Source organism: Salmo trutta, chromosome 23 (genome assembly GCF_901001165.1).
Source record: "Salmo trutta chromosome 23, fSalTru1.1, whole genome shotgun sequence".
NCBI lineage: Eukaryota > Metazoa > Chordata > Actinopteri > Salmoniformes > Salmonidae > Salmo > Salmo trutta.
Genome location: NC_042979.1, coordinates 10677360 through 10749448, shown reverse-complemented (window position 1 = coordinate 10749448; position 72089 = coordinate 10677360). Strand labels below are relative to the sequence as shown.

General features: G+C 42.7%; 1 protein-coding gene across 1 annotated transcript; it reads right to left on the bottom strand.

The window, feature by feature from the left end:
• Nucleotides 1-21035: 21035 nt before the first annotated feature.
• LOC115159316 (5-hydroxytryptamine receptor 4-like) lies at nt 21036-34735 on the bottom strand. Its single transcript, XM_029708894.1, has 6 exons — nt 34637-34735; nt 34229-34375; nt 33221-33421; nt 24723-24876; nt 22708-23291; nt 21036-21402 (listed from the first exon to the last, which is right to left on the bottom strand). Exons 1-6 carry the CDS (start codon nt 34687-34689, stop codon nt 21327-21329), a joined length of 1215 nt encoding a protein of 404 aa, XP_029564754.1. The 5' UTR covers nt 34690-34735; the 3' UTR covers nt 21036-21326.
• Between the last annotated feature and the right edge of the window lie 37354 nt (nt 34736-72089).

Genomic DNA, 72089 nt, shown 5'->3' with positions numbered 1-72089 from the left:
GAGTTGATACATGTTAGAATCACCTGTGGCAGTGATTACAGCTGTGGGTCTTTCAGGGTAAGTCTCTAAGAGCTTTGCACATCTGGATTGTACAATATTTGCTTCAAGCTCTGTCAAATTGGTTGGTGATCCTTGCGAGACAACCATTTTGATGTATTGACATAGATTTTAAAGCAGATTTAAGTTAAAACTGTAACTCGGAACATTCACTGTCTTCTTGGTAAGCAACTCCAGTGTAGATTTGGCCTTGTGTTTTACGTTATTGTCCTGCGGAAAGGTACATTCATCACCCAGTGTCTGGTGGAAAGCAGACTGAACCTGGTTTTCCTCTATGATTTTGCCTGTGCTTACAGTAGCTCCATTCTATTTATTTTTTACCCAGCCACCACTATGCTGGAAAATATGGAGAGTGGTACTAAGTAATGTGTTGTATTGGATTTGCCCCAAACATAACACTTTGAATTCAGGATCTTCACTCTGTCAATTAACTTAGTATTGTGGAGTAACTACAATGTTCTTGATCCATCCTCAGTGTTCTCCTATCACAGCCATTACACTCTGTAAATGTTTTCAAGTCACCGTTGGCCTCATGGTGAAATTCCTGAGTGGTTTACTTCCCCTCTGGCAACTGAGTTAGGAAGGATGTCTGTATCTTTGTAGTGACTGGGAGTATTGATACACCATCCAAAGCCTAATTAATAACTTCATCATGCTCAAAGGGATATTCAGCATCTACAAATAGGTGCTCTTCTTTGTGAGGCATTGAACAGACGCAGACACAGGAGGCAGATGGTTGAACTCCGATATTTATTATGACAAAAGGGGTAGGCAAAAGGCAGGTCGGTGTACAGGCGAGAGTTCATAAACCAGGTCAGAGTCCAAACAGTACCAGATGATAGGCAGGCTCGAGGTCAGGGGCAGGCAGAGTGGTCAGGCAGGCGGGCTCAGAGTCAGGACAGGCAAGGGTCAAAACCAGAAGGCCAAGAAAAGAGACTGGGAAAGCAAGAGCTGAGAAACAAAAATGCTGGTTGACTTGACAAACAAGACGAACTGGCACAGAGAGACAGGAAACACAGGGATAAATACATTGGGGAAAATAAGCGACACCTGGAGGGGGTGGAGACAAGCACAAGGACAGGTGAAACAGATCAGGGTGTGACAGCAGCAGTCTCCTCTGAACAGTTGATGTTGAGATGTGTCTGTTACTTGAACTCAGTGAAGCATTTATTTGGTCTGCAATTTCTGAGGCTGGAAAGTCTAATGAACTTATCCTCTGCAGCAGAGGTAACTCTGGGTCTTCCTTTCCTGTGGCGGTCCTCATGAGAGCCAGTTTCACTATAGAGCTTGATGTTTTTTGAAATGTTCTGTATTGACTGACCTTCATGTCTTAAAGTAATGATGGAATGTCATTTATTTTTGTTATTTGAGCTGTTCTTGCCATAATATGGACTTGGTCTTTTACCAAATAGGGCTATCTTCCACAAATTAACTTTCAACATGGCACACCTGTTAATTGAAATGCATTCCAGGTGACTACCTCATGAAGCTGGTTGAGAGAATGCCAAGAGTGTGCAAAGCTGTCATCAAGGCAAAGGGTGGCTACTTTGAAGAATCTCAAATATAAATTATATTTTGATTTGTTTAACACTTTTTTGGTTACTACATGGTTCCATATGTGCTATTTCATCGTTTTGATCTCTTCACTATTATTCTACAATGTAGAAAATAGTAAAAATCTAGAAAAACCCTTTAATGAGTAGGTGTATCCAAACTTTTGACTGGTACTGTAGCTCATTCTACTATTTCTACTACTGTACAATGCACTTTGGTTACATTGTTTATACACAATGCATATTTATTTATATACTGGATTCTTGACATAGCTTACACTAATATATCTACTGCTGTACATATCATTCTTAGTATAACTGGTGTAAATTCATCCGTTGTATATACATATAGATCGCATTTGGATTACTGTTACACTGCTGTATGGATTGTTAATTGGATTCGTTCTGACATTTAACTGAATTGTTAGGAGCGAGTAACATAAGCATTTAGCTGCACTGGCTATAACATCTGCTAAAAGTTGTACACAACCAATACATTTTGATTTGATTTGTCAAATGGTACAGGGGCCAACTCAGGCCATGAAAAGAAAACCGGTCATGTTACATCATGAATAAATGTTGCTTGTAAAACAAGTTCCTAGTCACAGCTATTATTATCTGAGTACACAGTATGACACTTTGCAAACTTTAGTGTTTACAATTTCATTAAGAATGAATTATGAGTGTTGATGTGAAGGTGTATCATTTATAGAATGCATTTGATCTTTGTTATATGGAATGTTTGTCCAGAGTTAATTGTGTTGCTGCACAATGCGGAGGAGAGCTTGACTTAAATCAATTATCAACGCTCTATCAACAACTGTCAAAGCAAACACGTTGATATGGAAAGCTCATATCGAGGCTAATTAAACGTAAATAAACCTTCAATAAACTGAATTTCAACTTAATCAAAACCAAGAGGTGATACAGTATCTGAACAATCAAAAGGTCTGTACTGAAGATCACTGACTCTCCAGACGTTAGCGCGGACTGACCAAATCCAGTCTTCACATACTTCAATAATCCACTCGCATTGCTGCTCTGTACTGTTCGTCACTATTACTCAGTGTTAATGGAACAGTGCATATTTATACTGGCAATTTGCTTGAAAGCAAAATCCTCCAAACGCAGATCCTGCCAAACGCCTGTCTTGAACTGGGACGGGAAAGACTAATCAAAATGATAATTTTGGACAGATCTGGCAGTATCACCACCTTGGTTTGATTTGAACACTGACATCAGACGACAACACATGAGATGACGTACCAGTTGTTTTGCTGTTACTATACAAACAAACATAATGGAAAACAACTTCTTTGGTTGCGAGTATCATTCTGAAAATACATGGGACCATGTCACTGAGCAGACATTTATTGTAATCAAATTAGTCCTGCAAGCTGGAGAAGATACTGGAACCTTTTCCAGGTTACACGTGTTACAATGACGATTACTGAGATTGTCAAAATACAAGTCGACCACAAAGCTGCTCTTCTGGAGATGAAACCAGCTACATTTCCAGAATTAGCTAGATATTGCAGTATGCTGTATTGGACAGACACGAGAGGCAAACCTGAAAAACAATGGATGTTTTCTAGGACTAATCAATGTGACTGCCAGACAGCCGTAGCCAACAGACTGACAGGGCTGGCCATCAAGCGAGATGAGTTGATTTGGTGCTTCATAGACAAAACTTTACCCAAGTTTGACCAAATATGGAGATATCCTTCTAGGAAATGGGTCTTTTCTTGGTAAGTCACCATGGTGATATACACTGATAGAAAGGCTGATAATTGGGAGACAAATTGTACTGGACAGCCTCACTCAATCCACTATTGTAATCAGCATAAGAAAATGCTCTGTGATTTCAGTGAAAATAGGATTTGATTAATTCTAGTGGTATATCAAAAATATTGATCTCACTACCAACAGTGCAGTTGACTGCAAGGGCCGTAATGCTATGGGGGGGGATTGTATATTTACTTTTGATTTTCCACTCACAGGTTCTAACACCCAATATCCCTGATCAAGCCAGAACATAAATAATACCTTTCATCTCCTGATTCTCCTCATGCATAGAAACAAGTGGAGACAGAGTTTCCCATGTACAGTAATGTAGTCAAGTCAGAGTAGGAATAATAGAACTGGGCAATGAGATTCCAGAAGGTAACTTACCCTCTTCATGCAACCTAATTTCACTTCCATACAAAGAAAATGTATTTAGGCATTCAGGTCAGCAAAGTACAGCTGTTGGTGATTAACATTGGCAGCATGAGGGTACAATATACAATAGACTGCAACACACCAGTCTCTACAGAACACCTTCTACACTAGACAACAGAAGCCCAAAGGGTGACCACCGAACCAGACCTTCACACCGCTACCAAAATGTACATTTCGTTAAACATTGTAGACATTTGCAGGCGTTCCCCACGCATATAAATTGCAACGTATAGACTTGTTGAATTCTTTGTCACACACAACATAGTATAGGCACGTGTCTCTTTAAAATATCAGTCTCTCTAAACCACAGAGGATGTTAGTTGACATTTTAGGACGCTACAATGACTGGTTTCCAGATCCATACGGTTAACATCTGCAGAATATACATACACACATGCACAAACACACACAGTGCACACAGCTAAACACCTGTAATGTACCAAAGGTAAAATCTATATAGCACTTAGCCTGCTTCTCTAGTGAGCTTCTTGAAATGCCTCAACCCTTCTGTCTGTCTACCTGGAAGGAAGGTTAATAGTAGTGTGCCAAATGATGTAGTTATTACATTGAACATATCTTCTATTCGGTTAGGCCTATCCTTTACCACAACGAAGACACACAACACAAAGGACGCTGATCATCATTTTTGTATCAGTTCATGACTGCAATGTTCATGGGCAAAGCTAATTGTGACAAAAGAAGCATCATTACCCGATGTAGGCTACAGTACGGCTGTGTCAGTGAGAGAATCACAAAGAGTCCAGGTCTGTTTGAGCTGAAGAACATTAAACCCAGTGTTTCCCCAAGGACTGGTAGTGGTACTGTAGTGATAGTGGGTGTGGCCAATTGCACAGTCTCCCACCAAAGATTTTAAAGTCCCTACTATTGGCTGCAGAGACAAAATGTTGCTTGTTTGAAAGCTAATTTCCTTCAATTTTTCCATGGGCCGGAGAGAAAAATGTACAGTTTTAAAGTTGTTTTTCTGCAATACTACACATTTTATCATGGGCTGAGAGAAAAGAAAAAGGTTTTAGAGCTAATGTCCTGCAATTCTACACATTTTAAAGCTAATTTCCCATGGCTTATGCCATTCTTGTGCTATCAGAGTGACTCAAACCTTACAACAAAATCAATGAAAAAAGTTCTTAGTAGCTAGCTAACTTTTCAATTTGGATCTCGCAACGCAGTTGGCATCAGTTGCTGGGACTGCTAGCTTCTGTCCAGTGATCCTGCCGACCAAGGACGGGTCTGAGGAGCTATTTGGGCTTGCAGCTAACCTAGCTGCATATCAAGCTAGCGGGGTTTTCTTGAGGGCTTGAACACTGCCAGCGACGCGGTTAGCCATTGTGTCTGGGACTGCAGATTGTCCCGGGTTTGTGGCTGCCTAGATCCCTGATGTTTGTTGTTTTCAATCTTCCCTGTGACTCGCCCTGTCTCAAACTGCGAGGAGTAACAGCGTAACCTACGTTGCTAGCTACCATGACAAAGACCAAAGCCGGTGGGAGTACCGTTGAGGAAAGTGGTGTCTCTATCACACGTGAAGGATCTTTTAACAAACAAAAATAGTTCTACAAGCAGTTGTTACAACAACAAGGAAATAGCTTAAAGTGTTTTGTCCAAATACTGGTAGATTTAACTAAGAAAAGAATGGACAACCTGACCAGAGAGATCCAGGACCTGAAGAACAGTTTGTAGTTCTCCCAGGGTCAGCTCGATGAGTTGAAACAGGAGAACGGCAAAATGACAGCAATCTGTAAGTCATTGAGAGAGGACATCAGTTCTGTATGTGAATCCATGATAACAATGATGGATAAATCAGACTATCTTGATGGACAATCAAGGTGGAACAACATGGTTGTGGACGGAATTGCAGAATCTCCACATGAGACCTGGACGGAGTCTGAGGACAAAGTGAGGGAAATGATCTCTGAGAAACTGAAGATGGACCACAGGAAGATTGGAGTGCACCCACAGAACTGGAAAACCCACCACCAGCCCAGGTGACAGGCCCAGGCCAATAGTGGTAAAAGTTCCTGAGGTTCAAGGACAAGGTAGCTGTTCTGGAAAGAGCCAAGAACTTGAGAGGAACGTATATCTTCCTCAACTATCCTGAAGCTGTGCATCAGAAGAGGAAAGAACTGATCCCAGCCATGGAAGCTGCCAGAGTGTGTGGGGACATTGCTTACATCCGCTATGACAGGCTCATTGTCCCCCCTCCCTCCTAGAAGCCTGGAGGGGATGAGAGAGCCAAGCCTATGGGTTCGTAGTTTCAACCCCGCAGCACGCACGCACGCACGCACACACACACACACACACACACACACACACACACACACACACACACACACACACACACACACCAATTGATTAATGGACAGCTGAATGTATACTGCTCAAAAAAATAAAGGGAACACTAAAATAACACATCCTAGATCTGAATGAAAGAAATCATGTTATTAAATACTTTTTTCTTTACATAGTTGAATGTGCTGACAACAAAATCACACAAAAATAATCAATGGATATCCAATTTATCAACCCATGGAGGTCTGGATTTGGAGTCACACTCAAAATGAAAGTGGAAAACCACTCCACAGGCTGATTCAACTTTGATGTAATGTCCTTAAAACAAGTGAAAATGAGGCTCAGTAGTGTGTGTGGCCTCCACGTGCCTGTATGACCTCCCTACAACGCCTGGACATGCTCCTGATGAGGTGGCGGATGGTCTCCTGAGGGATCTCCTCCCAGACCTGGACTAAAGCATCCGCCAACTCCTGCCTGGACAGTCTGTGGTGCAACGTGGCGTTGGTGGATGGAGCGGGACATGATGTCCCAGATGTGCTCAATTGGATTCAGGTCTGGGGAACGGGCGGGCCAGTCCATAGCATCAATGCCTTCCTCTTGCAGGAACTGCTGACACACTCCAGCCACATGAGGTCTAGCATTGTCTTGCATTAGGAGGAACCCAGGGCCATCCGCACCAGCATATGGTCTCACAAGGGGTCTGAGGATCTCATCTCGGTACCTAATGGCAGTCAGGCTACCTCTGGCGAGCACATGGAGGACTGTGCGGCCCCCCAAAGAAATGCCACCCCACACCATGACTGACCCACCGCCAAACCGGTCATGCTGGAGGATGTTGCAGGCAGCAGAACGTTCTCCACGGCGTCTCCAGACTCTGTCACGTCTGTCACATGTGCTCAGTGTGAACCTGCTTTCATCTGTGAAGAGCACAGGGCGCCAGTGGCGAATTTGCCAATCTTGGTGTTCTCTGGCAAATGCCAAACGTCCTGCACGGTGTTGGGCTGTAAGCACAACCCCCACCTATGGACGTCGGGCCCTCATACCACCCTCATGAAGTCTGTTTCTGACTGTTTGAGCAGACACATGCACATTTGTGGCCTGCTGGAGGTAATTTTGCAGGGCTCTGGCAGTGCTTCTCCTGCTCCTCCTTGCACAAAGGCGGAGGTAGCGGTCCTGCTGCTGGGTTGTTGCCCTTCTACGGCCTCCTCCACGTCTCCTGATGTACTGGCCTGTCTCTTGGTAGCGCCTCCATGCTCTGGACACTACGCTGACAGACACAGCAAACCTTCTTGCCACAGCTCGCATTGATGTGCCATCCTGGATGAGCTGCACTACCTGAGCCACTTGTGTGGGATGTAGACTCCGTCTCATGCTACCACTAGAGTGAAAGCACCGCCAGCATTCAAAAGTGACCAAAACATCAGCCAGGAAGCATAGGAACTGAGAAGTGGTCTGTGGTCCCCACCTGCAGAACCACTCCTTTATTGGGGGTGTCTTGCTAATTGCCTATAATTTCCACCTGTTGTCTATTCCATTTGCACAACAGCATGTGAAATTTATTGTCAATCAGTGTTGCTTCCTAAGTGGACAGTTTGATTTCACAGAAGTGTGATTGACTTGGAGTTACATTGTGTTATTTAAGTGTTCCCTTTATTTTTTTGAGCAGTGTATATATTTTTTATCTTGCTTTGTATGCTCTTTTCATTATTATGTCTATCTCTGATAAGCTACCAGGAAAGGGCTGAACATATCCCATATTAGTATATGTAGCCTTAGAAATAAGGTTAATGAAATCAACAACTTGCTAACATCAGATAACATTCATATTTCAACCATTTCTGAGACTAATTTTGATGATACAGCAGTAGCAATACAAGGATATAACATCTATAAAAGAGACAGAAATACTTATGGGGGAGGTGTTACTGTCTATATTCAGAGCCATATCCCTGTAATGCTTAGAGAAGATCTTATGTCAAGTGTTATTGAAGTGTTGTGGTTGCAGGTTCACTTGGCACATCTAAAGCCTTTTCTTTTGGGGTGTTGCTATAGGCCACCAAGTGCTAACAGTCAGTATCTAAATAATATGTGTGAAATGCTTGATAGCATATGTGATGTAAACAGAGAGGTCTACTTTCTTGGGGACCTGAATATTGACTGGTTTTCATCAAGCTGTCCGCTCAAGAGAAGGCTTCTTACTGTAACCAGTGCCTGTAATCTGGTTCAGGTTATTAATCAACCTACCAGGGTGTTTACAAACACTACCGTAACAAGATCTTCCACATGTATTGATCACATTTTTACTAATGCTGTAGAACTTTGTTCTAAAGCTGTATCCGTACCCATTGGATGCAGTAATCACAATATAGTGGCTATATCCAGGAAAGCCAAAGTTCCAACAGCTGGGCCTATAATAGTATATAAGTGATCATACAAAAGATTTTGCTGTGACTCTTATGTGGATGATGTTTAAAATATTTGTTGGTCTGATGTGATAAATGAGGAGCATCAAGATGCTGCACTTGATGAATTTATGAAATTGCTTCTTATTGATAAACATGCACCTATTAAGAACCTGGCTGTTAGAACTGTTAAGGCGCCATGGATTGATGAGGAATTGAAAAACTGTATGTTTGAAAGAGATGGGGCAAAAGGAGTGGCTAATAAGTCTGGCTACACATCTGAATGGCTGAATTACTGCAAATTGAGAAATTATGTGACTAATCTCAACAACAAGAAACTTTATTATGAAGCCAAAATCAATGATATAAAGAATGATGGAAAAAACTTGAGTACTTTACATTAATTTATGGGCAGAAAGACAAATTCAGATGGCTTATTCATCACAAAACCATTTGATGTTGCAATTATTTTAATGATTACTTAATTGGCAAAGTGGGCAAACTTAGGCAGGAAATGCCAACAACGAACAGTGAGCCATCATATTCATGCATAAAAAAACAAATAATGAAAGAAAAGCATTGCAGGTTTGAATTCTGTAAAGTTAGTGTGGGAGAGGTGGATAAATAATTGTTATCGATCAATAATGACAAACCTCATGGCATTGACAACTTAGATGGAAAGCTACTGAGGATGGTAGCTGACTCTATAGCCACTCCTATCTGTCATATCTTTAATCTGAGCCTACAGGAAAGTCTTTGTCCTCGGGCCTGGAGGGAAGCCAAAGTAATTCCGCTACCCAAGAGTGGTAAAGTGGCCTTTGATACTATTGATCATGACCTGTTGTTGACCATAACCTGTTGTTGAAAAAACATACATTATGTGTTATGGCTTTTTTAGTGTGGATTCAGAGCTATCTATCTAATAGAACTCAAAGGGTTTTCTTTAATGGAAGCTTCTTTAATGTCAAACATGTCAAGTGTGATGTACCGCAGGGCAGCTCTCTATGCCCTCTACTCTTTTCTATTTTTACCAATGACCTGCCACTGGCGTTAAACAAAGCATGTGTGTCCATGTATGCTGATGATTCAAACATTTACTCATCAGCAACACAGCTAATGAAGTCACTGAAACCCTTAACAAAGAGTTGCAGTTTGTTTTGTAATGGGTGGCCATTGTATTTGGTACAAATCATTCCCTAAATTCTAGACCTCAGCTGAATCAGGTAATGAATGGTGTGGCTGTTGAACAAGTTGAGGAGTCTACATTACTTGGCGTTACCTTAGATTGTAAACTGTCATGGTCAAAACATACAGATTCAATGGTTGTAAAGATGGGGAAAGGTCTGTCCGTAATAAAGAGATGGTCTGCTTTTTTGACACCACACTCCAAAAAGCAAGTTCTGCAGGCTCTAGTTGTATCTAATCTTGATTATTGTCCAGTCGTGTGGTCCAGTGCTGCAAGGAAAGATGTAGTTAAGCTGCAGCTGGCCCAGAACAGAGTGGCACGTTTTGCTCTGAGTTGTAATCAGAGGGCTGATATAAATACTATGAATGCCAGTCTCTCCTGGCTAACAGTTGAGGAGAGACTGACTGGATCCTTCTTATTTTTATAAGAAACATTAATGTGTTGAAAATCTCATTGTTTGCATATTCAACTTACACACAGCTCTGACGCATTCAAACACTTACCCCACAAGACATGCCACCAGGGGTCTTTTCACAGTCCCCAAATCCAGAATAAATTCAAGAAAGCGTACAATATTATATAGAGCCATTATTGCATGGAACTCCATTCCATCTCATATTGCTCAAATAACCAGCAAACCTGGTTTCAAAAAACAGATAAAGCAACACCATGCGGCACAACGCCTCTCCCCTATTTGACCTAGATAGTTTGTGTGTATGCATTGATATGTAGGCTACCTGTGCCTTTTTTTAAATGTATGGAGTTCTGTCCTTGAGCTGTTCTTGTCTATTGATGTTCTGTATTATGTTTCATGTTTTGTGTGGACCCCAGGAAGAGTAGCTGCTGCTATCGTAACAGCTAATGGGGATCCTAATAAAATACCAAAAATACCAAATTTACACATGGTTGGGGAGTAACGGATACAAAACAACGGTATCTGTAAACCGTTACGTTACCAGCAAAAATATTGTAATTTCAAAAAACTAGATGATTACTTCGAGGATTAAATTTAAATTCAGATAGGATGTGCGGGAAAAAAAATCATTGACAATTCTCTGTTTTCTCAGTGACATTCAAATCAGCATTGAAAAAAAGGCTCAAGTTTAAGTTTATTTCACCTGAGCGAATTTCACCACAAGTCAGAGACCACTATGATGACACACCAAATGTATTTGGTGGATTGCTGGAAAAGAGCAGGAATGGGCTTTTTGTAGGCTACAGTCCAAGCTATGTCTTCCAATGGTACGACTGCTGTCGGCATCCAAAGATTATCCAACATGAATAAACACTTGGAGGTAAGGATGACAGCAGTGGTGTGGTCTACGGCGATACAGATATAACTTATTATTGATATCTACATAGCGCATTGATGTGAATCACACTGCTGCTCTCTCATTTAGCTATATGCTCCTTACGGATTGTGGTTGTTGTGGATGGCTGTTCACAAATCTAAATGTGTATTTGAACCCAATAATGGTTGAATTCAAGAAGTTTAAGCTGCCCATCAATCATTGTTTTTGACACCAGTGGACAGCAAGTGAAAAATGTGCTCTTGTAACAGCTGCATAGTGCAGATCCCAGCCTATGGAATAAAAGTGGGGATTTTATTGCTCAATCTAATTCATTTATTTATTTTAAAAAATGTAACCTTTATTTAACTAGGCAAGTCATTTAAGAACAAATTCTTATTTACAATGACGGCCTACACCAGCCAAACCCAATTGTGCGCAGCCTTATGGGACTCTCAATCACGGCTGGTTGTGATACAGCCTGGAATCGAACCAGGGTGTCTGTAGTGACGGCTCTAACATTGAGATGCGGTGCTGATAATGCAGTGCAGTGCTGATAAAAAAATTGACACATGCTCAAACTCGCACATTTTTGATAGACTTAAAGGGGCAATCTGTCGCTATATTCATTTTTGGACTTATAAATGATATATACATATATATACATATATATATATCCATTGTTTCTTGAAGAATATAACTTATAAATGCCTCATGAGCTCAGTTCAACTGTCACACTCCATGAGAACCCACAATATAAACTTGTTTTTCTCCAATGTTTGTAAACATTGTAAATGTAAACAAATACTGTATAGCCAAACAAACACTGCCTCATAACATGGTTAAAAAAATACTTTTGATATCATGGATGATCAGTCCTTGTATCTATAGCTCTGTCTATTAATCTGAGAGTGGTTACATTTCTCCAGGCCCATCCCTCAGCTTTTTACCAAAACAGAGGCGGGACAGCCGTTTTGTTATTGTTTCATCTGAGGATTTGTCCTTTAAACAGCTGCATATTATCAAGATATCAAAGTGTCACCAACAAAAAGGTCAACAATAGGCCTATAGCAAATGCAGGATATGGCATTTATTTATCACATGTAAATAGCACTTTCCGTAGCGCTCAAAGCATGCCATTCCATGACCGCAGCATTTATTTTCAACTCGAATCAATGAGCCCAATCAGTCCTCCATGACAACAAAATCATAAACAATAGAGTAGGCTAATAAGTCCTTCGTTTTGGTGTTATGCTCAGGTAAAACAATATGGATAATCTATACTTCCATATTTCCAAGTCTTATTCTTGAAGATCAAGAGGGGTATAACATTTATTTAAATGACTGGAATTCTAATAGACTTTGGTTTTTAATGTAAATATATAATTTAATGCTATTATTATATGTAGTAGAAAGCGATGGGTTAGAAGAAACCTACGTAACCAACCCATAAAGTAAAATGTAAAATCCATATATGGCCAGCAACTGTATGTACATTTTAACATAGTTCAATTGGTAACATACATTTTTGTCTTCTTCTATTGCCTATTAAGGGGAACGAAATCTAAAAGTAACTGAATGTAATCAGATTACGTTACTGAGTTTGGGCAATCCAAAAGTTATCTTACTGATTACAATTTTGAACAGGTAACTAGTAACTGTAATGGATTACATTTAGAAAGTAACTTACCCAACCCTGCATTTACAGTGACTTCAAATAGTATTCACACCACAACTTTTTCCACATTTTGTTGTTGTTACAGCCTGATTTTAAAATGGATTACATTTAGATTTTGGTCACTGGCCTACACACAATGCCCCTTAATTTCAACGTGGAATGATGCATTTCTAAATGTTTACAAATGAATTAAAAACAAAAAGCTGAAATGTCCTGAGTCAATGAGTATTTAACCCTTTGTTTATGGCAAGTCTAAATAAGTTCAGGAGTAAAAATGTGCTAAACAAATCACATAATAAGTTGCATGGAATCTGTGTGAAATTATAGTGTTTAACATGATTTTTGAATGACTTCCTCATCTCTGCACCCCACACATACATTTATCTGTAAGGTCCCTCAGTCGAGCAGTGAATTTCAAACACAGATTCAACCACAAAGACCAAGGTGGTTTTCCAATGCCTCGCAAATAAGGGCACCTATTTGTACATCGTTAAAAAAAAAGCAAAGCAGACATTGAATATACTTTTGAGCATGGTGAAGTTATTAATTACACTTTGGATGGTCACTACAAAGATACAGGCATCCTTCCTAAATTGCCGGAGAGGAAGGAAACCCCTCAGGGATTTCACCATGAAGCCAATGGTGAGTATAAAACAGTTACAGTTTGGCTGTGATAGGAGAAAACTGAGGATGGATCAACAACATTGTAGTTACTCGACAATACTAACCTAAATTACAGAGTTAAAAGAAGGAAGCCTGTGCAGAATACAAATATTCCAAAACATGCCTCCTGTTTGCAATAAGGCACTAAAGTAAAACTGCAAAAAAAATGTGGCAAAGAAATTAAACTTTGTGTCCTGAATACAAAGTGTTATGTTTAGGGCAAATCCAACACAACACATCACTGAGTACCACTCTTCATATTTTCAAGCATGGTGGGGGCTGCATCATGTTATGGTTATACTTGTCATTGGCAAGGACTAGGGAATTGTTTTGGATAAAAATAAATGGAATAGAGCTAAGCACAGGCAAAATCCTAGAAGAAAACCCGGTTCAGTCTGCTTTCCAGCAGATGCTGGGAGACAAATGAACCTTTCAGCAGGACAATAACCTAAAACACAAGGCCAAATCTACACTGGAGTTGTTTACCAAGACGACGTTGAATGTTGCTGAGTGGCCGAGTTACCGTTTTGATTTAAATCGGCTTGAAAATCTTTGGCAAGACTTGAAAATGGCTGTCTAGCAATGATCAATAACCAACTTGACAGATTTTGAATAATTTTTAAAATAAAAATATAGCAAATATTGTACAATCCAGGTGTGACAAGCACTTAGAGACTCACAGCTGAAAAACATACAGCTGTTATCGCTGTCAAAGGTGATTCTAACATGTATTGACTCAGGGGTGTGAATACGTATGTAATTTTAATATTTCTGTATTTCATTTTCAATACATTTGTAAAACCACATTTTCACTTTGTCATTAGGGGTTATTGTGTGTAGATGGGTGAGAATATATATATATATATTTATATATATATATATTTAACAATTTTGAATTTAGGCTGTGGAATAAGTCAAGGGGTATGAATACTTTCTGAAGGCACTGTATATTTATTGGCGTGGCGGCAACAATTTAGAAGCGGCGGCTCACCACTGCTAAAATAAATATAGGGGAAACAGTGTTAAACTCTCACTATGTTGTTCAACAATTTACAAGCCCTATACTGTAGCTACCTGGGCCTTTACAACCTGAAATAACTACACTTCACATAATCGCATACAGACCAATAAAGCAGTATCACCATCTTCAAGTCTGCCTCAGGTTTACCACCAACACAATGTTCTAGTATCTTGAAAGCATTCCACCATCTTGCCAGAAGTAGCCTACTCTTGTCATCACTGTTGCATCCAAGATAAAAGCATGGATGGATTATGTTCTTTCTAAAATGTCTATATCTAAGTGATGTAACTACAGCACCAATTTTGCACCAGGACATCCGATTTCCTGTGTATAAGCTCTTTTGGTGGCAAGGTGACAAGTCAATACAACCAAATGTACTCTATAAGTGCCATTGAATCTTTATTGCCCACAAGGGTTGAGGCAGTGGAGGCTGCTGAGGGGAGGATGGCTCATAATAATGGCTAGAACAAAGCGAATGGAATGGCACCAAACCATGTGTTTGATGTATTTGATACCGTTCCACCGATTCCACTCCAGCCATTACCACGAGCCCGTCCTCCCCAATTAAGATGTAACCAACCTCCTGTGGTATGAGAGAAATACATTTGTAAAGTAATCAAAGGGGCTTACAAGAAAATGACTAATACGAGGCAGAAAGGAGTTTGAGCACTTTAATCCATTGTTCAGGATGAGTAAATCACCTGTACTTACCCTGAACAATGGATTAAAGTGAGCAAATAAGAAATTGATCTCTGCCTTTTTTGTTGAGTGCTCCTTTCTGCCTGCAATTTAGTCCTTTTGGAAATGTTTCTTGGTAAGCCTCTTTGATGGATTTTTTTTCATTGTTGTCAAGCACCCCTACTTTTCTTTGTTTGCTGTTGCTCATTTGTAAAGTAAATACATTCACTCTCAGTGTGTTGGCTCACCACAGAGACATTAGTGCCTCCTACCCCAGCTAGCATATAACGTTCTGAGAACCATATGTTTCTTAGAGCTTCGTGAGAGTATGGTTGTCCTATGGTTATGTTACCTGCAACCTTCACAAAATGTTATTGGAATGGTGTAGGATAGTTGCTTGGCTTTGGAACATTCTCAATACATTTAAGGAACATGACAAAACAACGTTATTACTTCAACAGAATGTTTCCTAAAAGTTCAAACATGGTTACATTTAATTAAATGTTTTGTTATTGTTCTAGGAATGTTCTCCAACTGGTTTGGCATTGGGAATGTTCTCAAAGTTCAAAGAACGTTAAGAAACAACGTTCTTCTGTGGGAATATTAGTACTTCAGCATAATGTTTCCTACAGGTTTCCTCTGGGTTCTATTTAAAGTAATGTTCGCAAATTGTTCAGAGAATGTTAAGAAGCAATGTTCGTCTGTTGGAATTTTGGTACTTTAGAGTAACATTTCCTACAGGTTTCCTTATGGTTCTGTTTTAAATGATGTTCTCAGAACGTTCAGAGAATGTTAAAAAGTGGAACTGACAGCATTAATTACTTTGCAGATATGAAACAAACAGACAATCATAATATCAGTGAAGAATATCAAATTCCTACTTTATGCTACAAAACCAATTTTATAAGAGGTTTTAAATAGGTTCTACTTTACTCAAAATTCCATGATGTACAGTAAGGCATTGTTGGCAAAATAGATGGTTGAATACATGATTAATATAATTCACCAATACATTTCTTCGCTTTTTCCCCAAAAAATGTATAGCTGTAAATCACAGCTGGCCCCGTACATTGTTTACTGCCTCCACCCATTCGGGGGGGATGCACTGTTTCAGGGCAATGATCACAAGTCAGTCATAACGTAGTCATAGCGTGGCTAATAGGCTAGCATACATGTCAAACATAAGGCCCGTGGGCCGAACAGGACACATAAGCGAGTCAACAATTGAGTCATCTATATTATCAAATTATAGCCTGATGTCCTGGCATCGGTGAAATCAACTTCAATTGCACTGCTTTGTTTGTCCCATTTACAGTGCACAGCGGAGGGAAAGTGTCCTAGCTAGGCTACTAAAAACTAAGCCTGCAGCAAAACAACATGCAGAGGAGCACTACGTAGGCCTATTACAGGGTGAGGAGTGAGTTTCACACATCCCCATGTGCTACATTCACCCCTCAAACTTACTTAACGGTGACCCCAGCACTGAACTGAGCGCAACTGTAGATCCGAGTCACTAGGAACCACTGTAAAGGACGTCACGCTGTTTGCTTAGGGAGTACTACCTCCTCCCGATTTGGCCAATACCTGGCGCGAACTCGGGACCTCTGCCTTAAAAACACACGTGACCGCCCTCCTCAAGCGTTGCCGATCGCACCACCTCAAAAGCTAGCTAATGAGGCAAAGCAAAAGGGATACTTAAGGCTGCGGAGTAAGTTTCACACATCCCTATGTGCTACACTAGATTCTCAGAAACATATATCTTCGTTCCCAGAACCAATGGGAAACCAAAAATGTACGCTACCACTACTTCCAAGAAACCAAATGTGCTAGCTGGGACTGCTCTCAATATGGCCACCAACACTACTTCCTGTAGCAACTCCACTTTCAAATGCAGATTTGTGATCTAAACCCTAACCAACCCTAGCACTGCTCAGCTTCAGCCATTTGCAAACAGAGAGGCTGAGGGTGTGTGTGGCTGCTGGAGCCTGACACAATCCATAAAAATATCCCTGAAAAAAGCACACTACATCCCTGTCAGCAGCTCAGCACCATTGGGACACATTTCCGCATTTGACATTCCTAGATTACAATTTTTGGGTGTAGGTGAAAGTTACTGCAGATGCAGAATCTGTTCATCTAATGAACACTCTAAGTTATTTTACCTCAGAGCTTGAGCAAAAACTGTGGACAGTCTTCAATTGAGTAGAGACATGGTAAGAGGAAGTGATGGAGAAGAGGGCCGCAGGTTATTTTAATCATACTATGACAAAAATAATCAATCTCTAGCATTCTGTGCATTTCATTGTGCTATTGATGCATCTTAAAATGTAAATACAAAAAGTGTGTGAATATATATATATAATATATATAAATTCATTTTCAATCCTTCCCTATTTGCTATGTGAATAAAACCAGAGTGCTCAGCGAAGTGCATCAATGAACCAAGCCTTATTAATGTGTGAACCAAGGTGAGATCCGAGCGCAGCAGAGTGGATGGTAATCTGTGTGTGAACCAAGGCTAAACCAGCTTTTCAGCCACAAGAACTTTATTCTCTGTGTATATTATGACCTTGTTACACAAGGCTTGGTTTTTTGACGTGTAATGTCCTTATGTCTTTTTCCTGCAGATTACTAAACACACACTCTCTATCGACACTTTGTTCTGCTGCAGCAGCTTCAGAATAAACAAATACAGACTAGAGCAGCTAAAGCTACTAAGCAAAGGGAAATCCATAACAAATACTGAAAACAATGGATGCACAATTCAACACAGAATGGATTTTGACCATCCTATGTAGGCATTATAACATAACTAATAAAGTGTTATTCAACATCCTGAAACCTCATGGAAAGACGACCAGTGCTCTCTACTATGAATCAGGTTTGAGGAGTTAGCGAGGTCTACGGAATACAAATGAGGAACTTCTTAATTTCTCCTCCCCAGGCCTCCCCCTCCCCTACCTCAATCAAATCAAATTGTATTGGTCACATGCGCCGAATACAACAGGTGTAAACTTTACAGTGAAATGCTTACCTACGAGCCCATTCCCAACAATGCAGAGTTAAAAAGTAAGACAAACATTTGCTAAATAAAAAAGAAAATAGGAACACAATAAAAACAATAACGAGGCTATATACAAGGAGTACCAGTACTGAGTCAATGTGCAGGGGTATGAGGTAGTTGAGATAATTATGGTAATACAGTATGTACATGTGATTATAGGGGTAAAAGTAACTAGGCAATCACTGAACAAAATATAAACACAACATGTAAAGACCCCCGAAAAATTCCATACATTTTTTGTAAATTTGTTAACATCCCTGTTAGTTAGAATTTCTCCTTTGCCAAGATAATCCATCCACCTGACAGGTGTGGAAATTCAAGAAGCTGATTAAACAGCCTTATCATTGCACAGGTGCACCTTGTGCTAGGGACAATAAAAGGTCACTGTTTTTGTCACACAGAACAATGCCATAGGTGTCTCTAGTTTTGAGGTCATGTGATATTGGCATGCTGACTACGGAGTGTCCACCAGAGCTGTTGCCAGAGAATTTAATGTTAATTTCTCTAGCATAAGCTGCCTCCAGCGTCGTTTTAAAGAATTTGGCAGTACGTCCAACCGGCCTCACGTGCATGACACCGTGCGGGTGAGCAGTTTGCTAATGTCAACATTGTGAACAGAGTGCCACATGGTGGCGGTGGGATAATGGTATGGGCAGGCATAAGCTACGGACAATGGAAGAAAATGCATTTTATCGATATCAGTAATCAAGGTAAGACCCAAGTGCAGATTGTGTGAAGTAACAATATTTATTGTAACCATATGGGCATGCAAACGAGGCCAAGGTACAGGACGTCAGGCAGGCTCAGGGTCAGGTCAGGCAGAGGTCGGTAATCCAGAGGTGGAGCAAAGGTACAGGACGTCAGGCAGGCTCAGGGTCAGGTCAGGCAGAGGCCGGTAATCCAGAGGTGGAGCAAAGGTACAGGACGGCAGGCAGGCTCAGAGAAAGGCAGAGGTCAGGCAGGTGGGTACAGGGTCAGGACAGGCAAAGGTCAAAAACCAGGAGGACGAGAAATAGAGACTAGGGAAAAACAGGAGCTGAAACAAAACGCCGGTAGGCTTGAACAAACAAGACGAACTGGCAACAGACAGAAAACACAGGTATAAATACACAGGTATAAATACACAGGGGATAATGGGGAAGATGGGCGACACCTGGAGGGGGGTGGAGACAAGCACAAGGACAGGTGAAACAGATCAGGGCGTGACAATCGATCGCAATTTAAATGCACAGAGATACCGTGGCAAGATCCATTTATCCACCTCATGTTTTAACACGTTGCTAATATCTCTCTGTCCTAACATTTTTCCTTACTAGGAACTAGAACTAGAGAATCTTTCCATAATGTCCTCCCCAAAAATGACCTGCCCTATCCAGTCTACTTCCTCCTTTTTCTGACAGCTGGAGCAAAAGTCCTTTCACCCTCTTACATGACTGTTATCTACAAATGCATTTGGAGCTTGTGTTTAAATTTACAATGATAAACATCAAGATAGATAGCTAATAAGAAGTTAGCTAGCTGATGATATTGGATTTACTTAGCTATACAGTAGGGTTAGCTAGCTAGCATCTCATCATACACCTGTATGCAAGCTAATAATAATATATACATGTATATTATATATATACATTTGTATTTTTTCAAAATGTATTTACTTCAATGAATAAGTTATCCAACTGCCTCTGTTTTTTGGAATCCTTATAAAAACGACAATCTGCAATCTTCCCGATTCTTTTGGTCTCCGAAAAACCCTACCTCTCGCAAATATTCTGTCATCATCCCCTTCATTTGAGGAAGATGACTGATTAAATATTTTATGAATCAAATATTTTTTGTTTGTAAAAAATAGTTACGTTAAAATAACTACCATATTATACATGTAATAATGACAGCATTTGCTTCCCAAACTATACATTTTTTCACAAGACTGTTTTGGAGATTTGCAAAAGGCAAACTGACAGCCACAACCAACCATAGACATATTTATCCATAGATGTAAGTTTCCATTTAAGACAAAACTGTCAGCTATTCATAGTATACCCAGGAGTTTAACAGTCAAATTGCCAGGGTTAGAGGTTCCAAAACCTATGGATTATTTCTATGGCCACAACACAACAAGCTGTTCCATCAACATGTTCTCAGAGCATTTCGTATTATTCTGTACGTAAATCTGAGACACTCCGTTTAGTATGATATGTTATGTTTTGTATGGTATGTATTCATTTGTGGATGTTCATCGCCCATTTCGTATGATATGTTATGAATTACAATTCATATTATATGTTACAAATTTGCTAAACATACAATATGTTACGAATTTGCAAAACATACAATATGTTACAAATTTGTAAAACATATGATATGTTATGAATTCTAGCTAGGTAGCTAGGTGGCTAACGTTGCCTATGCTAGGGGTTAGGGTTAGGTTAAAGGGTTAGGGGAAGTAGGGTTGTCCCCAACTAAATCAAATCTTGGTAGACTGAAAGTAGACTGTTTTTTCAACCAATCGATTGGTTGACATTTTCACTATGTGACTGACTGCTGACCACTTTAAAGCTAGAAGAAAAAGTATCTTACGCAAAATCCGTAATGACTTTCCAACAGCTTCTATTCCAGTTGCAGTAATTTGATTCTGAGTGGAAAAAATAGACATCTGCGTTGTGTCTCAGACATTTTTTAATAGAGAGACATTAGGGTGTCTATAATACCATTTATTTTTCTGCCTACTACATTACACAAAAATGTATCCAAGGAGTAACCACTACAACTGTGAATACGGCCGCAGAGTTACCAGTTAAGAATGAAATGTTATTTTCCAAAATGTAATAAAATAGAAACACATGGATGGTAGACTTGTAACATTTTGTATGGAAACAAAGTCATAATCATTATGTGAAAAACTCACAAACAAAACATTGAACAATAACAAAAGGCTAAGTCACCCTGGAGAGAAGTATGTAAAACCAGCTACCTCTCTCTCTCTCTCTCTCTCTCTCCTTTGAGAAAGATAAATGATGACACAAAAAGATCACAACATCCGGCACCTCATCCGATTTCAAATGGAAAACATAATCATAAAAACATGAATAAACAAACACTATCCCATTTCCAAATGCCACATACATACTACTTCTGGGCCAATTGACAATCCAGGATATAGTCACATCCATTTTGTTTTTCCCCCTCTGTGTATCCAGTAGTGTTGATGAGGTCATATAGGCGTGGGCTGAGTGGCATAAGTGCCTTCCTCACACATGGGCCTCTGAGTCTGGCAGAAGAGTACAGCACTGCTCAACGAGCCCAACCAAATTGGGTATGGAAAAAAACAGGGTATAAGAGCAAATCTAAATCTCCCTAATGATGCCCCATCCTTTACTTGTCTTCAATTGACGATAACCTATTCTGGCTTCCTGGTTGTCTACTTAAACATGAGACATTTTTAAATAACACACAGACGTTCAACAGTTAAACAAACTCAAGCTTCTGATTCAACATGTTGAAATCTGATGTAAATATTCATTCTTTGATGACCCCGATTGGAGAATAACCAGGTTTTCTCTTCAGATCTCAAACTGTCACACCCTGATCTGTTTCACCTGTCTTTGTGTTTGTCCCATAAATTTTTTAATGTTTTTATTTAACCTTTATTTAACTAGGGAAGTCAGTTAAGAACAAATCCTTATGTACGGCCTACCCCGGCCAAACTCTAACCCGGAAGACGCTGGGCCAATTGTGCGCCGCCTTACGGGAATCCCAATCACTGCCGATTGTGATACAGCCTGGAATTGAACCAGGGTCTGTAGTGACGCCTCTAGCACTAAGATGCAGTGCCTTAGATGTCAAATCCTACCGGTGTGTTTTCCGCGTTTCCTGTGCTCTAGTTTTTGTTTTTCTTAGTCTTCCCAGTTCTGACCTCTGCCTGTCCTGACTGATCCTGCCCGTCGTGCTGTGCCTGCATGACTCTGATTTGGATTACGACCCTTTGCCTGCCTTGACTTACCTTTTGCCTGAGACTCGTACCATACACTATCCACCTCCTGTGTCTGCATCTGGGTCTTAGCCTGAGCCTTGATAGTACGAACTGGCTATGACTGACCCAGCAGACTCAGACCAGCTCCACAACGCTGTCTCCCAGCAAGGAGCCACCATGGAAGACACGAGGAATTACTGCAATGCCTTATGAAGGCAGGCAAAAGGTAAGTCAAGGCAGGCAAAGGGTCGTAATCCAAATCAGAGTCAGGCAGGTACAGGACGGCGTGCGGAATCAGGGTCAGGACAGGCAGAAAGGTCAGAACTGGGAAGACTAAGAAAAACAAAAATGAGAGCACAGGAAACACAGGAACACGCTGGTAGGACTCGACGGGACAAGCACAAAGACAGGTGAAACAGATCAGGATGTGACACAAACATCTTGGGCAATATCTCATCTCAGATGATTCTAAATGTATTTGAAGTAAGATAGGGCACCAGAGACTCAGCTTAACCCACCTGAGAGAACATTTTGTATCTGCACCTGTAAGAGAATGATCTTAATTCAAGGCTAAATGATAAAAGGTAGGACACGTGTGGGTGGTCCAGTATCAGTTCCTTACCTGAGTGCGATGGAGGTCCTGTTGACAGATCCAGAGTAGCGTCTGGTGGGGCCGTAGCTCCCCTGGTGTACGTATCTCTCACCACCACAACACAGTACCATGAGGAAGGCCCGTCTGAAGGCCCTGTTCAGGAAGGCGTAGAGAAAGGGGTTAAGGCCAGAGTTAATATAGCCAAGCCACAGCCAGGCGGTCCACATCTGCCAGGGCACACTGTAGTGGATGAAGGGGTCCACCACGTTGGTGATGAAGAACGGGGCCCAGCAGAGACAGAAGCAGCCCATGATGACAGCCAGGGTCTTGGCAGCTTTGGTCTCTATGCGCATGCGACTGGAGCCCTGCTGCTCGGAGCTGAGGTAGTGATGGGGGGGCGCCGAGTAGTGGGCGGAGCCTGCCCGCTGCAGCGTGCCGATCTGCCGCGCGTGGCCCATGGCGGTGATGTAGATGCGCTGGTAGGCCAGCACCATGAGGCCCAGGGGAACGTAGAAGGCCACGGCGGAGCAGATGAGAGCATGTGGACGGTTCACCACGAATACACAGCTGGTCTTGTTGCTGCTGCTGCTGCTGCTGAACTTCCTCTCCTCAATCTGGAGACAGACAGCATGCAGAGAGAGAGAGAGCGCAATCAATGAACAAGCAGATCCACGTACAGGAAGAGGCGTGTGCGTACTGTTGTATCCACATCCACTTATGGAATAGTGACACGCTCTTATCCCCTTCAACCGAGAGTGTAACGATTGCCTAATGTCCATTTAGTGACTCTCTTAAAACAAACTATGAACAGGTAGACGTTGACATATAGTATTATTTGTGTTCATAAACCGGTAGCTGTGAATTGTACTCAGCACTGACTCCAGTGTTTAGATCTCAGTGCGCTTGGAATTTTCTTGGGTGTTTATGTCTATGTAAAGGGTAGTGGTAGCGTTAGCCTAGGATGGTTGAGTGCACTTGGACGGCACTTACACTGAGAGAACAAAACATTAGGAACACCTTTCCATGACCTAGACTGACCAGGTGAATCCAGGTGAAAGCTATGATCCCTTATTGATGTCACCTGTTAAATCCACTTCAAATCAGTGTAGATGACGGGGAGGAGACAGGTTAAGAAGGATGTTTAAACCTTGTTTATGCGTGCCATTCAGAGGGTGAATGGGCAAGACAAAATATTTAAGTGCCTTTGAGCAGGGTATGGTAGTAGGTGCCAGACACACCGGTTTGAGTTTGACAAGAACTGCAACAATTTTGGGTATTTTCACGCTCAACAGTTTCCGTGTGTATCAAGAATGGTCCACAACCCAAAGGACATCCAGACAACTTGACATAACTGTGTGAAGCATTGGAGTCAACATGGGCCAGCTTCACTGTGGGACGCATTTGACATATAGTCCATGCCCCGACAAATTGAGGCTGTTCTGAGGGAAAAAGAGGGTGCAACTCAATATTAGGAAGGTGTTCCTAATGTTTTGTACAGTCAGTGTATATGGATAATTTGAATTTTGTAAACAATAATCAGTGTCATCATTTGACAGAGATACATTTTTTCAGATGTCAAAGGTGAAACAATGAGTCATAGTACTATTTTTAGAACTAAAAGAGGGCTTGTGTGTTTGCTCTCCCCAAAGAGCTTGACGCATGAACAGTTCATGATCTGAGCAGCTCAAAATCGGCACTATGTCAAAACATTCAAAAAACTATTCAAACATAGGTCTCCAGTTTGATCTGTTATGCTTGTTGCTGAAAAGGGCTGTGAAAAGTACAATTGTTTTATGACTACTACAACACCATTCTACGAACTTGAAATGTTATTCAAATAAAAAATGGAATGCTTGTTGGTTTAACCATGTGTCCTTCACTTAACATCTGTCCACATTTTCAAGGATCAACAAAACAATTAATGGTAGTTCAAAACCTCCAGTATATAAATGTTTTAGATCAAACGATTTAGACTACAGAGCAAGACTCTGTCTGTAGTAGAACCATCAGATAGACAGGCTGGCCACAGCTGCTTACAGACTTACAATGTCCTCTATGCCGATGGCATGCCAGCTTTGCATGATGGGAAGGAAGGAGATGAAGGAGGCGATGACCCAGCATCCCCCCAGCATTAGGGCCACTCTGACGGGAGTCATCTTAGTCCTGTACACCAGCGGCTGGCAGCAGATCGCATAGTACCTACAGTATCAAAATAATATAACAACATTATAACAACATCAACAACATTATAGATTCAACAGAGGACAAAACCTGTAATCTATTGATAGTGGGTTTCTGAATAATATTTATATCTACAGGCCACAAAAAAAAAAATCAAATCTGATAACTAAAAAGTTATTTTCAAAACATGAACATTTAAAAAGTATTATTTCAATCTGTGTGCTTTCTGCTCCCCAAGAGCCATTGCATTTTGACACCTGCTATGTACATACCAAAATATTGCCAATGATGACTCATTCCTTATTCCTTAATAATCTCCTTACTTGCGATACCAAATAATAAACTAAATTGAAACCCTCTTTTAAATGCATTAGCCCTATATAGGTGGATAAGAAAGAAAAGCAGTGACTCATCACTTCAAAGACTACTTTAAAGACTACTTTAAAATCCTTCTAATGACCGATTGCAGTTTTATAATAAAATGTTACACTAAACAAATGTGGGTCATTTCTGTAACCCAGCACTGGGTCAATATAGTACCTACCGTGCTTCTACATCTACATTGCTAGCTGTTTGGGGTTTTAGGTTGGGTTTCTGTATAGCACAGTGTGACATCTGCTGATGTAAAACGGGCTTTATAAATACATTTGATTGATTGATTGATTGATTGATACCTGGCACTAGGTTATTTTGACCCAGCAGTGGGTTGGTTTTTACTCTTGCTGGGTTATTGTTATTCATGTATTTTTAACCCAGCCGAAGGTTATTTATTACTTTATGGCTGGGTTATCATTATTTATATTTTTATTTACCCAGCAGTGTTCATTTCTTAGTTTCTTACTGGGTTATCTTTTTCTACCTTCTCTCTATTACAGAATCTGCACATTTTCTTAAAGTACAAATACTTCTAACAATCAAAGTTACAACGTTACTACACAAATGTTTATTTTTCAGCTCTTAATTTCAACTACAAAATGAAGTCATGCAAAAGATAAAAAAATAAATAAATAAGGAACACACAAATCAACCAACATTTTAGAAGCACAATCCATCATTTGAATATCACAGCAGCCCTACCAATTAAAGCTGAGGAATGAGGCTGAAGGAAAGTAACCACCCCACAGCCCCTACCAGGTATACATTTTAAACATGATTTTATGTCAAACAACAACAACAACAACGAAACAATATTTTCTGCTCCAGAGCCTGCCCATTCATGATGGTGAATGCCAGGGAGTAGAGGTGATTGTCCCCGAGAGTCAGAACGGTTCGGGTCTCTTGTTCTTTTGGTCGCCTGGCAGAGTTATTCAGCCATATGTGTAACAACCTGGGGATAAGAGAATGGTATCAATGTAGAAAAATGATCACACACACAACACACACACACACACACACACACACACACACACACACACACACACACACACACACACACACACACACACACACACACACACACACACACACACACACACACACACACACACACACACACACACACACACACACACACACCGAGGTTAGCTGCTACCAGGTCTGCAGTGTTTAGGAGAGCTCCAGTGAAGATGTAACGTTAACCCCAAGGAGGAATGCTTCTGCTGTGACCAATCCTGTTTCATTTAATTCATATCCAAAGCATTTTTCTTAATTGACTTGCCTAGTTAAATAAAGGTAAAATAAAAAATTGCTCAGAACATGCTCTACTCCTATACAGTCTATTGCTGTGTGCAGGACGTTAATCTGCATTGAGTTGAGTTCAGCCCCTTTGTGCATGGTTTACAGTATTACATATTAAATAGAATTCAATATTCCACATGTATACTTACAGTATGACTTTCAGGCATCATCAATGCTTGGGCAGGCAGTCTTCTTTCCAACTTGTAACACACGTCTTTAGTATCTGTATCTGGGGAATACAGACATAACAAGAGTTTAGGGGACAGTCAAAATGGACAAACGTGGATAAACATTTGAGATTCTACTTTAGTATCTGGGGGACAAAGACATGGCAACGTTTAAGTGGAGAGTCTAACTGGATAGTTTAAACTTGGCTGAACAATTGAGACACTCCTTTCATTTCAATATAGCTAGCTATATCCACCTAACGTTAAAGTAACTATGCCTGCATCCAGACTGAGACTAGCTAGCTAGCTAACTCATGGAAATAATAAGGATAAAAACCATACAGTAACTGGACCACCATAAAAGCATGAATTATAAGCTTGCCAACTACTGTAGCTACCAACCATGTTAAGTTTACTGCAGTGGGCACACACAGAATGTTTCTTGGTACAAATCTACTTTGAACAAAAGTATACTGCTTATACACATAGGTATGGGCTTAAAAAAGAAGATACATTTCAATTCTATATCTGACATGTTGAAGGTATTTCATTTTGAGTTTGCATCCTAATATTACACTTGATCTACATCATATAAAACTGAAATATATTTGAAAAAACATTTGATATAGAAACACCAGATTTTTGGCAGTTAAGAAAACCCAATGTCTATTAATTATGAAATTATGAAAAATATTAATAATATTCCACCCGTGAGGCCACTAGAGGGTGATTTGGTAATTTGACTACAGGAAAGGGCTACATTAACTCAGAGACAGGGAATACTCCTAGCTAAGTCAAATCTAACGTTTGGCTAGCTAGATAACTAGCTAAGATAAATTAGCTTGATACCTGAGGGGAAACAATGCCACACACAGTAGGCCTACAGAAGACAGGTTTTCTACAGGCACTGATATAGCTATCTTCAACAAAAACCTTACACCTTACAAAAACCTGCTTTCACACACAGCACATGAAAATAGCTTGCATCATATGATGCAAAATGGCATTGTATAGGGGATGAGTTCTGTATTTTGAAAGTTACATATCTTGAAAACTTGAGTGCTGACAAGCAAAACATTTTGGGACTATGTCAACAATGGACTAATGAAACAAATACCAAAAGATAGTTTTGGGGTGGAACTTTCCTTTAAGACCATCAAAACATGAAATACATGACACAAAATCAACTACTTCCATCAAAGCATACAACAACACATACAAATGTGTTCTTATTTCAATCAATCGTTACACAATGGCCCATTAAATACGGTGCCTTCAGAAGGTATTCACACCCCTTGACTTTTTCATGTGTTTTGGTGTTACAAAGTGTGATTAAAATGGATTCAATTGTCATTTTTTGTCAACGATCTACACAAAATACTCTGCAATGTAAAAGTGGAAGAAATATTCTAAAACATTTTTTGAAATTCATGAAAAATAAAACACTAATATATCTTGATTAGATAAGTATTCAATCCCCTGAATGAAAACATGATAAGCCGAAACCACACAGACAGACGTCGTCAACGGCGTCAAAATTTGCGTGCCAGAGTAGAGAGAGTCAATTCACATTACACTGCCTAGTGTATGCCAACTTAATGGTCATGAGAATCCATAATAAACAGTTGTAATATGTTATATTTGCTTTGTGAATTATTGTTGTGTGTTTCTTTTGACTCACCTTACACTGTATGTCCTACGGGAGCCCCGTACCTGCCTCCTGTTACGTCGGCTCACGAACATGAGGAGAGTTGTAGCTAATACACCCTAGCAGATGATAAAGAATTTAGCTAGTCTCATTCTTTCTACATAGCAGTATTCTCTCTTGAACAGAGTTCTGCAAGTTTCCCAGCCGTAGCCTGCATAGGCCATATGCCTGTGCTCAAAATCAACAAAGGTAGGCATAACATTGTTTTTAAATATGTATTACTGGCACTGGCAGCTAACCTTATCAACACAAAATAGACACTTTTTAAAAGTCCAGACATAACAATTCACAACAATTTTCTGGCAAATTTCCGCTCACTTTACCAGCATTGCTTCGCGTACATGTAAGAAACATTCACTTGCTTTCTAATTTGAAACGCATGATGCCGTTGAAGGCATTGAAGCTCGCGCCACGTCCGTTTTCTCTCATTCACTACCGTGCATTCTAATTCCAGTGTGTACGCGCTCATTCACGCCTGTAAAAAACTAAATGCTTTTCGTTTGATTTGGGCTTTAGAATCACCTTCGGCAGCGATTACAGCTGTGAGTCTATCTGGGTAAGTCTCTAAGAGCTTTCCACACCTGGATTGTGCAACATTTGCCCATTACTCTTTTCCAAATTCTTCAAGCTCTGTCAAATTGATTGTTGATCATTGCTAGACAACCATTTTCAGGTCTTGCCATAGATTTTCAAGCATATTTAAGTCAAAACGGTAACTAGGCCACTCAGGAACATTCACTGTCTTCTTGGTAAGTAACTCCAGTGTAGATTTGGCCTTGTGTTTTAGGTTTTTGTCCTGCTGAAAGGTGAATTATTCTCCCAGTGTCTGGTGGAAAGCAGACAACCAGGTTTTCCTCTAGCATTTTGCCTGTGCTTAGCTCCATTCTGTTTATTTTTCTTCCTGAAAAACTCCCCAGTGCTTAATGATTACAAGCATAACATGATGCAGCCACCACTATTCTTGAAAATATAGAGAGTGGTACTCAGAAATGTGTTGTATTAGATTTGCCCCAAAGATAACCCTTTGTATTCAGGACAAAAAGTGAATTGCCTTGCCATATTTGTTGTACTATTACTTTAGTGCCTTGTTTAAAACAGGATGCATGTTTTGGAATATTTTTATTCTGTTCAGGCTTCCTTATTTTCACTCTGTCAATTAAGTTAGTATTGTGGAGTAACTACAATGTTGCTGATCCATCCTCAGTGTTCTCCTATCACAGCCATTAAACTCTGTAACTGTTTTAAAGTCGGTTTCCTTCCTCTCCGGTACCGGAGTTAGTAAGGAAGCCTGTATCCTTTTAGTGACTGGGTTCTATTGACACACCATCCAAAGTGTAATTAATATACAGTGGGGGGGAAAAAGTATTTGATCCCCTGCTGATTTTGTATGTTTGCCCACTGATAAAGAAAGGATCAGTCTATAATTTTAATGGTAGGTTTATTTGAACAGTGAGAGACAGAATAACAACAAAAATATCCAGAAAAACGCATGTCAAAAATGTTATAAATTGATTAGCATTTTAATGAGGGAAATAAGTATTTGACCCCCTCTCAATCAGAAAGATTTCTGGCTCCCAGGTGTCTTTTATACAGGTAACGAGCTGAGATTAGGAGAACACTCTTAAAGGGAGTGCTCCTAACCGCAGCTTGTTACCTGTATAAAAGACACCTGTCCACAGAAAAAATCAATCAATCAGATTCCAAACTCTCCACCATGGAAAAGACCAAAGAGCTCTCCAATGTCAGGGACAAGATTGTAGACCTACACAACGCTGGAATGGGCTACAAGACCATCGCCAAGCAGCTTGGTGAGAAGGTGACAACATTTGGTGCGATTATTCGCAAATGGAAGAAACACAAAAGAATTGTCAATATCCCTCGGCCTGGGGCTCCATGCAAGATCTCACCTCGTGGGGTTGCAATGATCATGAGAACGGTGAGGAATCAGCCCAGAACTACACAGGAGGATCTTGTCAATGATCTCAAGGCAGCTGGGACCATAGTCACCAAGAAAACAATTGGTAACACACTACGCCGTGAAGGACTGAAATCCTGCAGCGCCCGCAAGGTCCCCCTGCTCAAGAATACATATACATGCCAGTCTGAATTTTGCCAGTGAACATCTGAATGATTCAGAGGACAGGATGTTTTTACTTTCACAACAGGAGTGTGAAAGTGTCTGTGTCACTGTGTGTGCAGTCATTTGATTAGCTATTTAGCAGCCTTGTTTAGCAGTCTTTTGGCCTGAATTCTTCAGGGCATGGATTCTACAAATTGTGTTAGTTTCAGTGATCGCGTGCTCGCTGGAGCCGCTTCTTCTTGTTTTTAACTGATAAGCGTGGAACCCGTTGTGGTCGTGGTCGTCTGCTGCAATAGCCCATCCGTGAGGACTGACGAGTCGTGTGTTCCGAGATACTGAGGTACTGAAACGGGCGCGTCTGGCACCGACAATCATGCCACGCTCAAAATCACCTAGGTCACTCGTTTTGCCCATTCTAACGTTCAACCTACAGTAACTGATTGCTTCGATGCCTGTCTGCCTGCTTTATATAGCAAGCCACGTGCACGTAACTTACTGACTGCACGAGCAAAGCATTTTTTGAACGGGGTGGTGTACCTAATAAACAGGCCACTGAGTGTATGTCCAAACTCCGAATCAAATAGGTTTCTCCAAAATAACATGGTCATTTACTTTGATTGCCGATCTTGTGCATTTATCAAAATTTCATCAGGTAGACTGACTTCAGATGTGTCATGTAAACAAGATTATTAGGAAATGGTTCTTCTTCCACATATCATGTACATGTTTAAATAAAACAATTATATTATTCTGACTAGTCACAATAATCGTATTATTGTGTGCCAATCGTGTTCTTATTGATCAGTCACCAGTAGACCTAGACCCTGTCACACTGAACAAGCTAAGACGCCCGACAATCGTTTACAATGTAAGAATTTTCCCACAGCGTGGAAATTTTGTCTGGGATGACAAAATGGTGGTATAAGACAGCTAAAATCATACAGTCTGCAAAGGCCTTTAGGTGGCTGGAGTCTTGGACAATTTTTTGGGCCTTCCTCTGCCCCTTCACAACTGTGTGGGTGTGTGTGGACCATGCTAATTCCATAGTGATGTGGACACCGAGGAACTTGAAACTCTTGACCATCTCCACAGCAGCCCTGTGGATGGGGGCGTGCTCATCCCTCTGTTTCCTGTAGTCCACGATCAGCTCCTTTGTCTTGCTGATGTTGAGGGAGAGGTTGTTGTCCTGGCAGTCTCTGACCGCCTCCCTGTAGGCTGCTTCATCGTTGTCGGTGATCAGTGCTACCACCTATTTGGCATCAGCAAACTTGATGATGGTGTTGGAGTCGTACGCGTCCACGCAGTCGTAGGTGAACAGGGAGTACAGGAGGGGACGAAGCACACATCCCTGAGCGGCCCCGTGTTGATGATCAACATGGTGAATGTGTTGTTGCCTACCCTCACCGCCTCGGGTTGGCCGGTTGGGAAGTCCAGGATCCAGTTGCAGAGGGAGGTGTTCAGTCCCAGGGTCCTGAGCTTGGTGATGAGCTTGTAGGGCACTATGGTGTTGAATGCTGAGCTGTAGTCAATTAAAAGTGTGGGAAGCAATAGAGATTGTGTCATCAGTGTGTTGATGTAAGCCATGACCAACCTTTCATAGATATAGATATGAGTGCTACTCGGATTTAGTCATTTATGCAGGTTACCTTAGCATTGGCATGGGGACTATGGTGGCCTGCTTGAAACAAGTTGATATTACAGACCGGGTCAGTGATAGGTTGAAAATGTCAGTGAAAACACTTGCGAGCTGGTCAGCGCATGCTCTGAGTACACATCCTGGTATTCCATGTGGCCCAGTGGCCTTGCGAATGTTAACCTGTTTAAAGATCTTACTCACATTGGCTATGGAGTGAAAGATCACACAATTGTCCGGAACAGCTGGTGCTCTCATGCATGGTTCAGGGTTGCTTGCCTCGAAGCGAGCATAAAAGGTATTTAGCTTGTCTGGTAGGCTTGCGTCTATGGGCAGCTCACGGCTGGGTTTCCTTTTGTAATCTGTGATACTTAGCAAGCCCTGCCACATCCATCAGAGCTGGTGTAGTAGGATTCGATCTTAGTCCTGTATTGACGCTTAACCTGTTTGATGGTTCGTCGGAGGTCATTGCGTAATTTTGTATAAGCGTCCAGATTAGTGTCCCGCTCCTTGAAAGAGGCAGCTCTAGCCTTTAGCTCAGTAAAACAGATTTCCGTTTTGGATTTGAGTTTTTAAAGCAAATGTTCTGCAATTATACACATTGTGCTATCATATGCTATCTCGGGGGGGGTGACCTACAGGGGGCCCACAAACTCCCCCAAATTAAAAATTATAATAATTGGTTGAGGGCCCACTGGAGGTCGGGGCATAACTGTTCGGTAATCCGGCCCTGGTCCTGTGGAGAAGCATACATTAGATTTGTGTTTGGAACGAGGGGGTGAGCTTGCAGATTACTTACTCCAGTGACTTTTGACTGTATGGGGCAGGTGCAGGACAGGACAACATAGCTGCTCATGTATCAGCCATGACAGGCTGCCATATGCTTAAGGACAGAGAAAGACAGAGAGGTGCTAGAGAAGGGCCCTCCAAGACATGTGCTAATGCTAACACACAGCTGGGTGCTAACAAAGGTGTACGGCTATTAGGCTGAATGGATGCATCAAGGTGACTGGGCTAGGGGGCGTGGCAACAGTTTGCAATAGTTTTGCAATAACTTCCAAAGTGAAGGGATGTTTTTCACTATGTTCATTGCTCACCTGTCCAGTGCTATGCAACACAGGTGTAGGATAGATGCAGTGGTCAGAAACACGTCCAACGAGGTCCTGACCAGACAGAAGATCTCCCCATACCTCCACTGACCTGTGGTCAGCTCAATGGCTGCAAATGGCATGACAACCACAGCAACCAGGAGGTCTGCGAACGCCAACGACACTATGAAGTAGTTGGTCTTCTTTTTCCTGGAGGGAGAAGGGGAACAAAAGCATTTTCATTCATTTACAGAAAGGTGCATGAGTTAAATGCAAACATAATTATATTTTTTGTTATCTAGCTTTTAAAATGATCAACTCAGAACAACCTTTTTTTTCTCATAACTCTACTGCATAAACATAGAACATGACAGAAGCAATGCCAGTGTCTAATGTGAGAGCTGCTTTGTCACCCAATAGCCAGAAGGTGGCATATTCATCAGTCTGTCAATCACACATGTCCTACTTCAATTAAATTCTGTCCAATATTTTTTTGTACATGACTTAATGTCATTTTATAGAAAACAGTGCGCTTAACAAAAGGCCCATATGAGAATCCCCTAGAAGCAAATATACAGACTTGTTGACAGACAGCAACAAGATAATGTTCTCTAGAGATGGTGGGACACAGGATGTAAACACAATTATAAACTATCATTGTGCTAAAAAGCACACTCTAAGTACTCCCAACAGCACACATTTTCTGTTCTGCTTTAAAAGGGTCACATTCCCTCCTTTGAGCACTTAGGTGTTTTCTCATTTGGATTTGCTCCTACGTCCTCTCTCCTCCATCCTCTCACCTCCTTTTGAAAAGGGTCAAAGGTAATCGAGGAGAGGCGGCGAGGAGTGCTTGTATGAAATGAGACTCTCCTTCTCCACTCACACATCATCAGGAAAATTACGTTTACAGGGATGGGTCACGGAAGAAAGAGGAGAGAGGGTGGAGCATGGACATTTGCCCAAATTAGAAAAAGCCTTGACAGGACGTGACCTACATGTAACAGGAAGTGGGCTTACCGAAGATGTCTGTCCTTGCAGAGCGCCACCATCACCAGCAGGTTTCCCAGAACAGTCATGATGATGATGATGGAGAGGAAGATGGTGAGAATGACCCTCTCCAGTGAGTTCAGCACATGCTCCATGTTTACCACGTCATCGACTGAACTAAACAATCAAACAATTACTGTTATTACGGTCATCATCATAACATCATTGGAATATGACTGATAATCATAAGACGTATGAATGAAGACCTTTCATAACATTTAAAAAAATATATTTTCAATAACAGAGAGCATTTGATGTGTGGGCTGTGTGGCCTCTAAATGGTATTCAGTTTAGATGTTTCATATAGACCATCATATCGCAACAATGAATTATGTTCCCTCTCAGGAAGTAAAAGTGATTTGAATTGAAATGAATTACTCATGTTCCACTGTGTGTTCGTATTGTTCAGGTGGGTGGGATTCTGTGGCCATCGCTGTTCATCTGCATAGAGGGTGCTAAAGGAGAGTCCTCCACACCAGTCGCTGTGGCCCTGAGGACAAACACAACCAGGCAGCTCATCACAGCTCTAATACTAACACTGAATTGTTCACATCTACAGCTTTAAGACTGTATGATGTTACAGCTGAAATATTGTACAATGTTACAGCTGTAATACTGTTTGATTGTACAGATGTAATACTTTGTTACAGCTGTAATACTGTTTGATGGTACAGATGTAATACTTTATGTTACAGCTGTAATACTGTACGATGTTACAGCCAATGACGGACTGGCCGTCTGGAGCGCCGGGAGTTTTCCCGGTGGGCCGCTTGACAATTGGGGCCGATGCAACGCAAAATATAAATAACCCCAGCCCCCGCTTAAATAAAAATAACCAAGTGCTGTGTGTCTGACTGGCCCAGGCGAGTGGGCTGCCGGGCCACTGCCACTGCGGTTGGGTATTACATCTGTCAGCCTCGCTCTCCCAGCCAATTACTTTTGGTCCAGTCCATTCTAACTTCACCTGGGCCCCGCCCCTTTCCCATCTCTGTTAAGTGGTGACATTTGGATAAATAGTGGAGTGGAGCAAGATGGCCAAACAAAAAGAGAAAAACGTAAAGGTGGTGCTGAAAAGCAGAGAGAGAAGAGGTTGAAGTCCCTTGAGGCTGATGCAGCCAAATGTTTTAAAATAACAAATTATTCATTTGGCGCCGTTACCAGTCAATCATCTCAGCCTAGTGAGCCTGAAGGCACTGGCAGCAGAGGAGAGAGAGCAGAGAGCAGCCCATTGAGCCCAGCGATACCAGTTCAACTGTTAGTCAAGGTTTTGCAGCTGAAGCGGTAAGACAATATTAAACTAACATTATACTATTATGTTATAATATTATACTAATTTATACTAATTACTCATCCAGGTTGAGGATAGTGCAACTGCAGTGGACAGATGTAGATTGAGCCAGACCCAGGATGCCACTGCCACCCCAATTTTTGATTATTTTAAGAGGCTTAAGTCAGGGGACCTAGATATGTTTTTTAGCTTTCACCCCCAACAAAAGTGTGAAAAGTCTGTGGTGCAGAAGGTTTTTATTTTATAAACATGGGACCAACAGGAAGTGGCTGTCATACAGTGAAGAGAAACATGCTTTTTTCTGCTTCATTTGTATGGCATTTGCAAAGCTCACAGAGAACAGCCCTTTCACGAATGGAATGTCAGACTGGAAGCATATCCATCAGAGAGTGGAAGAGCATGAGAAGAGCGTTATGCATAGAGGTTATGCAGAGGTCTACTTTCTAAGGTCCTCCAAAGGTAACATTGAGAGCTTGTTCATCAGCAGTCAGATGTCTGCTCATAGAGAGCAAGTGAACAGAAGAAGGCAAGTGCTGGAGTGCATTATAGATGTTGTTAAAGTCATAGGCAAGAGGGGTCTGAGCTACAGAGGCATGCAATCTGAAGCAGCTTATACGCTAGATGACAGCAGCATTGACCATGGCAACTTTTTAGAGATGATCATTCTACTGGGAAAGTATGACCTGTGTATGAAAGCGCATCTCACTGCCTGCGTAGAGAAAAGCAAAAAACTGCATGAGTCTGGGTCAAGAGGCTCTCTAATCACTACATTATCAGACTACCATCGAAAACGTTATTACCACCATTCAACACACAATGCAGGCCACCATAGCAAGTGAAATCCAGGGAGCTGGTATGTTTTCAGTCCAGATTGACACTACGCAGGACATTACAACCCAAGATCAATGCTCTGTCATAGTCAGGTATGTGACGAACGTCATCCATGAGAGGTTTGTGACTGTTATGAAATGCGAGGCGTCCACTGGACAATACTTTGTCCAGGTACTGAGTGAAGTACTGGAAAACATGAAGCTTGACATCAGCAAGTGCATTGGCAATTCCACTGATGGAGCCTCCAGTATGCAAGGCCAGTATACAGGCTTCCCTGCCCTGCTCTCTGCAAAGTCAACCAATCAAGTGCATGTGTGGTGCTATGCACACATTTTGAACCTTGTTTCGGCAGACACAACAGAGAGTGTCTTGGCAAGTGGGTCACTTTTTTTCTCTCGTTAACAACATAGCTGTGTTCTTCTGTGAATCCTACCAGAGGATGAACATTTGGGAAAAGGAGAGCAAGGACCCGAGACACAGACGTCTTGCGCCAATTGGAGAGACGCTGGTGGGCTAAAGACAGTACCTTAAAGAAGGTCTTTGGAGCTTTTGGAAATCCAGATGAGGGTCTGTATGTTGATGTCCTTCTCACTCTTTCAATCATACAAGATCAGAAAAACATCAACACTACTGCACGGGTCAAGGCACAAGGATACATTGAGGGGTTGCTGAAGTATGAAACAATAGTTAAAGCTCAGATATCCTCAGAATATTTCAGGTCACCTCACCAGTCTCAAAATATCTTCAAACAAGTGGAATGGACATTCTGTCTGCGCATCATATGGTTGTGTCTAGAGAGGAGCAGCTGAAAGGAATGGCAAGAGATTTTGAAAAAGTCAAGGCAGCTGCAGACACATTTGTTCAGTGGGCCAACAGGAAGTTGCAGGAACGGGATGAGGAAACAAAGCTGGAGTTAGAGACCACTCTGCCAACGAAAAGGGCCTGAAAGAAGAAAACCATGCCTGGAGAGATTGCCTAAGATGAGACTTTTACTGGGGCAGAGAGTGGATACAGGATTGGTGTCCATAATCAAATTCTGGATACAGTCATAGGTAGCATCCATCGGCGATTTCTGAGTAATGGCACTTTGTATGCCGACATGGCTCTTCTGGACCCTAAACACTTTAGTCAGCTAACATCCAGTGCCAGTGGCCTTCCACAGACAGCCCTTCAAGAACTAAGCAAATGTTTGATCAAATTTGACAGCAGAGCAACGGTGGCCAATTTACAGAGTGAGCTCATGAGTCTGGCAGAACAGTGGACTAGGTTAAAACAATCGGGATTTGAAGAATGCACAACCAGGACTATGGAGGATCATGGACCTGAAGGAAATGAAAACGAGGTGGAGATGGTGAACAAGAGCTGTTCATCTTGCAAGGACTGTCCAGTGTGTTGCTACCGTATTCTTAGTCGGTACAACCTATTCACTGACGCATACCACATCATGGGCCTTGCTTACAAGTTCCGATTTACCCTGTCAGTAACCCAGGTAGCTTGCGAGCGGAGCTTCTCTACTCTGAAATTCATCAACAGTAGGCTCAGGAGCACTCTAGCTCAACAGCACCTGGAGGCTTTTATGCTCATGGTTACTGAGCGAGATATTTTAATGGCCCTGGACAGTGACCTGGTTATAGATGACATTGCTGAGAGAAGTGAGCTGCTGCATAAATTGTTCATTTAAGGAGGTAGGAAATATTTTTATTTTATTCTATGACACCAGTCTTTTCACCAACAAATTTCTACCTGTATTATTTATTTCACTGGTCAGATTGTTGCCAGTGCCATTGTGCCAGTATCTGCTCCTTCTAACCAGCCTGCTCCTAAGAGCAACACGTTCCCCTTCTTCTATTTTACATCTATTTTACTAAAGTTATTGTTTTAAATATTGTTCATTAATCTTGTTTACATAAAGTGTGGCATGGGTGGTGGTGTATCGCTGGGGGGGGGTTGGTGGGCCGGTCTGAGTCAAAAAGTCCAGGGCCATTTTTCATTCCCAGTCCGTCATTCCCAGTCCGTCATTCCCAGTCCGTCATTCCCAGTCCGGTTACAGCTGTGATACTGTATGATGTTACAGCTGTAATACTGTACTGTAGGATGGTACAAAGCCACTATTTACCCACTGTCTGGTACTCATGATCGAACAATGACTTTATAGAGAAATTCTATATCAGTCGTGAATATTTTTAACTCAGAAGTACTGGAAGGTCCATCAAAGTCCAGGAAAATGGTGTTGTCATATTGGCAACAATTATAAAGTTCATGTCATAACCCACTATATCTACTGTGTGTGAGGTTTCCCTCATGTTACAGTATGATGGTTCTATGTCAACATATTTGAGAATATCCCTCTATGGTCCACATTTGGCCTTGATATAAGACAGCTACAGTAGATTACAACTATAGGCTGAGAAGGGATTTCCGGATGGAGATCAACAAGTATGGTCTGAATCCCTCAGACATTGACGAAGCAATTGTGAAAGAGCAAACAGAGGGCAGTGGCTGCATGTGTCTGCACACAAATCTCCCCTCCGCATAAACCTTAGCGGCTCGACAACAAACAGAGACACACAAGCACACGTGCATACTGTGCACCCACACACACACACACCTTACAGAACAAACACAACCCACACAGCCAATGGAATAACAAAATATCTGCTCTCTGTTTTTAATCACATAAAAGAGAGCAGAGAAAGCTTTTAGACAATGCCACCATTTTCTTTGACACACTATTTCTCTAGAGGTGTCTAAATTTCCGAACATAAATGTGTCATCTTTCAGACAGGGAGTTTAGTTAAACAGGAAGGTTTCCCTACACAACACGAGGAAGGGAGATGAGTTTTGGCACATTATTATTAACAGGGAGTCCTCTGTGGCCAAATTACATCTCAGCCTCCGAGGAGGGGGGGCAGTGGGTCCAACTCACACACGACTGCTTTGCCTAGAGCCCCTGCTGGGTAAATACATGGGGACATTGAGATCCATTTATCCTTGGCCCTAAACTAGAACATAAAGGACACCTCTTACAAAGAGGAGATGCATTCCAGGAACACAAACATACATGGCGATGCCATCACAGCCTATTTCACAATGCTCAAAACACTCTCTGGGAATATCTTTCATGTATGGCTTTTTGTGTTCAAATACCTCAGAGAAGAATAGTTAATTTTCCATGAATAGCTTGTTGGAGAGTCAAAAGTCCTCAGCAATGCACTGCAATAGTTTAGACATAGGAATGTCAAGCAGAATGCACTGCAATCCTGTGAAATAGTGCACTGGGTTTGCAGTTATCTCTTCATGACCACAAACCAAAAGGATTACTAGTAAATTGATAATGACCATGTGATTACAGTTCCCTGAAAAGTTTGTGTAACCGACTCCATTAATCGGCATGGCCGATTAATTAGGGCCGATTTCAAGTTTTCATAACAATCGGTAATTGGCGTTTTTGGACGCCGATTATGGCCGATTACATTGCATTCCTTCGAGGAAACTGCGTGGCAGGCTGACCACCTGTTACGCCAGTGCAGCAAGGAGCCAAGGTAAGTTGCTAGCTAGCATTAAACTTACCTTATAAAAAAAACAATAATTCTTCACATAATCACTAGTTAACTACACATGGTTGATGATATTACTAGTTTATCTAGCTTGTCCTGCATTGCATATAATCAATGCGGTGCCTTCAATTTATCATTGAATCACAGCCTACTTCGCCAAACAGGTGATGTTTTAACAAAAGCGCATTCGCGAAATAAGCACAATCGTTGCAACCATAAACATCAATGTCTTTCTTAAAATCAATACACAGAAGTACATTTTTTGAAACCTGCACATTTAGTTGAAAGAAATTAATGTTAACAGGCAATATTAACTAGGGAAATGTCACTTCTCTTGCATTTATTGCAGGCATAGTCAGGGTATATGCAACAGTTTGGGCCACCTGGCTTGTTGCGAACTAATTTGCCAGATTTTTACATAATTATGACATAACATTGAAGGTTGTGCAATGTAACAGCAATATTTAGACTTAGGGTTGCCACCCGTTAGATAAAATATGGAACGGTTCCGTATTTCACTGAAAGAATAAACGTTTTGTTTTCAAAATTATAGTTTCCAGATTTGACCATATTAATGACCAAAGGCTCGTATTTCTGTGTTTATTATATTATAATTAAGTCTATTATTTGATAGAGCAGTCTACCTGAGCGGTGGTAGACAGCAGCAGGCTCGTAAGCATTCATGGGCTCCGGCCATGGAGCAGTGCCTGGACTGGGCATTGGCGCAGAAGAAGACTCTGGCCTTGGAGCTGGACTGGATGCCGTGCTCAGACTGGGCATCGACGCAGGGGAAGGCTCCGGCCATGAAGCTGGAGGTTCCGGACCGTGGACCGTCGCGGGAGGCTCCGGACCGGGGACCGTGGCCGGAGGCTCTGGACTGTGAATGCGCAATGGAGGCCGAGTGCGTGGAGCCAGTACAGGTGGCACCGGACTGGTGAGGCGCACTGGAGGCCTGATGCGTGGAGCCGGCACAGGTGGCACCGGACTGGTGACATGCACCTCAGGGCGAGGAGCAGGCACAGGACGTACCTGACTGGGAAGGCGCACTGGAGGTCTAGTGCGTGGAGCCGGCACAGGTGGTACCGGACTGGTGACACACACTTCAGGGCGAGTGCGAGGAGCAGGCACAGGACGTACCGGACTGGGGAGGCGCACTGGAGGCCTGATGCGTGGGGCCGGCACAGGTTGCACCGGACTGGTGACACGCTCTTCAGGGCGAGTGCGAGGAGCAGGCACAGGACGTACCGGACTGGGGAGGCGCACTGGAGGCCTGATGCGTGGGGCCGGCACAGGTGGCACCGGACTGGTGACAGGATCCTGTCAGATGTTGAGCAGAACACACTTGTACAACATCTCTCTCATCTCTCCCCATTAGGTTTCTGGCTCTTCCCTCTGCTCAGCCGCCAGCTCCATGTGCCCCCCCCCCCCCCCTCCCCAAAAAAAATTATTGGGGTTTCTGTGACCGGGGTCTGACGACACGCTCCTCCAGCCATCCCTTGTGCCCCCTCCAAAAAATGTATTGGGGTTGTCCTTGGGCTTTCTGTGACTGCGAACCCCGGCGTCGTCGCCTTCCTCCATCATTACCTTCCGTCTGCCACCAAGGAAGGGTCTCGCATCCACCCATCACTTCTTCCCATGTCCAAAACTCCTTCACCTGGTGAACACGCTGCTTGGTCCTGGTTTGGTGGGATATTCTGTCACGGTTGTCGTAAGAACGGGACCAAGGCGCAGCGTGTGTAGAGTTCCACATCTTTATTCCAAAAATAAACTTCAAGCAAAAAACAAATAAATCAAATAAACGAACAACTAAACGTAACTACGTGGTGCACAGGCACAAACACAAAACAATATCCCACAAACACAGGTGGGAAAAATAGCTACTTAAATATGATCCCCAATTAGAGACAACGATTACCAGCTGCCTCTAATTGGGAATCATACAAAACACCAACCTAGAAAATTTAAACTACAACTGTCACGTCCTGGCCAGTATATAAGGTTAATTGTTTTGTAGTTTGGTCAGGGCGTGACAGAGGGTATTTGTTTTATGTGGTTCGGGGTGGTGTGTTTGTGTAAAGGGTGTTTGATTTAGTATGTCCGGGTTTTGGTTTATGTCTAGGTAGTTCTATGTGGAGTCTAGTATGTCTGTTTCTATGTCTGGTGAATTGGTGTTGGGACTCTCAGTTGAAGGCAGGTGTTTTCTATCTGCCTTTGATTGAGAGTCTCATAAATGAGGGTGTGTTTGTGTTTGTGTTTTGTGGGTGATTGTTCTGTGTTCAGCCCTAGGCTTTACCAGACTGTTTGTTGTTCGTTCATTTGCGTGTTTTGTTGTTTTGGAGTGTCCGTTTGAAAGGTAATAAATCTAAAAATGAGTATACACGTACCTGCTGCATTTTGGTCCTCATTCACCAACGACAACCGTGACAGAATCACCCACCTCTCAAGGACCAAGCAGCAGAGGAAGGAGCAGACGGTTTTCGAAGAGGACAAACGAGAGAGATGGACTTGGGAGGAGATCTTGGAGGGAGAAGGCTCCTACACTTGGGAGGAAATCCAAGCAGGGAAAGATCGCCTTCCTTGGAAACAGGTGGTACGCGAGAGAGAGGAAAGGAGTAAGGCGGGTATGGACCGGGAACGTTTCCGAGGGACAAGACTGGCGTTGAAGCACGAGAGGCACCCCCAAGAAAATTTTGGGGGGGGGCACACGGGTAGTTTGGCTAGGCCTAGGAAGAGCCGGAGGCCAGCTACCCGTGGTTATATGGAGGAGCGTATGAGGTGGGGAGCGCCATGTTTCGCTGAGAAGCGCAATATCTCACCCATACGCACGCACAGTCCGGTGCGAGTTATTCCAGCCCCTCGCAGGTGCCGTGCTAGAGCGGGCATCCAGCCTGGTAGGAGGATGCCTGCGCAGCGCATCTGGTCGCCGGTACGCCTCCGAGGACCAGGCTACCCAACTCCCGCTCTACGCACGGCTACCATCAAGCCCCTGCACAGCCCAGTCTGCCCTGTACGAGCACTCCGCTCGTGCAGGGCTACTAGTTCCATCGAGCCAAGGCGGGTTGTGCAGGAGGTAAGATCTAGACCGGCTGTGCGCCTCCATAGCCCTGGGTTTCCAGCTCCTGTCTCTCGTGCGGACCCGGAAGTGCGTCCACCCAGTCCGACTCGTCCTGTTCCCGCTCCCCGCACTAAACGGCAAGTGCGTAAACCCAGCCTCGCCAGTCAACAGTCGTCGGAGCTGCCCGCCAGTCAACAGTCGTCGGAGCTGCCCGCCAGTCAACAGTCGTCGGAGCTGCCCGCCAGTCAACAGTCGTCGGAGCTGCCCGCCAGTCAACAGTCGTCGGAGCTGCCCGCCAGTCAACAGTCGTCGGAGCTGCCCGCCAGTCAACAGTCGTCGGAGCTGCCCGCCAGTCAACAGTCGTCGGAGCTGCCCGCCAGTCAACAGTCGTCGGAGCTGCCCGTCAGTCAACAGTCGTCGGAGCTGCCCGTCAGTCAACAGTCGTCGGAGCTGCCCGTCAGTCAACAGTCGTCGGAGCTGCCCGTCAGTCAACAGTCGTCGGAGCTGCCCGTCAGTCAACAGTCGTCGGAGCTGCCCGTCAGTCAACAGTCGTCGGAGCTGCCCGTCAGTCAACAGTCGTCGGAGCTGCCCGTCAGTCAACAGTCGTCGGAGCTGCCCGTCAGTCAACAGTCGCCGGAGTGGTCAGACTGCGCTGAACTGCCGGAGTGGCCAGACTGCGCTGAACTGCCGGAGTGGCCAGACTGCGCTGAACTGCCGGAGTGGCCAGACTGCCCTGAACTGCCGGAGTGGCCAGACTGCCCTGAACTGCCGGAGTGGCCAGACTGCCCTGAACTGCCGGAGTGGCCAGACTGCCCTGAACTGCCGGAGTGGCCAGACTGCCCTGAACTGCCGGAGTGGCCAGACTGCCCTGAACTGCCGGAGTGGCCAGACTGCCCTGAACTGCCGGAGTGGCCAGACTGCCCTGAACTGCCGGAGTGGCCAGACTGCCCAGACTGCCCCGAGCTGACAGACTGCCCTGACCTGCCCGAGTTGCCAGACTGCCCTGAACTGCCGGAGTGGCCAGACTGCCCAGACTGCCCCGAGCTGACAGACTGCCCTGACCTGCCCGAGTTGCCAGACTGCCCTGACCTGCCCGAGTTGCCAGACTGCCCTGACCGTCCCGAGTTGCCAGACTGCCCTGACCGTCCCGAGTTGCCAGACTGCCCTGACCGTCCCGAGTTGCCAGACTGCCCTGACCGTCCCGAGTTGCCAGACTGCCCTGACCGTCCCGAGTTGCCAGACTGCCCTGACCGTCCCGAGTTGCCAGACTGCCCTGACCGTCCCGAGCTGCCAGACTGCCCAGACAGCCTGGAACGGCCTGAGCCGGAGCCGCCTCCAATATAGGTGGGTTGGGGAGGGGGGGTGTAGCACAGTGCCGTCGTTGACGGCAGCCACCCTCCCTTCCCTCCCTTTAGTAAGGGGGAATTTTCTTTTGGGTATTGTTTGGGGGTAATTTTTTTTGTGTTAAGGTGCTTCTGGGGTAGCACCTTTAAGGGGGGGGTACTGTCACGTCCTGGCCAGTATATAAGGTTAATTGTTTTGTAGTTTGGTCAGGGCGTGACAGAGGGTATTTGTTTTATGTGGTTCGGGGTGGTGTGTTTGTGTAAAGGGTGTTTGATTTAGTATGTCCGGGTTTTGGTTTATGTCTAGGTAGTTCTATGTGGAGTCTAGTATGTCTGTTTCTATGTCTGGTGAATTGGTGTTGGGACTCTCAGTTGAAGGCAGGTGTTTTCTATCTGCCTTTGATTGAGAGTCTCATAAATGAGGGTGTGTTTGTGTTTGTGTTTTGTGGGTGATTGTTCTGTGTTCAGCCCTAGGCTTTACCAGACTGTTTGTTGTTCGTTCATTTGCGTGTTTTGTTGTTTTGGAGTGTCCGTTTGAAAGGTAATAAATCTAAAAATGAGTATACACGTACCTGCTGCATTTTGGTCCTCATTCACCAACGACAACCGTGACAACAACACAACATAGAAATATTAAACTAGACTATCCACTAGTCACGCCCAGACCTATTACACCATAGAGAAATAAGGGCTCTCTATGGTCAGGGCGTGACAAAAGGAAGATGAGCATTGTCATTATCAATTACAAGACTCGAGATAGCTTTAGTATTTCCTAGAAAGTCTGAATTGAGTTGATCATGCAGATGATCATGCCATGAATGCAAATTAAACTTAGTGTAAAAGCCTTGAATGAATCCCAAACCATTTACCAGCGCCTCCATATAAATAATTTACAAGTAAATACTCCAAAACAACTTCACACATAACTTCACACATCATGCTTTAAGAGATCTGGCATGCTGTGGATTTACATGTGAGGAGGAGGAGGGTCAAATCTGGCCACTGGCCGCTTGGACGTCTCCATGTCAAAATATGATACCCCTGCCTGTAGTGCTCTCATTGCTCAATGAGTGATGATCCTGCTATCATATCCACAACCTATGGATTTCAGAATACACTGATAGACATTTTATTGAAAATCTTAGAACTGCATGTCTTTGCATCCTAAAATAGTCATATAGTTAAACTACAACTGGATAGATAAAATCCTATTTTTTTACTACTAAAATCTAGGAAAATAACACTTGTCGCCTTCATTCATTTTCATCCATAGTCCCAGGATGTAAAATCTGGGCATTTCACTTTCCAGTGTGTTGAGGCATACTTCTGTCCCAACACATTCAGGCAAGGAGCCGAGTTCAACCCAAACAGACTTGCGGGAAGGGAAATTGAAGGGAATTTGAGAAATAGCATACTTGTAAAGTTTGTTTAAGAACCAATATACATGGGCTCCTTGTCAAACTTCTGTCCCACATTCATTTGTTACAAAGTGAGAGAATAAAAATAAGTAAATCAGAGATCCCTGATATGTTAAACCCCTGCCACCATCACAATCCGGACTTATTGAGAAAGACCAAAACAGATTCATTGAATTACAATACATTACATAACATTAGTGGAGGAATAAGAAAAAAGTTATTGCTCGCATAATCATATCTGACACCTTCCCACACTGGCTGTCTTTACTGTGTGGCTGTTGAACAGGCAAACAGGTTAATATTCTATACACCTCCACTGACCACATGCCACAATTTGTTTAGTTTAGTTAATTTTAGAGTACGGAATATATAATCTAACCATGCCATAATCTCAGCCACAGTAGTTTATTACAGTAAGAGTAAGTAACTGTAACAGTAGGTTGACAGTAACTGTACATATGTAGGATCTTCATTTGAGCCAGTTTGGTACAGCAGGAAAATAATCATGCAGCAACAGGATATGTAAATTATGATGTGGATTATAATTGATGATAAAACTCCCAATTCACCACTTTATTGACAACGTTTCGATCGGAGACAGATCGACCTGACAAAGATCTGTTTCGGATTAAAACGTTGTCAATAAAGCGGGGAATTTGGAGCTTTAACAGTATGCGGGCCTTCTTTTTCTATGCTAGTACTCTTATTTAGCCCAGCACCTATGTTTATAAGGTTGTGCGTATGACCACAAACTTGATTATAATTTATGGACATTTTTGTAGGGGTTGACACCTTTTTCGTAAGGGAAAATCAAGTCTGACATTTTTAAGTGGAAATTACAAACTTCAGAAGCTTTTTTATATCTCTAATACACTACAATTAAAACATTTCCTGTATTGCAGGAAAGTTCTCCTGCAACAGGGTGATCAAATGAAGATCCTACATCTGTACCAGTAGTTTGTGTTCTACGTACCGTATGTTCTATGTATGTTCTCTGACATTTACTCTAATGGCTGACAAATTGGGCTTCTCCACAGTAATCCAATCGTATCATCTTTTCTAATTCACAGGACAAGCATTTCAAAGCCTGTAATTTTCTCCAGAAATAACACCATAAAGAAGACTTTTCCATGTGCTTAGGGAGACAATTTCACATGCTATGCAAACCAACGACAGGGACAGGATGCAAACCCAAACTCTCATTCCATGCAAAGAAACATGTTTTATGAATTGAGCTACTTAGATGACTGTAACGATTTGTGAAGGAGTAAGTGACTATGCAGGGCCACTCAGAGGAGTCGTTGTGACGCCTGTGATGGGGGGTTAACGGAGAATGAATACAGACACACCAGGCACCATGGAATAAAACAGCTATTCGCTAACATCAGGCAGCTGTGGATGTGGTTTTCCCTCTATTCGGTGGAAACTGACTAAATCTCCATTCTCTCATGGCACCGCATGGCAGCACTGTCAAGATCAATGATAACTAGATTCTTGGGCTAGGCACTGTAACTGAAGCTATTGAGAGTATGATACGCTGTTGGATCACACTTCTGCTAATAGCCTCTGATAGACACAACATCCTACAGTATACTACTTATCAGGATGCGGATACTTTTAAAATGGAACAGAAGTGGAGCTTGGAAGTGGAAACAACCTGAAACAGAAAGAAACTAAGGGAAAGTAGTAGCAGAATCTTATGGGCATGGTACACTGGAGCACTAGTAGAAACAAAGACTCATAATATTGTGTGCAGCCACCTGGAAGGCACAGCGCTGTATCTATAGCCTAGATACTATCTTCCCAATCATGTCTGCTGGTACCTTAAAAGACAGAGCAAAGTTCCTAATCATACTATACCTATACATGCAAACATCCTCTTGAGAGTATTTCAGCAAGGCTATACATGATGCTTTGGATATGAATTAAATGAAACAGGATTGGTCACAGCAGAAGCATTCCTCCTTGGGGTTAACGTTACATCTTCACTGGAGCTCTCCTAAACACTGCAGACCTGGTAGCAGCTAACCTCTGTGTGTGTGTGTGTGTGTGTGTGTGTGTGTGTGTGTGTGTGTGTGTGTGTGTGTGTGTGTGTGTGTGTGTGTGTGTGTGTGTGTGTGTGTGTGTGTGCGTCTGCGTGTGGGTGTGTGAGAAAGACATCAAGAGAGAGCGAGAGAGAGAGAAAGCAAAAGGAAGAGAGAGAGAAAGTGTGTTTACTCTGTGCTGTGAAATGGATGTGAATGTTTGCCATTAACGGTTCAGTACTTTCTCGTCTCTTTTTACCTCCATTTAGATCCGGGGTGTTGGTTTAGCTGCGGACCAGCCAGCCTGATCTCTGCTCTAATGAAATCCACAAGGTGTAACACTATAAAACCCAACAAGGTGTTATATATACCAACCCAGTAAGTGATAGGCTACTGTTTACTAAAGGGTGATAAAGTAACAAGGATCGAAGAAAAAATGACATTTAATGCGTTGATGAAATGAGCTTGCAGTCTAAGAGCTTACACTAGCCTGCAGACCTTGAGCCTCATTTTAATATCTGATAATCATGCCATATTAATTTCCACACATTATTTATACTAAAAAGTGTTTTTTGTTCTAAGCCTACTATTATTTTAATATAGCCTACCAAACAACAAACACTTGGATTTACACCTGGAGCAAACTCTGCAAATAGCACTGCTGGGTGATTTAAAAAGTAATAGTCAATCGATCAATAATATAATAATACTCTTAGCAAAACATGTTATATTTCATGTACAATCTGTAGAAACTATGAGAATTGAAAGGTTCAGAACTTGTGTGAAACATCACAGCACAGTTGAAAAATATACGGCAAATAGAAATCAAAACTAGATGGTGTTCAGAGATAGATGGGAGGGGTTGAGTGGAACTGAAGGGTGGTACTACAAATAACAAGATAATTCATGTAAAATATACTGTGTCCGTAAAATGTATATAGGTTCAGAACTTTTGTGAAACAGTACAGTTGAAAAATATATGGCAAATAGAAATCAAAACTGGAAGGTATTTAGAGATAGATGGGAGGGGTTGAGGGTAGCTGGATGGGCCTAAAAACAAACAAAAGATAACTATTGGAAAATATACTGTGTCTGTAAAATGTATATAGTATGTACATTAGTTTAGTCCAATTAGGGGAGGGGTGGTAGGGTTAGGGGAAAATAAAACATTAAAATATATTTAAACATCTATATATTATTTATTTATTTATATATATATATATATATCAAATAAATATATGGGGGATTGGAAATGATGCAGACAATTACATTGATAAAAGCCACAATCTATCTTCAATATTAAAGCTGATCTACCCCCTAAAAAATGGATTTGTCATTTAATTGCCATTAAGCAATTAAATGCAATGTTAAGTTATGGCCAATAGGCTAAACTGTTCTATGCCAGTTTGTATGAAAACTGGGCTAAGAAAAATAGTGCAGTTTAATTGACAATGCTATGCACAAAAAGAGCAAGTGAAATATGTTACTGCTCTGTTCGCTGTCAAATTAGCTACCCGTTCACAAATAACAAACTAAAGGTAGCCTATGCCTAATCACGGACACATAATAACGGCTAGATAATTATCTCGATTATAACATGCATTAATTAGTTGTTAAAGAGAATAAACAGCCTATACAATTCAGGGTTTGTATGGGTTTTTTGTGTACGTTAACAACCAAAGTCTGATAATGCCTACTTCAATCATAGTCGGGTATAAGAGTACATTTGCTGAAAGTCTCGTGCGTAATTGTGTTATGCACAACGATATTGCCCATGCAGAATATCCTCAGACTGTACTACTACAAACTCTTCAATTAGGTTATATTATTTTCGTTGTAACCAATTCATTTTCAGTGTCTGAATAGCTACATAAACCCCCAATGCTGCTGAGGTTTTCCAAATTTGATATCAAAGTTTTCCTCACCTTTCGGGGTCGGCAGCTCGGTTTTCGGGTTTGAGCGGCTCCCTGGGTTGCTATGGACTCTCATATTCCATAGGGGTCACGGATGAATTAAACACACCAGGCAATGACCATTGAGTGCCATAGGAGCGGGAAACGTACATGCCATGGTGCGCGAGCCGATGTGCAGGAGAACAGATGAGTGGGTCACAGTTTGCAAATGAACTAAATTTCATTTCATTTCTACCGGTGGGCGGTAGATGGGGAAACCCGCTTTTAACAACCATTTCTCTCGAATGAGAGAAAAGGTTGACTAGACCGTCCCCATGTGGTTCCAATAAGGAGACACTAGGAGACCACATCTCTCCCCTTGTGAGGCACATTATTGTGCCAAACGCTGGATACTTAGATTCATTTTTTTTTGGACAACTGTTACTTTGATGGCCAACGTCATTGTCCTCTTTCCCTCCATGCTCTGTCATTACTTGCCTCAGAATGTGCATAGGTCTGCAGCTTCAAATAAAAGAAAGTAGATGTTCAAACAGTATTAGAGTGATTTTGCAACTATGGACACTTTTGGCATTTCTTTTTTTTTTTTAAATATGTGTTTCATGAAATAAACTTTTATCAACAGAGATATTTTGTAAGGAACCATAAGCTGGTATTGGATGTGACCATTTTATTCGACAATACATGGATTTTTCACAAAACACAGATGACACTGCAGATGGCAGAAATAACAGAGTAATGGTAAATTGCATTAGTTGTTCAAAAATAAGTGGGTGGAAATGGATATCTACAATATCATTGATTGCTATAAAGACAGTAAAATATCATTTGATAAGCTGTATTGAGCAGGGGTATACCCATTTTATACAGAAGTTATACAAAATGTCGCTATTTTCTGATAGTAATAACCTTGAAATCATCATTACTGACACATTTTGTGGTGGTAATGACAGTGTTGGTTATGACAATTTGCAAATATATAATGATTTAACTGCCAGGCCATGAGGTTTACTTGGTTAATATGATCAGCTATCATTTTATAAATCCCAACCACAACATAATGAGATGTATTCTTTCAAATAGAGGACAATAGAGCCCCACAGTGAAGGTGTCATAACACCCATAAAACCTAGCAGTCAGACAAGGAAATGGTTCCAATCGTTTTTCCACGATTCATTTTTCCCACAGGGGATTTTAGAAACACTTAAAATAAGGTATATTTCGTGTAAGCTAACCCTGTGGGAAAAAGCTAACGTTTTGATAACCATGTAAATTTATTTCGGACAAGGTGACTTTTATCAATATATTCGGCTCTACTTACTCTCAGATTGGAAAATGCTAATTAGCATTAAAGCAGACATCATGCAAGACTACAAATCCTTCTGCACATCATCTCTAGCTGACACCTAACAGGTATTGTGTCAGTTTAAAACTTGCCCAAGACAGTTCACAGAATTGTCAATTTAAAGAAATGTTGACAATTTATTCATTACTGCATTTAGCTAACATTAAATAGTTAATCCAGAGATTCTTACCTTTGCCTCGATTTGGCAGTCTCATCCAGATCATCATGATTCTTTACTCATCATGAGTAAAGAATGGCGCCGGAGGAGATGGCTGCCGTTTTACGGACATCTAACCAATTGTGCTATTTTGTGTTTTTTTTGCGTTGTTTGTCATTTATTTTGTACATAATGTTTCTGCCATCGTCTCTGCCATCGTCTCTCTTAAGGAAGTCTCAAGGTTTTGCTCACCTGAGGTAGAGTATCTCATGATAAACTGTAGACCACACTATTTACCAAGAGACTTTTCATCTATATTTTATGTAGCTGTCTATTTACCACCACAAACTGATGGCACTAAGACCGCACTCAACAAGCTGTATAAAGCCATAAGCAAACAAGAAAATGCTCATCCAGAGGCGGTGCTCCTAGTGGCCAGGGACTTTAATGCAGGGAAACTTAAATAAGTTTAACCTCATTTCTACCAGCACGTTAAATGTGCAACAAGAGGAAAAAAAACTCTAGACCACCTTTACTCCACACACAGAGAAGCGTACAAAGCTCTCCCTCGCCCTCCATTTGGCAAATCTGACCATAATTCTATCCTCCTAAATGCTGCTTACAAGCAAAAATGAAATCAAGTACCAGTGACTCGCTCAATACGGAAGTGGTCAGACGACACAGAGACTAAGCTACAGGCCTGTTTTGCTAGCACACACACATATGTCCCGGGACTCATCTGATGGCATTGAGGAGCATACCACAGCAACTGTAAATACATACCCCAACCAGAAGGCATGGATTACAGGGAACATCTGCACTGAGCTAAAGGGTACAGCTGCCAATTTCAAGGAGCGGGACTCTAACCCGGACGCTTATAAGATATCCCGCTATGCCCTCAGATGAACCATCAAACAGGCAAAGTGTCAATACAGGACTAAGATCGAATCCTACTACACCGGCTCCGACGCTCGTTGGATGTGGCAGGGCTTGCAAACTATTACAGACTACAAAGGGAAGCACAGCCGAGAGCTGCCCAGTGACACGAGCCTACCAGATGAGCAAAATTACTTCCATGCTCACTTCGAGGCAAGTAACGCTGAAACATGCATAAGAGCATCAGCTGTGTGATCACACTCGCCATAGCCAATGTAAGACCTTTAAACAGGTCAACATTCACAAGGCCGCAGGGCCAGATGGATTACCAGGACGTGTACTCCGAGCATGCTCTCACCAACTAGCAAGTGTCTTCCCTGACATTTTCAACATGTCCCTGGCTGAGTCTGTAAAACCAACTTGTTTCAAGCAGACCACCATAGTCCCTGTGCCCAAGAACACTAAGGTAAACTGCCTAAATGACTACCGACCCGTAGCACTCATGTCTGTAGCCATGAAGTGCTTTCAAAGTCTGGTCATGGCTCACATCAACACCATTATCCCAGAAACCCTAGACCCACTCCAATTTGCATACAACCCCAACAGATCCACAGATGATGCAATCTCTATTACACTCCGCACTGCCCTTTCACACCTGGACAAAAGGAACACATGTGAGAATGCTATTCATTGACTACAGCTCAGCGTTCAACGCCATAGTGCCCTCAAAGCTCATCACTAAGCTAAGGACTCCAAAACCATCATTAAGTTTGCTGATGACACAACAGTGGTAGGCCTGATCACCGACAACGACGACACAGCCTATAAGGAGGAGGTCAGAGACCTGACAGTGTGGTGCAAGGACAACAACCTCTCCCTCAACGTGATCAAGACAAAGAAGATGATTGTGGACTACAGGAAAAGGTGGACCGAGCACATCCCCATTCTCATCGACAGGGCTGCAGTGGAGCAGGTTGAGAGCTTTAAGTTCCTTGGCGTCCACATCACCAACAAACTATCATGGTCCAAGCACACCAAGACAGTTGTGAAGAGGGTACGACAAAACCTATTCCCCCTCAGGAGACTGAAAAGATTTGGCATGGGTCCTCAGATCCTCAAAAGGTTCTACAGCTGCACCATCGAGAGCATCCTGACGGGTTGCATTACTGCCTGGTATGGCAACTGCTCGGCCTCCGACCTCAAGGCACTACAGAGGGTAGTGCATACGGCCCAGTACATCACTGGGGCCAAACTTCCTGCCATTCAGGCCATCTATACCAGGCGGTGTCAGAGGAAGGCCCTAAAAAATGTCAAAGACTCCAGCCACCCTAGTCATAGACTGTTCTCTCTGCTCCCTACATGTACATATTACCTCAATTACCTTGACGAACCTGTGCCCCCGCACTTTGACTCTGTACCGGTACCCCCTGTAAATAGCCTCACTATTGTTATTTCACTGCTGCTCTTTAATTATTTGTTACTTTTATTTACATATTTTTGTTGTTGTATTTTTCTTAAAACTGCATTGTTGGTTAAGGGCTTGTAAGTAAGCATTTCACTGTAAAGTCTACACCTGTTGTGTTTGGCGCATATGACGAATAAAACTTGATTTGATTTGTTGCTTTCCTATGGTCCCTGGTTGCTGCAGCAGGGAGAAGAGAGAGAGAGAGAATGTGTACCAGTCACAGAGGCACTCGCTGTCATTTTTTTAAACACAGCTCGGTCCAAATCAATTGCCGTCGGGCTCCCTCACAGATACATATGAGGGGGGAATACAAATCTTACAAGCTTGTTGGGCTGGTCTGTAGCTTATTCTTTAGATGTCTGGGGCTGCTGGTGAAGCATGATCAAAATCAAAGGGACTCGGGACTATCGCATTTGCCAGAGTCTTTAGGATGTCTATAGCTAGGTTTCCATCCAATTGACAACAGATTTTCATGAAAATATTCTATAAGCTGCATAAAAACAATACGCTCATTTCAGAGTTTCTTTTGGAAAATTTGGTGCCAGACAATTGACCTTGAAGATTTTAATTTACTGGACATTTGAGGAATTTGCCGACATCCATATGGCTTAAGATCCGACCTGGCTTCAGATCCAACCTGGCGCAGCCAGCATCATCAATAAACGAGGGATATTGGCCAAATGAGACACATTTACTTAAAAACAGCCTATTACAAATCGATGTGTAGCATATGCAAAAAAAATAAAAATAAATGAATTGTCCACTTCAAGGTTCAGCTGTCAGAGATTTGAGCACTAATTGCATCAGGGCATTGCATGCATAGGCATATAGGCTTAGGTGTCCACTGCATAACATGAATATTTAAAACAAATATATATAGCCTGTATATAGGAAGAGAAGCTTAGCCACAGAGAAACATTTGAATGAAACTTGAAATCACAGGGCTTTTGCGCTGTTATTCAAATTACATTTTCACTGCAGCCTAGAGTAGAATTTTGTACTGGCTTGAAAACAATAACGAATTATTAATTGCATTGTGGTGTTGTAGGCTAGTCTAGGGAGGATACATTTATTGTCCCTAAAAAGATCAATAGGGGAGCTTAACTGTTCTTTCATGTGCGATGGGCTCTCCACTGCCTATCAGCTATCCCTTTTTGTTCTTGTGGATTCATATTTTTAACATTTATGCAGCTTTGAATGCTTTCATGTGTGGTATGATTGCTAATTAGCCTATTGCTGATCTGGATAAATGATCCACCTAGCACTATTGTCACTATGAATGGTGGATAAAGGGCAGGATGGACCAATAGACTGGTAGACTATACTGATCTGAAGTATAGTAAAAGTTACCACACAGGGAAGTACCAAAACACCTTGATATAGGGGAGGAGCATTTAAGCAGATTAGGAAATGTGTCTAGGTTGGAAGAAATGATGTAGTAAAACCAGAAACTAGCGAAGGTAAACCAGGGAGAAAAATGCACTATCCTCCCCTGTGCCCAATAAAAAAAAACACCCCTCCCACCTAATCTGTCCCTTAAATGCTTTGAAAGCTGACAAAAATTAAATGTTATTTTTGTGTGTGTGTGTGTGTGTGTGTGTGTGTGTGTGTGTGTGTGTGTGTGTGTGTGTGTGTGTGTGTGTGTGTGTGTGTGTGTGTGTGTGTGTGTGTGTGTGTGTGTAAATCTACCCCTGGGACACAAATAAAATCTGTAGTTGCAAAAACGCCTATTAATTCAAGACACAGCGATAGAGGATTATATACACACTGTTATATACACGCTGCTTACAACGAACATGTGCCAAGATCAGTGGCGACCTGTCATTCAGGGCAGGTGGGGCTGTTTTGAGCCACACCTGTTTAGCAAAAACAAAAATGTTTTAATTGTTGTTTTTTGTGTGTGCTTGTTTTGCGTGTTATTTTGGCATTAATACTTTCACATATCAGTTTGCCCAAAAAATTACGAAAATCTGAGTTAAGTAAAGCCGCATACAAACATGGTCTTGCTTTGATTGGACTGATCATGTCAACATCATACAGTACTTTCAAAATCTTAGCTAGCAAGCCAGACAAGCGGTCATCATCATAAATCCCATCGACATTCTACTGGCAAATCCTTTTCAAGCCTTGTCATATGAAGAGAAATTATAGATAAAACGCATCAGTGCTCATTGGCCACAGGACATAAACATTACACAGCAAGTTGGGAATCGCAAATTCAACAATGCGTGGTTTGGAAGGAATCAGTGGCTAACTGCAAGCGTTGCAAAGCAATCACTATTTTGCTTCCCTGCTATTTGGTGGAGAGGGTGTGTGGTCCAAGTATGGGTTTAAAGGACTATTTTCCAAGCTTAAAAGGATAAACATTCAACATTGGCCATGCTGTCAATCCAGTATGACTTCTGCCACGTTCAAAACATCTGGAAACTCGGAACTGGGGTGACTGGGAAAATACACTTTGAATGGTCAACCAACTTGGAATTCCAAGTCGGGAACTCGGGCCTGTTTCTAGAGCTTCGACCTGAAGATCACTGATGCCATGATTTGCTCCCGAGTGCCGCAGCGGTCTAAGGCACTGCATCTTAGTGCTAGAGGCGTCACTACAGACCCTGGTTCAATCCCGGGCTGTATCACAACCGGCCGTGATCAGGAGTCACATAGTGCTGCGCACAACTGGCCCAGCGTCGTCCGGGTTAGGGGAGGGTTTGGCTGGGGTAGGCCATCATTGTAAAATAAGAATTTCTTCTTAACTGACTTGCCTAGTTAAATGTTAAATAAAAATAAATAATTGTACTTTTTTTCTGAGTTCCCTGTTGTCTTGGATTGAAAGCACTATAAATCCAGAGAATGCCAGACTTTGATGACAAAGTTTCATGACAAATTTTGCCCACAATAAGGACCACCTTCCTGTTCAAGTTAGTGCAGCACAACAGTCCAAAAATGTATTGTATGCTGCTGCATAAATGATGTAATATGCCAGGAAGATATGTATACTGTAGCTAAGAAAGTAATACTAATAATTTAATCCCTTTCCTCCTCATAATTTAGCCTACTGTTCTGACTTGGTGGTGCACATGTAGCCTATAGACTGTTTTAGAGAAATGTCATCATTGAATATTGTAAGAGTTTTCATAGTCTACTTATACCCCCTTTATTTATCCTATGGTTCTGACTTGGTGTACAGGGAGAATACTGTAAGAGCAGCCCATGTTCTGAATTCTGTCGCAGTACATTTCAAGAGTGCTGAACAAATAGTAATATTGACTTCGTCCGTCTTAGCTTGCTCATTAATGTCTTAATTGAAATTACGGATATCCTCTTATCCGCTCATCATTCCCTTATGCCATAGTTTATACATCTCAAATGTCAATTGTCAAAACCACATTTGTTTAAGCAAGTCAGCCATTTAAGCTATCAACTAAGGCAGTAAATGAGGCTGAATGAAGTGTGTCGCTGCCAGACAAGACTATGCGGTTGGGACAGCTTTATGTAGGCCCTAACAGTTTGTGGGCACCGTTTGTCACCGTTAAAGTGCAATTAATGCATTGTTTAGTGCTGTGTTGTGTAGTAGCTTTGCTGGCATGTATCTAAAAAATATAACATAGAGTTTGCACCACCAAGATTTACATGCTAAAATCGCCACTTGCCAAGATACTACATTAGTCTGAAACTCTGCAGAGGAGGAACGATCACCTGACAAAGTAGTGGGTGGGACTACTGAAGTCCATCCAGGAAGCGCTTTGCTGAATACTTTCGGTTGCGGTCGAGATATCAGGATGAGATAGGTCTGTGTAATACAATATGACAGCTGTCAGAATAAACAAACACATTGGGTGACTTTAATCATGCTTTCAGATTGATTGGAGTTTGTTTTATGGCATAGTTAGACAAATAGCCATTTCGATCTTTAACCTTGTTGCAGAATGGATATAAAAGGCTATATGCAGAATAAATGCAGAATAAACGGGTATTTTTTTATCACTCCAACAAACTAGACCATGCTGTCTAATCCAACTACTGTTTGGTTAAACTAACCATTGAATTACCACTGCAGAGTGATTTAAAATAATGTAGAAACTACCAGCCGCTGCAGGGGTCTCTGTGCCGGGCAACAAGTCTGGAGTTTTACCGAGATACAGTGACTTTTTGTGAACAACGAATTGAAAAGCAATCAAGATTGCCGAAGAAACCAACAACCTTCGTCTGTTAGGAATTCTTTCTGATAGTCCTATTATAGTCCTATAATAGCCACTTATTCGCACGCTTGTGTGTGTGCGCATGTAAGTGTTGCAATGGCCTAATCAGTTGAACTTTGTCACGTTTGCCTAACAGGCCTACATTGTTATACATTAATACATTGTTTTGCTTTTCATAGCCTACATATCAGTTTAGACTTGGTTTCTGTTTTAAACATATTCGCAGGCAATGATAGGATTTCATTCATGATAATTCATCCATGGATTAGACAGGGCTTGGTAACTGACCATGTCATGAGATGCACCAGTGACTTTGTCTGGGGGGTAGGGGTTCAATGCATTCCACATGAGGGTACAGTTTATGGTCTGAATGTAAAATGATAACATTGTAGTCTAGTTTCAGACCTATCCCTTGCACAAAAGGCCCACATTAGAAGATGACAGCTATACCCCTTTGTTTCCCCATTGAAAGAGGAAATTGCAACTGATGGGGAAATGTGGTCATTATATCACTGTTTTTCAGAGAAATCATCTGTGTTCCTGAAAGACCCCACTGATGTAATTCACAGCATGTTTTATTTTTTTATTTCACCTTTATTTAACCAGGTAGTGTCACGACTGTCGTTGTGTAGAGAGGACCAAGGCGCAGCGGGTTGCGTGCTCATCATTATAATTTATTAAATAAATGTGAACACAGAAAACAAAGAACGACAAACCGACAGATTTACAGGCTGAATACTAGCAGTGCAAAATCAACTACCCACAAACAAACAGGTGAACACAAGCTCTTAAATATGGCTCTCAATCAGGAACAACGATGAACAGCTGTTCCTGATCGAGAGCCACACGGACCAACAAAGAAATACACACACTAGAAAAACCTAGAATACAAAAACCAGAACATACACCAAAACCCCGGAATACATAAATAAAACACCCCGCTACAATACACATAACCCCCGAACCACATAAAACAAATACCCTCTGCCACGTCCTGACCAACCTACAAATACAAATAACCCCTATACTGGTCAGGACGTGACAGGTAGGCTAGTTGAGAACAAGTTCTCATTTACAATTGCGACCTGGCCAAGATAAAGCAAAGCAGTACGACACAAACGACAACACAGAGTTACACATGGAATAAACAAACATACAGTCAATAATACAATAGAAAAAGTCTATATACAGTGTGTGCAAATGAGGTAGGATAAGGGAGGTAAGGCAATAAATAGGCCATAGTGGAGAAATGTATGGAGACAACATAGTGACTGCTAATGCTGAGTTGATCCCCTAAACCTGCATGCTTTGGTGCAATTTGGATCGGTGAATTGATGGGATGCCAGGCCGTCCCAAAAATTTGACAGAGAAAAAAAAAGAAAAAACATACAATTATTTATCTTTCGTCTCACTGTGTTTCATAATTTTCCTTCAATTCCCAAGAGGTTGAATGTATCTCACAGGAGAAAGCATTCGAGCTAAACAGCATCCTTCTGTCTCTCTATTTGTAGGCCATCTATCTGATGCTGTCTGGTCCACACAAGTATGCCGCCCGTAGCATTGAAGCGTTGAGTTAAACTGAGCGAGCTCAACTGTGAAGGGAAGCCAGCTTGGATTTTGGCGTCACTCCTATCAAATCCCATTGAGAGCATACGTCATTGACAGAAAAACTTGAATTGTTGTATCTCGTTGTGTTGTTGTCCTCCGGTGGCTGGCTAGCTAGCCAGCTAGCTAAAATGGTCCTTTTCCTAAATTAGAAATTAATGGAGATAGGGATTTGGACTTGTGGTTTTACTTAATTCTCTGTACTGGCCAATGATTATAATGGCAATTCTGATCCAACCATTAATTCATACATTGTTGTGCCCCTGGCATGAGAGGATGGAATTTCAAAATGTAGCTAGATGTAGAAGGCTAATGTTTACTAGCTAACGTTGCCCATGAATGCAAGTTAGGCTAGCGAGCAAACATTTTAGCCAGGTAGCCTAGGACAACAACAAATAAAAGCGTGTACTGTGTGACTGAGTTATAGACCGTTTCGTCGACATGAAAGAGAGGAGGATGGCATTGGCGTTTCTCTACAAGTAGTGTCAACATGTTTTCTACTTGCACGAACACGCACGCACACACACACCACACACACACACACACACTCGGAACCATGGACAGCCACATCATATTTAGCTTGCATTGATTGGAATAAATCATTTTTGGTATATTTTAGTTGTCACTATTAGACTAAACGGGTTATTTGATGAAGTTGAAATTGTGGTGGAATAGTGGAGGCAACTCATGTTTTCTTTGCGACTTGCGGTAACTCTGTGGTTCTAAATCAATAGTTGTTTCGTGGTCCGAAAATGTAGGAAACATTAACTTGCTTGACCATGCTGTAGGTCATGTAACTGTCTGTTACTCTACATGCAAAATGCTTTGTGGACTTCACCAGACAGAGGCTGGGATAAAACAAGGGTGTGGTTGAATTTATTCTGCCACTGTGTCTTCTTATTGTCTTGGCCTTTAGGCCTACAGTGCATTCGGAAAGTATTCAGACCCCTTGAGACTTTTTCCACATTTTGTTACGTTACAGCCTTTTTCTAAAATGTATTAAATAGGTGTTTTTTGGCGTAAATATGCACACAATACCTCATAATGAAAAAGCAAACACTGTTTTTTAGAATTTTTGCAAATGTAAAAAATTGAATGAAATATCACATTTACTTAAGTATTCAGACTCTTTACTCAGTACTTCGTTGAAGCACCTTTGACAGCGATTACAGCCTTGAGTGTTCTTGGGTATGACGCTACAAGCTTGGCACACCTGTATTTGGGGAGTTTCTCCCATTCTTCTTTGCAGATCCTCTCAAACTCTGTCAGGTTGGCTGGGGAGCGTCGCTGCACAGCTATTTTCAGGTCCCTCCAGAGATGTTCGATTGGGTTTAGTCCGAGCTCTGGCTGGGCCATTCAAGGACATTCAGAAACTTGTCCTGAAGCCACTCCTGCGTTGTCTTGGCTGTGTGCTCAGGGTCGTTGTCCTGTTGGAAGGTGAACCTCCTTTGCCCCAGTCTGAGGTCCTGTGCACTCTGGAGCAGGTTTTCATCAAGGATCTCTCTGTACTTGACTCCGTCCATCTTTCTCTCGATCCTGACCAGTCTCCCAGTCCTTGCCACTGAAAAACATCCCCCCCAGCATGATGCTGCCACCACCATGCTTCACCGAAGGGATGGTGCCAGGTTTCCTCCAGACTTGACGCTTGGCCTTCAGGCCAAAGAGTTCAATCTTGGTTTCATCAGACCAGAGAATCTGGTTTCTCGTGGTCTGAGAGTCCTTTAGGTGTCTTTTGGCAAACTCCAAGCGGGCTGTCATGTGCCTTTTACTGAGGAGTGGCTTCCATCTGGCGACTCTACCATAAAGACCTGATTGGTGGAGTGCTGCAGAGATGCTTGTCCTTCTGGAAGTTTTTCCCATCATCACAGAGGAACTCTGGAGATCTTTCAGAGTGACCATCAGGTTCTTGGTCACCTCCCTGACCACGGCCCTTCTCCCCCGATTGCTCAGTGTGGCCAGGTGTCCAGCTCTAGGAAGAGTCTTGGTGGTTCCAAACTTCTTTCATTTAAGAATGATGGAGGCCACTGTGTTATTGGGGACCTTCAATGCTGCAGAAATGTTTAAGTAACCTTCCCCAGATCTGTGCCTCGAAACAATCCTGTCTCGTAGGTCTATGGACAATTCCTTCAAACTCATGGCTTGGTTTTTGCTCTGACATGCACTGTCAACTGTGGGACATTATATAGACAGATGTGTGCCTTTCCAAATCATGTCCAATCAATTGAATTTACCACAGGTGGACTCCAATCAAGTTGTAGCAACATCTCAAGGATGATCAATGGAAACAGGATGTACCTGAGCTCAATTTTTCAGTCTCATAGCAAAGGGTCTGAATACTTATGTTTTTTATTTTTAATACATTTGCACAAATTTCTAAAAAACCTCTTGTCGCTTTGTCATTATGATGTATTGTGTGTAGATTGATGAGGGACAAAAATAATTGTTTCCATTTTAGAATAAGGCCGTAACGTAACAAAATGTGGAAAAAGTCAAGGGGTCTAAACATTTTCTGATCGCACTGTATATATCACGTCACAAGGCATATGAATTAACAGGTTATAGAGAGAACAATTCAATAATCACAACATAGAGGGTAAAGCTGCTTCAGGCCTCTACACTATTTGCTTGTTTCATTCATTTATCAGAAGTTGAAAAGCAAACAAGCAAAATATTCCTTATTTAGACCAATAGATGGAGTCATTGTACAGTGTTTCTTTATTTCTCATATACTATGAGCAGCTCCGTAATGTTGTCCGTTGTATTCTGTGGTTTTTAATTCATGTGAGGAGGCCTGCTTGCTGCATCTGTCTGTCACCAACCTCTTCACAGGAAATTGGCTCGACTCAGGGTCTGATCTCACCAACAGGTAAAGACTTGGGTAAGACAGGGTGAAAATGTCATTACAAATAGACATGAATTTAGGCTAACAGTGCTTGTTTCGCAGTTTTTCTTTCCTGCACAGTGTTTGTGAAAAGGGATTATAGGGTCTTTCTGCAACGTAAGAACCCTTTAAACCCCCAGTCACATCCTTCATGCAGTCTTACTCAAAATACACCGGCAGGACCATACCAGAAATGTATGTTTTGTTCACTTCTCTGACTACCACTTCTTGTGGCGTGTACCCCTTGTTTAAACAGCTGTGGACAAAGCTGGTGTTAGGGTTGTTCCTGAACGTGAACCCAGACTGATATTACAGGCTCGGTACTCTACACTGGCACAGTGAGATTACAGGCTCGGCACCCTACACTGGCACATTGATATTACAGGCTCGGTACCCTACACTGGCACAGTGAGATTACAGGCTCAGTACCCTACACTGGCACAGTGAGATTACAGGCTCGGTTCCCTACAATGGCACAGTGAGATTACAGGCTCGGTACCCTACACTGGCACAGTGAGATTACAGGCTCGGTACCCTACACTGGCACAGTGAGATTACAGCACTCTGGACCCTACACTGGCAAAGTGAGATTACAGGCTCACTACCCTACACTGGCACAGTGAGAGTACAGGCTCGGTACCCTGCACGGGCACAGTGAGATTACAGGCTCGGTACCCTACACTGGCACAGAGAGATTACAGGCTCGGTACCCTACACTGGCACAGAGAGATTACAGGCTCTGTACCCTACACTGGCACAGTGAGATTACAGGCTCGGTACCCTACACCTGCACAGAGAGATTACAGGCTGGGTACCCTACACTGGCACAGTGAAATTACAGGCTTGGTACCCTACACGGGCACAGTGAAATTATAGGCTCGGTACCCTACACTGGCACAGTGAGATTACAGGCACGGTACCCTACACTGGCACAGTGAGATTACAGGCTCGGTACCCTACACTGGCACAGTAAGAGTACAGGCTCGGTACCCTGCACGGGCACAGTGAGATTACAGGCTCGGTACCCTACACTGGCACAGAGAGATTACAGGCTCGGTACCCTACACTGGCACAGAGAGATTACAGGCTCTGTACCCTACACTGGCACAGTGAGATTACAGGCTCGGTACCCTACACCTGCACAGAGAGATTACAGGCTGGGTACCCTACACTGGCACAGTGAAATTACAGGCTTGGTACCCTACACGGGCACAGTGAAACTATAGGCTCGGTACCCTACAATGGCACAGAGAGATTACAGGCTCGGTACCCTACACTGGCACAGTGAGATTAAAGGCACGGTACCCTACACTGGCACAGTGAGATTACAGGCTCGGTACCCTACAATGGCACAGTGAAATGACAGGCTCGGTACCCTGCACTGGCACAGTGAGATTACAGGCTCGGTACCCTACACTGGCACAGTGAGATTACAGGCTCGGTGCCCTACACTGGCACAGTGAGATTACAGGCTCGGTACCTTACACTGGCACAGTGAGATTACAGGCTCGGTACCCTACACTGGCAGAGTGAGATTACAGGCTCGGTACCCTACACTGGCACTGTGAGATTACAGGCTCTGTACCCTACACTGGCACAGTGAGATTACAGGCTCGGTACCCTACACTGGCACAGTGAGATTACAGGCTCTGTACCCTACACTGGCACAGTGAGATTACAGGCTCGGTACCCTACAATGGCACAGTGAGATTACAGGCTCTGTACCCTACACTGGCACAGTGAGAATACAGGCTCGGTACCCTACACTGGCACAGAGAGATTACAGGCTCTGTACCCTACACTGGCACTGTGAGATTACAGGCTCGGTACCCTACACTGGCACTGTGAGATTACAGGCTCGGTACCCTACAATGGCACAGTGAGATTACAGGCTCTGTACCCTACAATGGCACAGTGAGATTACAGGCTCTGTACCCTACACTGGCACAGTGAGATTACAGGCTCGGTACCCTACACTGGCACTGTGAGATTACAGGCTCTGTACCCTACAATGGCACAGTGAGATTACAGGCTCTGTACCCTACACTGGCACAGTGAGATTACAGGCTCTGTACCCTACAATGGCACAGTGAGATTACAAACTCTGTACCCTACAATGGCACAGTGAGATTACAGGCTCTGTACCCTACAATGGCACAGTGAGATTACAGGCTCTGTACCCTACACTGGCACAGTGAGATTACAGGCTCGGTACCCTACACTGGCACAGTGAGATTACAGGCTCGGTACCCTACAATGGCACAGTGAGATTACAGGCTGGGTACCCTACACTGGCACAGTGAGATTACAGGCTCTGTACCCTACAATGGCACAGTGAGATTGCAAGCTCTGTACCCTACAATGGCACAGTGAGATTACAGGCTCTGTACCCTACAATGGCACAGTGAGATTACAGGCTCTGTACCCTACACTGGCACAGTGAGATTACAGGCTCGGTACCCTACACTGGCACAGTGAGATTACAGGCTCGGTACCCTACAATGGCACAGTGAGATTACAGGCTCGGTACCCTACACTGGCACAGTGAGATTACAGGCTCGGTACCCTACACTGGCACAGAGAGATTACAGTCTCGGTACCCTACACTGGCACAGTGAGATTACAGGCTCGGTACCCTACAATGGCACAGTGAGATTACAGGCTCGGTACCCTACACTGGCACAGTGAGATTACAGGCTCGGTACCCTACACTGGCACAGAGAGATTACAGGCTCGGTACCCTACACTGGCACAGTGAGATTACAAGCTCGGTACCCTACACTGGCACAGTGAGATTACAGGCTCGGTACCCTACAATGGCACAGTGAGATTACAGGCTCGGTACCCTACAATGGCACAGTGAGATTACAGGCTCGGTACCCTACACTGGCAGAGTGAAATTACAGGCTCGGTACCCTACAATGGCACAGTGAGATTACAGGCTCGGTACCCTACACTGGCACAGTGAGATTACAGGCTCGGTACCCTACACTGGCACAGTGAAATTACAGGCTCGGTACCCTACACTGGCACTGTGAGATTACAAGCTCGGTACCCTACACTGGCACTGTGAGATTACAGGCTCGGTACCCTACAATGGCACAGTGAGATTACAGGCTCGGTACCCTACACTGGCACAGTGAAATTACAGGCTCGCTACCCTACACTGGCATGGTGAGATTAGCCTCTGCGACCTATACTGTAGATTTACCCCTCATAGACATGCTGCTCACACTGGGCCTCAGGGAATAACCACAACCACAATTTCTACATATAAACAATTTAACACCATATTTTAGTCTCACTTTGTTTCAAAGCACATACAGGTTATTATTTTATCAGAATGTGACCGTTGACCTTTCAACCCCCTGTCCTTCCCCTACAGGGATCATCTCATATCTGGCTTCTGCACAGCACTGGAGGCTAAAGACAAGCTCATGGACATCATTAAAGACAAGCTGGAGTGTGAGAGACAGGGGTGAATCCATAAACATGTTGTCATGGACACATACCTTGTGATCACATGTAGTGGGTCTTCTCTCCTCACTTTCATCGTCACTGTCTCTCAATACTCTATCACTTACTCTCTCTCGCTCTCTCTCCTCCCCTGTCTCTCTCTCCCCCCTCTTTTCTCTCTCTCCCCCTCTCTCTTCCTCTCTCTCCCCCTCTCTCTGAATAGCCAATCAGGTGAGTCCACTACATTGCTTGTTATCTCAGCTCCCTCTGTCCATTCATGGTCTGAGCTCTAGGGGGAGTAGCATGCCCACGGCTCTATAGAAGTCTGAATGTAAAGGGAACATCATGTCTTTTCCTAGACATATTATAGCCAACTGGGATCTCCCTGTGTCACGCAGGGACAATTACTTTCTGTCTAAGTTGTTTACAATGATACGTCATGAGTATACAGATATCAACTCTATTTGTATTTTTCATCCCATCCCAATGTATGTTATCTCTGATAACAGGAAGGGTATTAATCAAAGCAGGCCTCCTACATCCCAGTCAGTGTTTATGATGCAGTTGCTGAAATGTATGGATTGTGTGACTAAAAATAAGTTATTGAATATCGTATTATGGATGTTTTTAGTAGTAGAGCTGTCAGCCAATAGATTCTTGTCTTACTCCCATCGCCAATTCATTATGGTCCAGTTGATGACGTCAATCTTGGAATTGTGTGACCTCATGCCTGTTTACGCATCAACTACAGCCCATGAGGGGAATTGATTGGGCTTAAATTGATTGACCCTCTTGTGTTTGCTGTGCGAGTGGAAAAAGTAATAGCTTGCATTTGCAATGGCTTAAACTGTGTGCTAGGATGTTGCGTAATGTTTTTTTCATATTTTTTAACACTGAGTGAGTGTGTATAGTTAGTACAATCTTTCTCAATTAAAGTTGTATTTTTTTTATTAGGAAAAACTCTTAGTCAATTGGACTGATGTAAGATCTCTCCCTGTGTGAGTCCTGACCTGGAGATGTCGTTAATTAGAAGTGGCTTGGGACTTCAACCAGCCAGTGAGGCGCCGACACAACTAAGAGCAAGAAAAAACATTTACAAGTGTTGAGATTAATCAGACCCAAACAGGTGGTAATAGATGCACATTTAATCCTAATAGCTCATGAATATGAATCTGTCGTACAGAGTCAACTGTCAGGGTGGGGAGGGGAGGATGGAGAGAGTGAGGATTGCGAGGGAGAGGAGGATAGAGGAAGGGAGTCGGGAGGGGAGGATGGAGAGGGAGATGATGGATAGAGAGAGGGAGTCGGGAGACGGGGGGAGGATGGAAAAGGAGATGGAGAGAGAGGAATAGAGAGATGGAAGAGGGAGAGGTAGGATAGAGCGAGGAAGGATAGAGAGAGGGAGTCGGGAGAGGAGGATAGAGAGTGAGATGGAGGAGAGGATCTATAGGGAGAGGATGGAGAGAGGGAAAGGTTGGAGAGAGAGAGGGAGAAGAGGGGAGGATAGAGCGAGGAAGGATAGAGAGAGGGAGTCGGGAGAGGAGGATAGAGAGTGAGATGGAGGAGAGGATCTATAGGGAGAGGATGGAGAGAGGGAAAGGTTGGAGAGAGAGAGGGAGAAGAGGGGAGGATGGAGAAGGAGGAAGGGAGAGGTGGGGGAGGAGAGGAACCCAGCTCCCAGTAGACCTCCCCCCTCTCGGCAGGTGGATGAATAATGCATACTTACACACCCAGGTTATGATGGGTAATTGATTGAGGCGTAAACACTGATGATGCAGGGCTGGAGTTGGGGGTGTTTGTCATGGATGGAGGGAGTTTCGTCATGCCCTCCCCTCACCTGAGGAAAAGCAGCTCCGCCACAACAATAACAATACCAGGAGAGTGAGAGAGAAGGAAAGTGAGAGAGAGTGGGAGGGAGAGACAGAGAGAAGACAAAAGTAGGTTAGGGAGAGAGAGAGAGAGAGAGTGAGAGAAAGATAGAGTACTTTAACCAAGACCCAGGCAGCCAGCCAGGCATCAGAGCCGCAAGGCCTCACCTGGCATCATTAAGGTGGCGGATTAAGATTCCCAAGCTGTCGGAAAGACGTGAGTAATCCTCTCAAATGGAACGAGGGAGTGTGCAGCGGCATTTTAAGCCTGTCCTGTTGTCGCTTGCTGGTGGAATATTAACTCTGAGGTCAGTGAGTCTTACTGTTCTCTACAATGACCTGACTGGGGATGATGTGGCTGAGCTAGTTTCCACTAACACTGACAGACTATTGCTGGACTCTTTCTTTCCTACTCTAGCTATGCCACGGCACTCATTCACTTAGCCCTGGACTCTTGGACTCTCACACTTCATTCTGGAACCCGTAGAAGACTTTATATTCCGTGACAGTTGCTGCATCACCTTTGTGCCAGCCTATGATCAGAGATGGAGTCGAGACAGCAACTGTTGCGATCCAGACCCATCTCTGCCCCATGTTGGGTTTTATTTATTTCCCTCAGAACTTTGTGCCCAGAGCCCCGGCCAGGTGGGCCCATATGCTGTCTGCTAATGTGGTTATACATAAAACGTCCACATCTGGCCTGCTGCCTGCCTCACTGCCTGGTAGCAGGATGTGCGTGTCACTGGGAATAAGTACTAGACCTGATGAGGGGTTGTAGTCTACCAGGGACCTGTGATACAAGACTGTAGCTCCTCAGCTTCAATCAGCCATCTTTAAATGCCAGGGATCACGAATACAGACATCCTAAATATGTGAGGTCATTAGCTAGCTTCCCTTTTAGACTTCCACTAAACCATAGAACTAGTGTACACATTGAGGAGATTTTTTCCCACTCGGTTTTTGATAGTTCATTGGAATAAAATCTATTTTCCCAGTCTTCAAATAGTTGTATTAGAATCATATTAACCCAGATTCTCTGTCACTGTACCATGGTCAGTATTCCTTTCAGAGAACAAGGATCAGTATTCAGAAAAGGGTTTTGTCTAGCACTCTGCAGAGTGGTGACACATTAAGCAATGTTTTTCAAAGCCTGTGTGTGTGTGTGTGTGTGTGTGTGTGTGTGTGTGTGTGTGTGTGTGTGTGTGTGTGTGTGTGTGTGTGTGTGTGTGTGTGTGTGTGTGTGTGTGTGACCTGTAGACATGCTCTCTGCTCTGCTCTAAGAGGAGGCTCTCTCTATCTCCTGCTGGTAAACAGGAAGCAGATTCTCTATAATGACACATCAGTGCCTCTCTGTGATGGACTTAATGCTTTAACAAACCCCCCACTGCCTCTAATTGAGTTAATGCAAGAGGGACAGAGGAGAGGAAGAAGGAATTCTTCCTCGGAATTCTCTCTCGGTATTGTGCCAGTGGAACACTAGTCATTAAGAGTGATTACTGATTGCATACCAAATGTATGTTGCTATAATTAAATACCTCAGTTTGTTCCTGCCATGTTCATGTCTCTAGGATTTCTAGGAAAAGCAGCCACTGATGTTGAGTTATAGTCAAATTACTGCCCTCACAACTCAATGCCAATCTCCTACTGTTTGATTCTCTCCAAAGGACACTACTCTGGGAGGCTTCCACATTCCCACGGGTTACGCTGCCATGTACATCAGCCACGCCGTTAAAGCGACCCGGAAGTGTTGCAGAGGACTTCCTGCCAGAGAGTTAGGGTGGAAGGTGAGGACTTTACACAGAAACTCTTCTCTTATTGCTTTTACAGTAGCATAATTCACTTTTCCTCTCAAACAGTGCATCAAAACAGTGCATCATAACATAGCAAAACAAAAGGCAATGACTTCTCAGTGAAGGCACGCTCTGGGCCTGAGTGTCTTGTCCCTGTCTGTGTGCCGCTGTCCGTGCCGCTAGCCAGACTGCAGCTGGAGTTAATCATTACGCTCTCTTTTAGAATATTGCCCTTTCTCTCTCTCTGTCTTCTCTAATACCTTTAGAATATTACCCTTCTATCTCTCTCTCTCTCTGTCTTCTCTAATACCTTTAGAATATACCCCTTGTAATGTAAGGATTTGATGCTTTTGCCATGATCGGATGTTGAGATCGAAATGAAAGTTTCCATTATGCTGATGATCACATACTTTTCCTGGGTCAATCGAGCTGCCATCTGGCATTATAGTTTTATAGGAGGAACTTCTATATTGTGAGCTTATCTTGTTCTCTTCTGAAGGATTTAACTTAGAAAAGTGGTCCTCTTTAGCTCAGTTGGTTCTAAGCTTACATATGGAATTGTTTTGTGGTCATACCATGGATCATTTTGCTATTTCATTTAGAATTTTAGGACCACTTTAGACTCAAAAAATATATTTATTTAAACGCTATTTGATAAAATATTGAATTTGGCCTTTACTACTATATTCCATAGAAATGCACTTAATAACACATTCATAAATGGCAAAAAAAGACAGTCAAAAAAGACAGCTCATCAATAAGCTAAGGACCCTGGGACTAAACACCTCCCTCTGCAACTGGATCCTGGACTTCCTGACGGGCTGTCCCCAGGTGGTAAGGGGAGGTAACAACACATCCACCAAAGAAGTCAAGGGATGTGAGAAACTCCCCAAATACAGGTGTGCCAAGCTTGTAGCGTCATACCCAAGAAGAGTCGAGGTTGTAATCGCTGTCAAAGTTGCTTCAACAAAGTACTGAGTAAAGGGTCTGAATACTTATGTAAATGTGATATTTCAGTTTTTTTTGAATAAATATGCAAAAATGTCCAAAAAACAGTTATTCCTTTGTCATTATAGGGTATTGTGTGTAGATTGATGAAGGGGAAAAACTATTTAAACAATTTTAGAAAGAGGCTGTAACATAACAAAAGGTGGAAAAAGTAAAGGGATCTGAATACTTTCCGAATGCACATTATGTACACACACACACACACACACACACACACACACACACACACACACACACACACACACACATACAATACCTGTCAAAAGCATGGACACACCTACTCATTCCATGGTTTTTCATTATTTTTACCATTTTCTAAAATGTAGAATAATAGTGAAGACATCAAAACTATTAAATAACACATATGGACTCATGTAGTAACCAAAAAAGTGTTAAAACATCAAAATATATTTTCTATTTGAGATTCTACAAAGTAGCCATGCTTTGCCTTGATGACAGCTTTGCACACTCTTGGCATTCTCTCAACAAGCTTCATGAGGTAGTCACCTGGAATGCATTTCAATTAACAGGTGTGCCTTGTTAAAAGTTGTGGAATTTCTTTCCTTCTTAATGGGTTTGAGCCACTCAGTTGTGTTGTAACAAGGTATGGTTGGTATACAGAAGAGAGATTTTTGGTTCCATGTGCCGTGTCTTTGTGAGACGCAGAGTAGATGAATGGATGATCTCCACATGTGTGGTTCCCACCGTGAAGCATGGAGGAGGAGGTGTGATAGTGTGGGGGTGCTTTGCTGGTGACACTGTTGTTGGTTTATTTAGAATTCAAGGCACACTTAACCATCATGGCTACCACAGCATTCTGAAGCGATACGCCATCTCATCTGGTTTGCGCTTATTGGGACTATCGTTTATTTTTCAACAGGACAATGACCCAAAACACACCTCCAGGCTGTATGAGGGCTATTTGACCAAGAAGGCGAGTGATAGAGTACTGCATCAGATGACCTGGCCTACACAATCACCCGACCTCAACCCAATTGAGATGGTTTGGGATGAGTTGGACCGCAGCGTGAAGGAAAGCAGCCAACAAGAGCTCAGCATATGTGGGAACTCCTTCAAGACTGTTGGAAAAGCATTCCAGGTGACTACCTCATGAAGCGGGCTGAGAGAATGCCAAGAGTGTGCAAAGCTGTCATCGAGGCAAAGGCTGACTACTTTTGACTAGTTTTGATGTCTTCACTATGTTTCTACAATGTAGAACTGGTTCTGTGTGTGTGTGTGTGTGTGTGTGTGTGTGTGTGTGTGTGTGTGTGTTTATATATGTGTATTTATGCTCCAAACTCTGACATTGCTCCTCCTAATATTATATATTTCTTAATTCCATACCTGTACGTTTACATTTGTGAGCATTGTTGTTGTCACGGATCCCTCCGGAACTTTCATCACGCGCACCTGTCCCTTATTCCCACTGATTAGTATTTGTATATATGTTCCCTTTGGTTTCCATTGGTGGGTCGATTATTGTTCCCATGTCCGTTGGTCGTGTGAGTACCTATGCGTTGGTGCAGCTGTTATGCTGCGTGCTTTATATATTGTGTATTACTTGTATCATCCTGTGTCGTTCAACAAGGTTTACCATCGCTCTTTTGTTTGGGTACAGCCCAGTGTTTTTGTCTAAGTATTTTTTGGGGGTGTATTAAAAAACCCTATTGTGTATTCCTGCGCCTGTCTCCAAATACTTTATATCAATGTGACAGTTGTGAATTGTTAGATATTACTCCACTGTTGGAGCTAGAAACA

Excerpts from the sequence above, each read along its gene's own strand:
- LOC115159316 (XM_029708894.1), bottom strand. The coding sequence starts at position 34,689 with ATGGCCACAGAATCCCACCCACCTGAACAATACGAACACACAGTGGAA. Across the intron at positions 34,376-34,636 it reads GAACACACAGTGGAACATGA|TTCAGTCGATGACGTGGTAA; the intron begins GTAATTCATTTC and ends TTGATTGTTTAG. Across the intron at positions 33,422-34,228 it reads TGCAAGGACAGACATCTTCG|GAAAAAGAAGACCAACTACT; the intron begins GTAAGCCCACTT and ends TTCTCCCTCCAG.